This window comes from Arachis ipaensis, chromosome B1 (assembly GCF_059453495.1).
Source record: "Arachis ipaensis isolate K30076 ecotype BB chromosome B1, ASM5945349v1, whole genome shotgun sequence".
Lineage (NCBI taxonomy): Eukaryota > Viridiplantae > Streptophyta > Magnoliopsida > Fabales > Fabaceae > Arachis > Arachis ipaensis.
Genome location: NC_142436.1, coordinates 40,827,990 through 40,900,078, shown reverse-complemented (window position 1 = coordinate 40,900,078; position 72,089 = coordinate 40,827,990). Strand labels below are relative to the sequence as shown.

Below are 72,089 nucleotides of genomic sequence, written 5' to 3'. Positions count from 1 at the left end.
GAGACATGAAAGTAAAATTAACAAAAGAACCAAAAAGAATTGAAGTATTAGAACAAGGAATTGTAGAGGAAACAAGATGAAATCAAGGAATTAAGCTTAGATCTAAAAGAAATTAACCTAATTCTAGAGAGAAGAGGGAGCTTCTCTCTCTAGAAAACTAACTAAAGGCTCATCATCACTAACTAACTGCTCTCCCCTTGCTCAATCTTCAATTCTGCATCAAATACCCTCAGAAACGAGTTGGAATTGGGCCTGGGTAGCTCAGAAATCACCCCCAGCGATTTCACTTTAAGTGGGTCACGTGCTAAACGTCATGCGTGTGCGTGCTTGACGCGTGCACATCACTGGCAAAACCTCTACTCATGCATACGCGTGCTTGACGCGTGTGCGTGGCTTGCGAATCTTCAATGCACGCGTACGCGTGCATGTCTTGTGCGCGTGGCCCTCAATTCTCCATTTTGCTCATTTCTTCATGAATTCTCCACTTGCATGCTTTCCTCTTTATTTCTTCCATCCAATACTTACCTTATAAACCTGAAATCACTCAACAAACACATCAAGGCATCGAATGGAATTAAAGTGAATTAAAATCACTAATTTAGGGGCCTAAAAAGCATGTTTTTACACTTAAACACAAATTAAGGGAGAATTACAAAACCATGCTATTTTATTGAATAAATGTGAGAAAAGGTGATAAAATCTCCTAAAATAAGCACAGGATAAACCACAAAATTGGGGTTTATCACCATCACCAACTATCCAATGACAAGGTTCACCTCAACGTTGCAGATATCTCCAACTGGCTCGAAATGATGATCAACAAGAACCCATAAGAGAAATACATTCAAACTGTTACCGTGGATGGACAAGATTCTTTTTTGTCAGATTTGTGTTCATTAATATATTTTTCTCGACGTGCCGCCTCCTCCTCCTCTGTCATTGCCGCAGCAACACTCCATTGACTCCTCCTCCGCTGTCTTCCTCCCTCAAATTGAATCCTCCACCATCACAACTTCTGTGGATAGGGCCTTCGATGATAGCTTCTCCTCCGACTACTACCTCAAGCCCATTGCAGGCAAGGCAATATACACCGTCACTGCCCCACCGATTCCCTATCTCCTTCCTTCAAGCACGTGAAACCCTTGCCTACCAAGTTGTCCTCCTTAACTCAGCCACTTGTCCTAGTTGACTTGAAGGAGAATGGTATTTGACTTGTCTACACTCTCATGGCGTGTGCGAAGGCAGTCCACTAGAGCAACCTGCCTTTTGCAGAGGCGCTCATAAAGTAAATCGGGTTATAGGCGATGTCTCATATTGGAGCCATGCGCAAAGTAGCCACCTGCTTCGCCAAAGCCCTCACTCATTGGATCTACAATCTAAACCCAGAAAACCCAATCCACCACTTGTAGAGGATTTTTCATGAACAGCTTGGCAGATCTTGATGCCTTAATGATAAAGCTGAGGCCAACTAAGACCGAAGTGGTGGCAGTTTTCCATCTTGAGGATGAGACAAAGGATGAACTCATTGGATATTATTCGAGGGAGATGAGATAATGTGATGATGGTGGTGGTAAAGAAAAGGAGGCGATGGTGGTAATGAGATAGTGTGGTGACGGTGGCAGTGATAGTAGTAGTTGGAAATAAGAGTGGTAGTTAGGTAGTGGTGAGGTTTCAGATTGGAGGAGTGGTAGTGTGGAATAAAATTAAAAGTTAGAATTAGGTTATATTGGAGGATAGTTTGGGAATTTTAAATAATTTTTTAGGGTTTGGATAATTTTGTCCGCAAAAAAATTCATCTTTCATGGGTATAAAGTCAATTTCATTTTTTCGTGGATAAATTTATCATCGTTCTAAAATTTCATGGGTAGAAATGGTAGTTTACTCCTATTACTAATTTGAAAACTAAAATGTGGCACTTTCATTACAATTGAAATGAAATCTTTTTCTTCCAAAATTAACTAGTTCTCTTTTTCTCTCTCCCTCCATTCCTTCCCTTCTCTATTTCTCTCTCTTATTCCCATTTTATTATCTATATTATATTATCTATTATATAAATCACTTATCCATTATATATTACTACCTGGACGACTAAAATATATTATATGATCCTCTTTCGTTGAAATTGAAATTGAATCTTTTCTCCAAATTTAAAGAGCTCTCTCTCTCTCTCTCTCTCTCTCTCTCTCTCTCTCTCTCTCTCTCTCTCTCTCTCTCTCTCTCTCTCTCTCTCTCTCTCTCATATTAAACTCTCAAATGAAAAAAAATTTCCTTTATATATTAATGTAAATATTTTTAAAAGGAAGAAAGAAGGAGCAATAGTTCCATAGAAGAATACACCAATAAGTCAGCTGACCCATGCTGATAGAATAACGGCTCGACCTTGCCCCCAAATCGATCCTAACAAAGCGACGGGCTGAGTTGACTATTGCAATTGATGGACCACCGGTTGACCAATCCTGATTGACTTAACCGACCAACAACAAATCAACTACTTGTTAAATGACCTAGCCAACTGATAACCTATTAACCTACCCTAATCGCTCAACTACCAAGCTCGACTGACCTTATATTAGTTGACTATCAACTTACCTTGATCGACTGATGAATTTCCCATGACTGATGTTAACATTTCATTTGATACATCAACCTACCCGACATGCTGGCTCACGGCTAGATGACTGTCTTTAATATATTTGTCTTTAATATCTTGCTAAGCTACCTGGATTAAACACCTGATAACTGATAGTCATACCATCTACCTAACAATATATTTTGATTGACCAAGCACTGATCTACCCAAATTGACTAACCAATGACCCACCCGACCAATCAACCACTGACCAACCTACTCCAATCGATAGATCACTGATATACCCGCACTAACTAGCTATTAAATTACCTGAATGACCCTCTACTAGTCTACCATGGTCAATCTTTGAATCACTGATTTGAGCTACCCTATTCGACCACCTGTTGGCTTTTCCCAACCAGCTATCAATAGACCGACAACTTACCGACTACCGACCAACACTGGTGGAATGACCTATGTCAATTGCCCAGCCAATCTAGTCGACTGACATCACCAAACCCTAGCTAGTTGCAGAATAACTCCAAACTTTATATGTAGGCTGACCACCATTACCCATCCTTAGATGTTTTCTAGCTATTCTTAGGTGACCTTTTTTGGCAAGAAAGAGCTTTTGACCCAAGTTTCTTTGGCCCACAACCCTACAACCTTTTTGAAAAAGTGACTCCCTTTGCCTTGTGAATATATCGTAATTCTGAGGACCAGGACCAAATTGATGTACGGTTGGCGTTATAGCTCTCTCTCTTTAAACTCTTTAATATTTATTACAAGAATGTTAAATATTACTAAATTTTTTATTTCATAATAAGTATTAAATATTAACAAACGATTCATTTAAAAAATCTTTTATATTGTAATATTATTTTGAGAAAAATATTAATATATTATCAATTTAACAACTAAAATATATCACATAACACTCTTTTATTACAATTGAGATTGCTAGTTAATAAGCACATGATACTCAAGAGGAGTTGAATTGAGTATGTAAAAACAATAACAAATTTTCTATAAACAAAAGCGTATATGAGATAATTACAATGTGGAATTCATACTAATACTTTCCAATAGCTTATAAGAGAACTCTAAACATTTATAAGATGTTATATATTTCACACCAACTTGTTAGAGCCGAAATTGATGGCACTAATCTTGACAAGTGCACCAAATCGCTTCAAGTAATACCACGGTGAGTGAATATCATTTCTACGAGGATTAAAGGATTGAGCCAATAACTTCTAATAGAATCTTCTAGTTAGATCAACCGAACCTTTGTAGGAGGAAGGATGTGAATCTTAAAATAATAAAGTAGAGTGTTTGATGTAAATGAATACTTATGAAACAATTAGAAAAATAAACAGTGGAATGAGATGTTAAGGTTTCGGAGATATTACATTTTCAGAAAAGGAAATCCTCAAGTTTATTTACTTTGATTCATGCAAAATACTTTCACGACAAATCATATATAATCAAACTCCAATTTCTTGGCAATTCAATTTCTCTTTAACTTATTTAATCGCTAATTACTTAGCCAATTAATTAAAAAAAAGATGTTAAGCATAATTCCGATTTAACATCGCACAACCTTTCAAAAACTATCCCTAGTCAGTTTGAAAAATTACAAGAGTTTCAAGCTAATCCCGATATTAACTTTTCTAAGAGAATAAAGAGATTCAAAATAGAATTCGAATATTTTTCAATACTTCTAACCATTAAGATGAAGAACGAAACTCGTTAATTCTTGAAACAGTGTGAATGCATTAATCAAAAATATAATAAATAATCAAATTACTAATCCATGAAAATCAAACAGAGCTCCTAACCCTTAACAAAAGAGAGTTAGTTACTCATGACAAATAGATAAACTAAAACTAATGAATGAGATGTTGGATGCTAGATGATGGATCCTTGATCGTGAATCATCTCTTCCTTATTTATATCGTAAATTCTATCATAAAATTTAAATTCAAAATAAATCTAATTTTATCTTCTGAAGGATAAAATAACTAAAACAACAATTCAAATCTAAACTAAAACTAAATCTTATCTTTCTAGAAAAAGTTAACAATAACTAATCATTCAAATCTTGAATCTTTTAGAGAGTTTGGGCTGAATCAAAAACGTCCTTGGAGGGATTCTAGTCTTGGCACTGGACTTTGGTTAATTGGCACTAAACTTTAAAACTTGGCACTAAACTTGGGCTTTTGGTGCAGACGCCAATACATTTTTGGATCCCTGGGAGGTGGAACAGTCTTCAAAGTTAGGCACCAAGTATGGGTGCTAGCCTTTGTGGAGCTTCTGGCGCTGGGAGCCAACCTGTCAAGTTGGGTGCCAGTCTTGTTGCCCTTGTCGAAGGCCCTGGACACCCATTTGGGAGCTGGGATTGGTATTTTGGGTGCTGGGCACGCGTTTTGAAAAATCTTGGGCGTCTGACACCCTTTTTTCTAGGAGTTCACTTTATGTCTTTCCTTGTTGTTTCTCTTCTCATGATTATTTTAAAGACTAATCTTAAATGAACAATAATTCTAAAACAACTCGAAATATATGATTAGCTATGAAAATTTCATTTAAAACATAAGAACTTCAAATTAAACATAAAAAAACTAATTAAAAAGATATGTAAAAATCACTAAAGATGCCAAAGCATCACAATATCAAACTTAAAACTTTGCTTGTCCTCAAGAAAAAAGAAGAATAAATAGACGTTATCTTAGTGATAAGAATTGAAGAGTTTATTAATTCAAATCTAAGTCGGATATCAAGAATAAAAATAAGGTTTATAATAATCCTTATGATCACGTGTAGACTTTCTCTATCTTGATGAATCTTGCATCCTTAAGGATTTAAGAATATTCAAAACTCTAATTCGGATTATGTCATAAGAATCCTTTTAAAATTCATGACCTTGAAAGCAACTTATTTTTCAAAAAAAGATTTAACAATATTTCTTAACTCGGGAGGATAATTGAAATTTTTTATTCTAAGTATTTTGTCTCAAGGCAGCTTTTTAATATAGGTTTTCAATCTTTAATGAGATGCTGGATGCTAGATAATGGATCATTGATAGTGAATCACCTCTTCCTTATTTATATCCTAATTCTATCCTAAAATTTAAATTCAAAAAAATCTAATTTTATCTTTCGAAGGATAAGATAACTAAAACAACAATTCAAATCTAAACTAAAACCAAATCTTATCTTTCTAGAAGAAATTAACAATAACTAATCATTTAAATCTTAAATCTTTTAGAGAGTTTGGGCTGAATAAAAAACTTCCTGGGAGGGATGCCGGGCTTGGCGCTGGACTTTAGGTAATTGGCGCTAAACTTCAAGACTTGGTGTTAAAGTTGGGCTTTTGGCGCGGATGCCAATGCATTTTTGGACTCTTGGGAGGTGGAACGGTTTTTAAAATTGGCGCCAAGTATGGATGTAGGGCACCAGCCTTTGTGGAGTTTCTAGCATGAGTACTAGCCAGTCTTATCGTCCTTGTCGAAGGTGCTGGGTGCCCGTTTAGGAGCTAGGATTGGTAATTTTGGGAGCTGGATGTTCGTTGACAAATCTTGAGCATATGGCACCCTTTTTTCTGGGAGTTCACTTTGTTCCTTTTTCTTGTTTGTTTCTCTTCTTCTAATTACTTTAAAGACTAATCCTAAATAAATAATAATTCTAAAACAACTTGAAATATATGATTGACTATGAAAAACTTTATTTAAAATATAAGACAAATTAAACATAAGAAAATTAATTAAAAAAATATGTAAAAATCACTAAAAATGCCAAGACTTCACATTTTAAAATATAAAATAATTTTATGAGAAATAAAGCCAGAGAGATTGCAAACATTAATTTTATTCATATTCGATTACAATATAATAAAAATTTATCTATATTAAAATAAATTATGTTTAATTTGTGTGATGAGTATATAAAATTAGATAGTATGCTAATCCTAACTTATTATTTAATGAAATAAATAGTTTAGTTAAAAAATAGGGTAAAGTATTAAATTGGTCCCTATATTTGGACGTAATCCCGTCTCGATCTTTAAGGTTTAAAGTGTTCTATTTGAATCCAAAAAAGTTTCATTTAGGTTCAATGTAGTCCCACCGTGAAGTCAAAGTTAAATAATTAACAGAATGTCCTACATGACAGCAGTAGAAGAACAAGGTCGATAATTTGGAGAACAAGTATAAACTCCAGAGGCACAAAATCAATCGTGGATGTATCAATACATTTATTTATCAATTTTCTTACCATTTAAATGAAGTATTTTCTATAGAACTAAGGAGAATGGTAATAAATATATTGATGCATCCACGGTTGATTTTGTACCTCTAGAGCTTGTACTTGTTTTCTAGATTATCGACCTTATTCTTATACTGCTATTATATAAGACATTTCGTTAATTATTTAACTTTGACCTCACGGTGGGACTACATTAAAGCTAAATAAAACTTTATTGAATTCAAATAAGATACTTTAAACCTTATAGGCCAAAACAGGATTACGCCCAAACGTAAGAGATCAATTTAATACTTTACCTTAAAAAATACATCTTCTTTACCATGCACTTGTGTCCAAAAAAAAAATATAAAAGTAAAAAATAAACTACAAAAATAATAATCAATTTTACGTTTATTATAGTTGTTAGTAATTTATTATATTTATAACTTATATTTTATTATGATTATTTTAATTACAATCAAATTTTGTATATTTAAACTTTTAAATTTATAGCCTAAATAAATAAATAATTAAATGTTCGGTTTGGTTTTGTGAATGAAAACGAACGTGACACGTGACAGAAGGAGGAAATTTGAGTTCTGTGATCGGTGAACGATGATAGGTTGCTTTCACTGTCACTCTCGAGTATCGAACACGAATATCATTTATGGAATGGTAAATGCTAATGCGACTAAAAGTAGTGTCTATTTATTAAAAAGAATTAAAAATTAATATTTAATTTAAAAAATATAAAAATAAATAATTTTTAAAAATTTAAAACTTATTACACAAAAAAAGTTAGGTAAAATTTAAATATCAAGTTATAAACATCATAGAATTTATTTTATGGAATTAACTGAATATTAGAAGTAAGGTGAATTATATGATAAAAATATAAGTTTATAGATTTTTCTTTTAATAGAATGAAAGAGAGATTAATAAAGATAGAATCTACATTTTAAATAATTATAAAATAATAAAAAATAATTATAAAAAAAATTATATTCTCTCTATACCACTTCAATCTACACAGTAGAGTGTCTCTAGAAGTAAACAAAGAGTTGTGCTTTGACTCTATAGCCAAAAAGTAGGTCCCACTCAATGAATAAATTCTTTTTTAAGACTTCGAAGGTACTATTAATGGTATAAAAATCCAAAAAAAAAAACATATTTATTGATTCCAAAAACTAAAAGTAAATAGTAATTTTAATAATCATTAGTCATAAATCAGTGATAAGTAATATACGTTGGTAAAAAACTAATTTTTATAAGTATTATTAGATCTAATTCATTTATACTAAGTCAATTGAGTTAGAAATCAATCAATTTGGGTTGGTCGTGTGGTCAGTTCACTTGACACATTGAAGTAAGTGTTAGAAGTTCGAATCCCACCTTGTGCATGCAGTAATCTATCAGCCAGCGACAGACCCTTAAATGGAATTTAGAACCGGATTTGATGTGACTCAGACCCGACCCAAAATATATACCAGGTCTATTTGTTAGACCCAAACTCGACCCTAGACCCGATGAAACTTAAACACTGTCGGGCCACGATTATACCGGGTGAAAATTGGGTCGTTAACATTACATTACCTTGATATCTTCTTGTAAGCTAGCATGTGAAAATATCCAAATTTCCAAGACTCCAACTATTAATTGATATGGTAAAATTCACTTAGAAAAATATAACAAGAACCGACCCTTCTCTAAAATTAAAGCATAACCACAATTAATACTAATATTGTCTAATAACACCAAATATTTAAATCAATACAAATAACACAATATTATACATTAGTCTAAAGTCTTATGTATTTTAAACATAAAACATTAACTTATAGTCTTATAATGACTAATAACACAAAATATTAAGGTTTACAAGACTTAAATTTTACATAAGAATAGCCATCATCCATCACTAATAACACAAAATATTAATTGTGTATGATAACCGGACCACCGGACCGAATTCAGGTGGCCTGAACTATGACCTGAACCCGACCCGACCCAAAATAATGACCTGGTCTATTTTTGAGACCTTATCCAATCCTAGACTAGGTGAAATCACACCAAATTAGCTCCTAAAATGTTTAAAATCGGACCGAATCTTCGAACCGGAACGAATCATGCACACCCCTAAATCTTACTAAAAAAATATATTTTAAAAATTTAGAATTTCTTGAATTAAATAAGTTCATATTTAATTCCATATATAAGAAGATAAGAAAAATCATTATTATTCATCGTCTTCAACTAAATTTTAGCATCAATCAAATAAATAGAAAAGACTATATGATGAAGTGAGCTGATAAATTTATAAACGGTAAATTAAAAAATTTAGTCTTTATTTCAATTATATCTTAGTTTAAATTTTTTTTGGTGATAAAAGACATATTACAACAAAAAAATAAGATATATTTATAAATTTATTAATAATAAATATTTAAAAAAGACATATTAAATGATTAATTTTTGTTATTCTGACTATGTGTATATCTTTTATAATAAATACTATTTTAACATCAGTATTTTTTTTAAAATGATACACAATTTTTTTTGTTTTGTAAATTAAAAATAATTTAAATATTTAATTAATTAATAATAACTATATTTTTATATATGTAAAAGTGTTTAGTATACGAATAATTTTTTCACATATTTTATATTTTAATTAATATAATTATTACTTTTTTAATTAAAAGATGAACCTCTTTTAAAATAATACACAATATTAGAGTATATAATAGTATTTATTTTTTATAAATATATATCTGCTTAATATATATTTAGAGATCTAACCTCAGTTATTCAAGTTATACTTATAAATTATAATATAATTTTCATATACATATTAGTTAGATATATTTTATATATTAAAGATTAATTTAAAATAATTATACAAATTGAAATAAATGATCCAAATATTGAATAAATATAGTCTAATAATGTATAGCAACCATCTCAATAGTTAATTTTATTTTTATATAACAACAAATATATTTATTTATTTATTTATTTATTTATTTAATTAGATAAAATATGCTCTAAAAATTACTATTTAAAAAAAATATTAAAACGTAGAAATTAATAATAATCACTCTAAATTTTACATACTTATTTTTTGTAATTGATTAAACATTAATAATATTAATATAATAAAAAAATATTATCCGCTCAATTTATATAAGGTGCAAAAAACTTTGTTATTCATGTATGAGCTCTTTTGCACAAATTACGATAAACATACTAAAAAAACTTTTTAAATAGTTAATTTTTTACCTTTTTTTATAATAGTTCATTTATCTATTTTATAAATTTAGTTAAAAAAGTGTTTTAAAGGTCATCACTTGAAAAATAAATTATTAATCGAATTGAACATTAATATAACAAAAAAAATTAATCACTTAATTTTTTTATATACTAAATAAATTAATTCTTTCAATAAATATATATTAATTTTTTTTATAATCAAATTATATATTAATACAATAAAATAAATTGAGCGCATGACTCACGAATAGCGCAAACTTATGTTAGGAGTCTAATAATATAAATAAATATTATTTAGTTAGTATTTATTGTTTATGTGATTCGAATATAAATTATTTTTATTAAAGTTTTAATTTTTTTTGAATTGTATAACAATAATAATATAATAATATTTATTTAAAAATATAAACATAATAACTTTTATATTTAAGTAAAAACTGTTTATATGAACTAAAAAAATAACAAAATTATTTTATTCTCTATAAATAAAAAAATAATTTTATATACTATATAATAAATTTTTATTACAATTTTTTTTAAAATTAAAAATAATAACTATTAATATTAATAAATCGATATCAATAAATATTTAGAATCGATCAATATTTAGTTCGCATAGTCCGAATTAGGGGTGTGTATGGTCCGACATGATCCGAAAATTCGGTCTAGTCCCAAATATTTTAGGGGCTAATTTGGTATGATTTTATCAGGTATAGGGTCGGGTAAGGGTCTCAAAAATAGACTCAGTCATTGTTTTGGGTCGGGTCTGGGCCATAACTTGGGTCACCCGAATCCAGTCCGGTGGCCCGAACATCATACACAATTAATATTTTGTGTTATTAGTGATGGATGATGGCTATTCTTATGTAGAATTTAAGTATTATAAACCGTAATATTTTGTGTTATTAGTTATTATAAGACTATAAGTTAATGTTTTATATTTAAAATGCATAAGACTTGGACTAATGCATAATATTGTGTTATTTGTATTGATTTAAATATTTGGTGTTATTAGACAATATTAGTATTGATTGTGATTATGCTTTAATTTTAGAAAAGAGTTAGTTCTTGTTATATTTTTTTAAGTGAATTTTACCATATCAAATAATAATTAGAGTTTTGGAAATTAGAATATTTTCATATGTTAACTTACAAGAAGATATCAAGGTAATATAATGTTAACGGTCCGATTTTTACCCGATATAATTGTGGGTCAAAAGTGTTTAAATTTCATCAAATTTAAAATCGGGTTCAAGTCTAACAAATATATCCGATATATATTTCGAATCGAGTCTGAATTACATCAAATCCGATTTCACCCGATCCATAAATCTCATACTCCGAATTTTATACTAATTGCTCATTAAACTACGTTATCCAGATGGTGGCTGGCCGACGGACACAGTACAACACCATTCTGGACTCATGCTGCCACGTCTCTAGCTTCTCTACATTTTTTTTTCCAGAAATCCTCTACATCTTATATATTAATCAACATCAAATTTTAATTTAATCGTCTACATCGCAACGAACAAAAATCTTATAACTAACATGTGTTTAAGTAATACTCCTAAAATAAATATATAATTGATTCGGCCGTCCATATTATTTCGCAAATTTATTGTATCTATACTTGTACAGCATTTTATATTTTTTAAACAAAAATAACTTTTATACATTATAGCATAAAAGCATTTTTCAAAAAAATAATTATATATTATTATATCAATAAAAATAATTAATTTTTAAATTTAACACTGTTTTTGTCTGACCAGCTGAGATATAGTTCGCCTTTCGATAGGTGTTTATCAGCTTCCTGATTGGATCATGATATACGTCGGCCACAGACGGAACGGGAGTGGATACCTGCAAAGAGTACTTCAACGCTCAAGTCAGCAAATTAGAATATTAACAAAAGCTCTTATCTTGAAAAGATACCATACCTTCAAAATTCTGATTGTTTCTTTTTATAACCAGGAGACGAGGACGACCGTTTTCTCCTGGATTAATGACATTCAGAGAAAATTAATTGTCTTTTCGACGTTACCAAATAAAGGTCATTTATCATCATAAATCGGCAGAGTTAATGCATCGGTTACAAGGAGGTTTGTCGAGCTATAACTCGTAACTGACATATAATGGTCATATCACAGCCCCAAGCTTAGTCTGGTTTTAATGAGGCAAGTTAAGCTTTCGAATTTGCGTAATCGAGTTTTTATTTAGAATTGGGAAGGTCATGATGTTATTAATTATGGCAGTAGTTTTTGAAATAGGGTGCAAGTTCCTAAGTGGTCTTGTAACCGTTGGGAGTGGTCTTTTAATGAAGGGTCGTGATTTATTCTGGAACCGAAGGGTTTTATTAAATGAATGAGCAAAAATTCATTTCAAGTTACACTTACTGAGGGAAGGGTCTATTGCTTTAACTGGTGTTGCTTCCAAAGAGACGCAGAGAATGAGTAAAAGAGGTTAGTAACAACATTCTTTCTCGTTTTACCTTAGCTACTTTCTGGTTTCTAAGAGAAAAAGAATGGTTGAGAAAAAGGGGAAGGGTTTACCTAAGGTTGAAGATGATGAATTTTATGAGTGGGTTGATGGAGACGTGAAGATAAGGGCCTCTTTGTTCATTGATAAAGAGAGTGCAAATGAAGTTAAGCTGTCAAGAGTAGTAAGACCTGGATTTCGTATTGAACTGATGCCATGCAATCGCATGGATCGTATTTTTCATAGAAAGAAAGATTTTGAGAATTTTTACATATATAGCTGTGTTCTTGAGGAATTGTTTGTCAAGCTGCCTTTTACAAATTTTGAATGTGATTTACTGACACAGATGAACTGCGCTCCTTCTCAGGTCCATCCTAATGGGTGGGCGTTTTTAAAATGTTTCCAAGTCTTGATGCAATTTCTAGAGATTGAACCAGAATTGGAACTGTTCTTTTTCCTTTTTCAAGCCAAAGGTGTCTGGAAAGGCATTTGGGTTAATTTGAATAGTACACCTAGATTTTGTATTTTTAAATTGTACAAATCTTCTTTCAAATATTTCAAAGAAATGTTTCTTAAGGTGAAATCTATAGATGAGGAATTTTCATTTTACTTAGATGAACACCTTGGTGAGAAATTTTCAATTTTTTGGTGCTGTCATCCTCATCATATACTGGGTCCTGACCTTATAACTCCTCGGAACGAGTGCATAATAGGCTTTCTGATGGAAATGGTCAACAAGGGTGGTTTGATATCTGTTTTCGAGTTGCTTTTGTGGGAAGAAGATAGGACGTCTGTTATAAATTATTTTGGTGAGGGGGTTATGAACTGTATTTTTTTAGCTGAATAGCATATTAATTTTGATATACTGATTCAGTTTTATTCTTTTCAGCCAGTAAATATCCTGGAGTTTCAGCATCTACTCTGAGGGCTCGGTTTAGGGCTAAGAATTTTGAAGGGTCTTCTTCAAATCCAAAGAAGATGGAGGGTGGGGCCAAAGTCAATCAACCACCACCGAAGAAAAAGGGGATTATTTTCAAAAAAAGGAAGTCTGATGTGGTTAATGTTGATGAAGAAGAAAAAAGGATTCAGCTTGGTGAACTAGCGAACTTTACTGTTAAACAAGAAAGACTGCACTCATTTGAGGAAGAGGGGGATGGTTCATCAGTATGGGATAGAAAATTTCCTTTTAATGTTGTGGCAGACGAGGTTGTTCAATCTTCCTCGGACGTGTCTCGTATTGACGAAGTTGGGGACATGGGTATAGATCAATTCATGCAGGTCAGTGTTTTATCTTGGTCATGTTCTACTAAAATATTTTCAAAAACTCTGATGACCGATAGTCATATGTCTTTGTTACACCAGGTTTTGGGCTTTCAGCTAGCTAGCATAGGCCGGAGCCAAGAGAAAAAGCAGAGAAAGATGCTACAAACTACTGCGGAGAGGGTTGGTCTGAAAGAGCAGCTGGAATCAAAAGAAACTACCATATCTGAGATAAAGAAAGAACTTTCTGATGTGAAAGAGGAGCTGAGGTTAGAGAAAGAAAATCATGAAAAGGTCGTAGAAATGTTGAAGAAGAAAGAAAATGACTTTTCTAGCATGAGTGAGCAGATGATTGAGGTGACATTGAAATTAAAAAAGATGGAAACTAGCCGAGAAGGTGAGATTCTTGATGCCTTTGCTGAGGGTTTTGAACGCGCCATTACCCAGGCAAAGTTCCTCTTTCCTGATGGTGATTTTACTGCTATGGACCCAAGCAAGATAGTTCGGGATGGACACTTGATTGACGATGAAGATATCGCAGAGGAGGGTGGTGATAATTTAGCTGATTAAAAATTGTTATACCGTAGATCATTTGTTTTGTGCTCATCTTTTGGTGGTTTGTTACTAGTAGAGCATATGAAAGCCCTGTAGAAACTGTTATTTTAAATAGGGCATTTGTAAGCCCTGTAAGAACTGTTTCATCAGACTGAAATTGCTACTGATTTTGGTTGAAATATATTTCTGATAAATTAAGATTTGTTTGTTCCTAATAGTTTGTATACTCCCCTAAAGAGGATCTGATTACTGCAATGTACTGATTAAGCAATTCTCAGCTTAATTTATGCGCACAAGGTAATAGTACGACTTTTGATTTTGAGGAATAACTTTGTAATGTTGTAACATTGGTCGGACAGTGATAGGTTTAATCGGTAAAACCCTTTAAGTCGAACAAGCAATTTGTTATGCAAAAAATAACAAGAAGATAAACAATTTTTATTCAACGTAGTACCTTTACAAATTGAATCAGATAAGCTAGCCTCGTTAAAACCTTGATGAGCGGATAATTTATACACTTTTTGGCATTATTTTTACACAGTTTTCAGTATAATTTAATTAGTTTTTAGTATATTTTTATTAGTTTTTAATTAAAATTCACATTTCTGGACTTTACTATGAGTTTGTGTGTTTTTTTGTGATTTCAGGTATTTTCTGGCTGAAATTGAGGGACTTGAGCAAAAATCAGATTCAGAGGTTGAAGAAGGACTGCAGATGCTGTTGGATTCTGACCTTCCTGCACTCAAAGTGAATTTTCTGGAGCTACAGAACTCCAAATGGCGCGCTCTCAATTGCGTTGGAAAGTAGACATCCAGGGATTTCCAGCAATATATAGTAGTCCATACTTTGCTCGAGTTTAGATGACACAAACTGGCGTTCAACGCCAGTTCCATGCTGCATTCTGGAGTTAAACGCCAGAAACAGGTTGCAAAGTGGAGTTAAACGCCAGAAACAGGTTACAAACTGGCGTTCAACTCCAAGAGAAGCCTCTACACGTGTAAAGCTCAATGCTCAGCCCAAGCACACACCAAGTGGGCCCCAGAAGTGGATTTATGCATCATTTACTCATTTCTGTAAACCCTAGTAACTAGTTTAGTATAAATAGGACTTTTTACTATTGTATTTACATCTTCGGATCAGATCTTTGATCAGTTTTATGCTATCTTAGACCTTTATGGGTGCTGGCCATTCGGCCATGCCTGGACCTTCATCACTTATGTATTTTCAACGGTAGAGTTTCTACACACCATAGATTAAGGTGTGGAGCTCTGCTGTTCCTCATGAATTAATGCAAAGTACTATTGTTTTTCTATTCAATTCAAGCTTATTCCTATTCTAAGATGTTCATTCGCACCCAAGAACATGATGAATGTGATGATTATGTGACGCTCATCATCATTCTCACTTATGAATGCGTGCCTGACAAACACTTCCGTTCTACATGCAAACAAGCTAGAATGAATATCTCTTAGATATCTAATACAGAGGACCGAGTCCGAGATATTAGAATCTTCGTGGTATAAGTTAGAACCCATGGACAGCCATTCCTGAGATCCGGAAAGTCTAAACCTTGTCTGTGGTATTCCGAGTAGGATTTGGGAAGGGATGGCTGTGACGAGCTTCAAACTCGTGAGTGCTGGGCGTAGTGACAGACGCAAAAGGATAGTAAATCCTATTCCAGTATGATCGAGAACCGACAGATGATTAGCTATGCAGTGACAGCGCATTGGACCATTTTCACAGAGAGGATGGGATGTAGCCATTGACAACGGTGATGCCCTACATAAAGCTTGCCATAGAAAGGAGTAGGAATGATTGGATGAAGACAGCAGGAGAGCAGAGGTTTAGGAGTAACGAAAGCACCTCTATACGCTTATCTGAAATTCTCACCAATGAATTACATAAGTATCTCTATCCCAGTTTATATTTTATTTATGTTTTTATTATCAATTCACCATAACCATTTGAATCCGCCTGACTGAGATTTACAAGGTGACCATAGCTTGCTTCAGGCCGACAATCTCCGTGGGATCGACCCTTACTCACGTAAGGTTTATTACTTGGACGACCCAGTGCACTTGCTGGTTAGTTGTGCGAAGTTGTGATAAAGAGTTGAGATTACAATTGTGCGTACCAAGTTGTTGGCGCCATTGATGATCACAATTTCGTGCACCAAGTTTTTAGCGCCGTTGCCAGGGATTGTTCGAGTTTGGACAACTGACGGTTCATCTTGTTGCTCAGATTAGGTAATTTTATTTTAATTTTAAGCTTTTTATTTCTTATTTTCGAAAAATACAAAAAAATTTTCTTCTTTTTCGTTTTTCCAAAATAATTTTTGAAAAATCCAAAAAAAAAAAAATTAATAAAATCATAAAATCAAAAATAATATTGTGTTTCTTGTTTGAGTCTTGTGTCAAATTTTAAGTTTGGTGTTAATTGCATCCTTTTATTTTTCTTAAAAATTTTTCGAAAACACATGCATTGAGTTTCTTTCTTGTTCTTCATGATCTTCAAGTTGTTCTTGTTAAGTCTTCTTGTTTGATCTTTAAAATTTCTTGTTTTGTGTCTTTTCTTGTTTTTCATATGCATTCTTGAATTCTTAGTGTCTAAATATTAAAAATTTCTAAATTTGGTGTCTTGCATATTTTCTTTTATTAATTTTTTTTTAAAATACATACTTGATGTTCATCATGATCTTCAAAGTGTTCTTGGTGTTCATCTTTGCATTCGAAGTGTTCTTGCATGTTTCCTTTGTTTTGATCCAAAATTTTCATGCATCGAGTCTTTTTGATATTTTTCTCTTTCCTTGTTAAAATTCAAAAATAAAAAAAAATATCTTTCTCTTATTTCACTCATAAATTTCGAAAATTTGAGTTGACTTTTTCAAAATTTTTAAAATCTAGTTATTTCTTATGAGTCAAATCAAATTTTCAATTTAAAAATTTTATCTTTTTCAAATCTTTTTCAATTTTTTGTCTTTCATATTTTCGAAAATTTCAAATTAATTTTCAAAATCTTTTTCTTATTTTTATTCGATATTTTTGAATTCAATGCTAACCATTAATGTGATTGATTCAAAAATATTAAGTTTGTTACTTGCCTAATAAGAAAGGTTCAATCCTTAAATTTTAAAATCAAATCTTTTTGTTTCTTGTTAGTCAAATAATCAACTTTAATTTTCAAAATCAAATCTTTTTAAAATTCTTTTTCAAATCTTTTTCAAAATAAATTTCAATCACATCTTTTTCAAAATTTAATTTCAAAATCTTTTCTAACTTTTTATCTTTTCAAATTTGATTTTCAAATCTTTTTCAATTAACCACTTTACTTTTTGTTTGATTTTTATCTTTTTCAAAACTACCTAACTAACTCCCTCTCTAATTTTCGAAAATCCCTTCCCTCTTTTTCAAATTTTCTTTTTAATTAACTAATTATTTTAATTTCAATTTAATTTGATTTCAATTTTAATTTTCTAAATTTAACTTTAAATTTTATTTTTATTTTAATTGATTTTCGAAATTCCCTCTCTCTCATCTCCTTCTATTTATTTATTCATCTACTAACACTTCTCTTCCACCCAAAAATTCAAACCCCATCTTCCTCTCTGTGTGCGAATTTTTCCTCTTCTCCTTCTTACATTCTTCTCTTCTTATACTTGCATAAGGAATCTCTATACTGTGACATAGAGGATTCCATATTTTCTGTTCTCTTCTTTTTCATATGAGCAGGAACAAGGATAAGAACATTCTTGTTGAAGCTGATCCTGAACCTGAAAGGACTCTGAAGAGGAAGCTAAGGGAAGCTAAAGCCCAACTCTCTGGAGAAAATCTGACAGAAATTTTCGAAAAAGGAGGAGACATGGCCGAAAATAATAACAATGCAAGGAAGATGCTTGGTGACTTTACTGCACCAAATTCCAATTTACATGGAAGAAGCATCTCAATTCCTGCCATTGGAGCAAACAACTTTGAGCTTAAACCTCAATTAGTTTCTCTGATGCAACAGAACTGCAAGTTCCATGGACTTCCATCAGAAGATCCTTTTCAGTTCTTAACTGAATTCTTGCAGATCTGTGATACTGTTAAGATCAATGGGGTTGATCCCGAGGTCTACAGGCTCATGCTTTTCCCGTTTGCTGTAAGAGACAGAGCTAGAATATGGTTGGACTCTCAACCTAAGGATAGCCTAAACTCTTGGGATAAGCTGGTCATGGCTTTCCTAGCCAATTTCTTTCCTCCTCAAAAGCTTAGTAAGCTTAGAGTGGATGTTCAAACCTTCAGACAAAAGGAAGGTGAATCCCTCTATGAAGCTTGGGAAAGATACAAGGAACTGACCAAAAAGTGTCCTTCTGACATGCTTTCAGAATGGACCATCCTGGATATATTCTATGATGGTCTGTCTGAATTATCAAAGATGTCATTGGACCATTCTGCAGGTGGATCCATTCTCCTAAAGAAAATGCCTGCAGAAACTCAAGAACTCATTGACATGGTTGCAAATAACCAGTTTATGTACACTTCTGAAAGGAATCCTGTGAGTAATGGGACGCCTATGAGGAAGGGAGTTCTTGAAATTGATGCTTTGAATGCCATATTGGCTCAGAACAAAATATTGACTCAGCAAGTCAATATGATTTCTCAGAGTCTGAATGGAATGCAAGCTGCATCCAACAATACTAGAGAGGCATCTTCTGAAGAAGAAGCTTATGATCCTGAGAACCCTGCAATAGCAGAGGTGAATTACATGGGTGAACCTTATGGAAACACCTATAACCCCTCATGGAAAAATCATCCAAAATTCTCATGGAAGGATCAACAAAAGCCTCAACAAGGCTTTAATAATGGTGGAAGAAACAGGTTTAACAATAGTAAACCTTTTCCATCATCCACTCTGCAACAGACAGAGAATTCTGAGCAGAATCCATCTAGCTTGGCAAATATAGTCTCTGATCTATCTAAGGCCACTTTGAGTTTCATGAACGAAACAAGGTCCTCCATTAGAAATTTGGAGGCACAAGTGGGCCAGCTGAGTAAAAGAGTCACTGAAATCCCTCCTAGTACTCTCCCAAGCAATACAGAAGAGAATCCAAAGAGAGAGTGCAAGGCCATAGATTTAACCATCATGGCCGAACCTACAAGGGAGGGAGAGGACGTGAATCCCAGTGAGGAAGACCTCCTGGGACGCTCAGTGATCAATAAGGAGTTTCTTAATAAGGACCTAAAGGAGTCTGAGGCTCATCTAGAGACTATAGAGATTCCATTGAACCTTCTTCTGCCCTTCATGAGCTCTGATGAGTACTCTTCTTCTGAAGAGAATGAAGACACTACTGAAGAGCAAGTTGCCAAGTACATTGGTGCAATCATGAAGCTGAATGCTAAATTATTTCGTAATGAGACTTGGGAAGATGAACCTCTCTTGCTCACCAATGAACTGAGTGATCTGGATCAACTGGCATTGCCTCAGAAGAAACAAGATCCTGGAAAGTTCTTAATACCTTGTACCATAGGCACCATAACCTTTGAGAAGGCTCTATGTGACCTTGGGTCAGGGATAAACCTCATGCCACTCTCTGTAATGGAGAAACTTGGAATCTTTGAGGTGCAATCTGTCAGAATCTCATTAGAGATGGCAGACAACTCAAGAAAATAGGCTTATGGACAAGTAGATGACGTGTTAGTAAAGGTTGAAGGCCTTTACATCCCTGCTGATTTCATAATCCTAGACACAGGGAAGGATGAGGATGAATCCATCATCCTTGGAAGACCCTTCCTAGCCACAGCAAGAGCTGTGATTGATGTAGACAAAGGAGAATTGATCCTTCAACTGAATGAGGACAACCTTGTGTTTAAAACTCAAGGATCTCCTTCTGTAACCATGGAGAGGAAGCATGAAAAGCTTCTCTCACTGCAGAGTCAACAAAAGCCCCCACAGTCAAACTTTAAGTTTGGTGTTGGGAGGCCACAACCAAACTCTAAGTTTGGTGTTGAACCCCCACATTCAAACTCTAAGTTTGGTGTTGGAAGGTCCCAGCAATGCTTTGAACATCTGTGAGGCTCCATGAGAGCTCACTGTCAAGCTATTGACATTAAAGAAGCGCTTATTGGGAGGCAACTCAATGTTATTTAATCACATCTATTTTATTTTCTTTTTGTTATTTCGTGTTTTATTAGGTTGATGATCATGTGAAGTCATAAAAACTACTGAAAAAGCAAAAACAGAATGAAAAATAGCATTGAAAACAGCACACCCTGGAGGAGAGCAGTCTGGCATTTAACGCCAGAAACAAGCATCAACCTGGCATTAAATGCCAGAAACAAGCAACATTTGGGCGTTTAACGCCAGAAATAGGCAGCAGCCTGGCGTTAAACGCCAGGATTGCACAGCAAGGGCGTTTTACACGCTTAATTAGAGCAGGGATGTTAAGTCCTTGGCCCCACTGGATTTGTGGACCCCACAGGATCTGTGGACCCCACAAGATCCCCACATTTTCTTCTCTCCTCTTCACACCTTTTCATAACTCTCTTCCCCAAATACCCTTCACCAATCACCTCAATCACTATTTTCCATCACCTCTTCACCACTCACATCCATCCTCTCTTCCCTATAAACTCCACCTACCTTCAAAATTCAAAATAATTTCCTTCCCTAACCCAACCCCAATGGCCGAAACCTACACCCCCTTCACTCCTATATAAACCCCTCACTCATTCTTCATTTTCACACAACACAACCCTCTCTTCCTCTCCTTGGCCGAATAAATCTTCTTCCCCCATCTCCTCCATTTTCTTCTTCTTCTACTACTTTCTTTCTTCTTTTGCTCGGGGACGAGCAAACATTTTAAGTTTGGTGTGGTAAAAGCATATCTTTTTGTTTTTCCATAACCATTTATGGCACCTAAGACCAGAGAAACCTCTAGAAAGAGGAAAGCGAAGGCAATTGCTTCCACCTCTTAGTCATAGGAGATGGAGAGATTCATCTCAAATGTCCATCAAGACCACTTCTATGAAGTTGTGGCCAAGAAAAAAGTGATCCCTGAGGTTCCTTTCAAGCTAAAAAAGAATGAGTATCTGGAGATCCGACTTGAGATCCAAAGGAGAGGTTGGGAAGTTCTCACCAACCCCATTCAACAAGTCGGGATCCTAATGGTTCAAGAGTTCTATGCAAACGCATGGATCACTAGGAACCATGATCAAAGTGTGAACCCGAATCCAAAGCATTGGCTCACCATGGTTCGGGGGAAATACTTAGATTTCAGTCCGAAAAATGTAAGGCTGGCGTTCAACTTGCCAATGATGGAAGAGAACGCACGCCCCTACACAAGAAGGGTCAACTTTGATCAAAGGTTGGACCAAGTCTTCATAGACATATGTGAGGAAGGAGCTCAATGGAAAATTGACTCAAGAGGCAAGCCGGTTCAATTAAGAAGGCATGACCTCAAACCAGTGGCTAGGGGATGGCTAGAGTTCATTCAACGCTCAATCATTCCTACTAGTAACCGGTCTGAAGTTACTATAGACCGGGCCATTATGATCCATAGTATCATGATTGGAGAAGAGGTGGAAGTTCATGAGATTATATCTCAAGAACTCTACAAGGTGGCTGACAAGTCCTCCACTTGGGCAAGGTTAGCCTTTCCTCACCTCATTTGCCACCTCTGCAATTCGGCTGGAATTGACATAGAGGGAGAAATCCTCATTGAAGAGGACAAGCCCATCACTAAGAAAAGGATGGAGCAAATAAGAGATCATGGACCTCAACATGAGCATGAGGAAATTCCTCACCATGAAATCCCTGAGATGCCTCAGGGGATGCACTTTCCTTCACAGAATTATTGGGAGCAAATCAACACTTTCCTAGGAGAATTAAGTTCTAACATGGGACAACTAAGGGTGGAGCACCAAGAGCACTCCATCATCCTCCATGAAATTAGAGAAGATCAGAGAGCTATGAGGGAGGAGCAAGAAAGACAAGGAAGAGACATAGAGGAGCTCAAGAGCACCATTGGTTCTTCAAGGAGAGGAAGATGCCACCCTCACTAAGGTGGACTCATTCCTTAATCTCCTTGTCTATTTATTTTCTGTTTTTCGGTTTTTGAGCCTTATGTGTTATTTATGTTTGTGCCTTTACTACATGATCATTAGTGTCTAAGTGTCTATGCCTTAAAGTTATGAATATGAATCCATCACCTCTCTTGAATGAAAAATATTTTAATTACAAAAGAACAAGAAGTACATGGTTTCGAATTCATCCTTGAAACTAGTTTAATTATTTTGATGTGGTGACAATACTTTTTATTTTCTGAATGAATGCTTGAACAGTGCATATGTGTTTTGAAGTTGATGTTTATGAATGTTAAATATGTTGGCTCTTGAAGAATAAGGAAAAAAGAGACATGTTATTTGATAATCTGAAAAATCATAAAAATGATTCTTGAAGCAAGAAAAAGCAGTGAACACAAAAGCTTGTAGAAAAAAAAAATGCGAAAAAAAAGAGAAAAAGAAAAAGAAAAAGCAAGCAGAAAAAGCCAAAAGCTCTTTAAACCAAAAATGCAAGAGCAAAAAGCCAATAGCCCTTAAAACCAAAAGGCAAGGGTAAATAAAAAGGATCCAAGGCTTTGAGCATCAGTGGATAGGAGGGCCTAAAGGAATAAAATCCTGGCTTAAGCGGCTAAACCAAGCTGTCTCTAACCATGTGCTTGTGGCGTAAAGGTGTCAAGTGAAAACTTGAGACTGAGCGGTTAAAGTCGAGGTCCAAAGCAAAAACAGAGTGTGCTTAAGAACCTTGGACACCTCTAATTGGGGACTTTAGCAAAGTTGAGTCACAATCTGAAAAAGTTCACCCAATTATGTGTCTGTGGCATTTATGTATCCGGTGGTAATACTGGAAAACAAAGTACTTAGGGCCACGACCAAGACTCATAAAGTAGTTGTGTTCAAGAATCAACATACTGAACTAGGAGAATCAGTAACACTATCTAAATTCTAAGTTTCTATAGATGCCAATCATTCTGAACTTCAATGGATAAAGTGAGATGCCAAAACTATTCAAGAGGCAAAAAGCTACAAGTCCCGCTCATCTGATTGGAGCTAAGTTTCATTGATATTTTGGAATTTATAATATATTCTCTTCTTTTTATCCTATTTGATTTTCAGTTGCTTGGGGACAAGCAACAATTTAAGTTTGGTGTTGTGATGAGCGGATAATTTATACACTTTTTGGCATTATTTTTACACAGTTTTCAGTATAATTTAATTAGTTTTTAGTATATTTTTATTAGTTTTTAATTAAAATTCACATTTCTGGGCTTTACTATGAGTTTGTGTATTTTTCTGTGATTTCAGTTATTTTCTGGCTAAAATTGAGGGACTTGAGCAAAAATCAGATTCAGAGGTTGAAGGACTGCAGATGCTGTTGGATTCTGACCTCCCTGCACTCAAAGTGGATTTTCTGGAGCTACCAAACTCCAAATGGCGCGCTCTCAATTGCGTTAGAAAGTAGACATCCAGGAATTTCCAGGAATATATAATAGTCCATACTTTACCCGAGTTTAGATTACACAAACTGGCGTTCAATGCCAGTTCCATGCTGCATTCTGGAGTTAAACGCCAGAAACAGGTTGCAAAGTGGAGTTAAACGCCAGAAACAGGTTACAAACTGGTGTTCAACTCCAAGAGAAGCCTCTACACGTGTAAAGCTCAATGCTCAGCCCAAGCACACACCAAGTGGGCCCCAGAAGTGGTTTTCTGCATCATTTACTCATTTCTGTAAACCCTAGTAACTAGTTTAGTATAAATAGGACTTTTTACTATTGTATTTACATCTTCGGATCAGATCTATGATCAGTTTAATGCTATCTTAGACCTTTATGGGGGCTGGCCATTTGGCCATGCCTGGACCTTCATCACTTATGTATTTTCAACGGTAGAGTTTCTACACACCATAGATTAAGGTGTGGAGCTCTGCTGTTCCTCATGAATTAATGCAAAGTACTATTGTTTTTCTATTCAATTCAAGCTTATTCCTATTCTAAGATGTTCATTCGCACCCAAGAACATGACGAATGTGATAATTATGTGACGCTCATCAACATTCTCACTTATGAACGCGTGTCTGACAAACACTTCCGTTCTACATGCAAACAAGCTAGAATGAATATCTCTTAGATATCTAATACAGAGGACCGAGTCCGAGATATTAGAATCTTCGTGGTATAAGTTAGAACCCATGGACGGCCAGTCTTGAGATCCAGAAAGTCTAAACCTTGTCTGTGGTATTCCGAGTAGGATTTGGGAAGGGATGGCTGTGACGAGCTTCAAACTCGCGAGTGCTGGGCGTAGTGACAGACGTAAAAGGATAGTAAATCCTATTCCAGTATGATCGAGGAACCGACAGATGATTAGCCATGCAGTGACAGCGCATTGGACCAGTTTCACAGGGAGGATGGGATGTAGCCATTGACAACGGTGATGCCCTACATAAAGCTTGCCATGGAAAGGAGTAGAATGATTGGATGAAGACAGCAGGAAAGCAGAGGTTCAGGAGGAACGAAAGTACCTCTATACGCTTATCTGAAATTCTCACCAATGAATTACATAAGTATCTCTATCCCAGTTTATATTTTATTTATGTTTTTATTATCAATTCACCATAACCATTTGAATCCGCCTGACTGAGATTTACAAGGTGACCATAGCTTGCTTCAGGCCGACAATCTCCGTGAGATCGACCCTTACTCACGTAAGGTTTATTACTTGGACGACCCAGTGCACTTGCTGGTTAGTTGTGCAAAGTTGTGATAAAGAGTTGAGATTACAATTGTACGTACCAAGTTATTGGCGCCATTGATGATCACAATTTTGTGCACCAAACCTCCTCAAGCAAAACCCATTTTTGGGAGAAAATCTCGAGGTAGGAAAAAGAGTACTAGCATTCTGCCATTGTTAGCTATAGTATTGATTCAAGGAATTAACATTCCAAGTGCTAGGTAGTTTTGTGCCGTCTAATCGTTCTAGTTGATAAGCTCCTCTGCCGAGCACTTGATGAACTCTGTAAGGGTCGTCCCATGTCGCGGCGAGTTTTCCATGCGAAGGGGTTCTTCGTGCTTCTTCAGTTTTTCTCAATACCAGGTCGCCTACATGAAAGGATCTTGTGTGCACCTTTTTGTCATGGCGTTGGCCTACTCGTTACTGTAGAGCCTGGTGAAGAACTGCCACTGTGGAGCGCACCTCCTCAATTAGATCAAGCTCAGCGCGCCGAGCCTGGTCATGATTTTCGACTTGCATTCTTAAGGAGCCTTGTGAAATTTCGATTGAAATCATTGCATCGGATCTGTACACCAAATGGAATGGTGTTTCTTTGGTTGTTGAGTGTACTGTGGTGTTATATCCCCATAAGATTTCTGGAATAAGCTCAGCCCATAACCCTTTAGCGTCATCGAGCTTTTTCCTTAGAGCTTGTAAGAGGTATTCGCAGCTTCTGCTAACCCGTTGGATTGAGGGTGCTCTACCGATGAAAAATGCTGCTTTACCTGTAAGTTCTGCAAAAAAGCCTTGAAATTATGGTCGGTAAACTGACCACCATTGTCAGTTATGATATGACGAGGTATACCAAATCGATAGATTATTTTTTGCCACACAAAGGATATCATCTGTGTTGATGTAATTTTAGCTAAAGGTTGAGCCTCAATCCATTTAGAAAAATAATTAATTGCCACCACCAAATATTTTACCTGTCTTGGGGCAGTGAGAAAAGGTCCGAGGATATCAATTCCCCACTGATTAAATGGCCAGCTTACCACTGAATGGTGCAGGTTATCAGCTGGGATGTTGATGATTGGAGCGTGCTTTTGACAGTGATAACAGGTCTAGTGTAACGATCCAACTTCCAGTACGTCATGATCGTACCGAAAGTAAGGCGTTACCAACCTGCTTTCCTTTATTAACTATTTACTATTGAGCCTCTAGTTCGATATCGCGATCCAGTTTTAGTAAAAATACCAGAAAATTTTGTTTTTATTAATCAAATCATATATCAAGCATCACCAAATAATAATAATAATCATATAATTATTAGTAAATATTATACAAGCAAATTCAAGTGTAACTCAGATACAACTCCTATCCCTCTTTATAAAATAAAATCTTAAGCAACAAAGGCGAGGAATTCTATGAAAGCAACTCAATTCAAAAACTTAACTCATAAATAAGGTCTAACAATCGCCCGCAGCTTCAAACTGAGTCTTCGAACCTGTATCACTGAAAGGGTGGAAGATTTTGGGGTGAGAACAAACCACACGTTCTCAGTAGGAAATGGGAATGCCGTAAAAGTAATGATTAACATGCAAATAATTAACATACTCAAGGAAACTATATTTTTATCAAACCCTCATGAAAATACTATTCTTGGTTTTACTTTAACTAATTATTTACCTCTTCCAAAGAAAATCTCTAAGCTCAAAACAAATTCCAAAATATAAAACTGGTCACATTAAGCATTTCTCAACCACACAATTAATTTTCAATCACAACATCAATTCTTACTCACCATCATACATTCACCAACTAATAGCACTAACAAAGATTCAATTCAACACACAAACAAGTCACAGCAAGGCAAACAGCACAATCACAGGGAAGTACAACAAGCAAACCCAATCAAATGCAAATGCACACACAAGGATGATGCATGTCTAGTCCTAGTGCAGGTAATGAGCTCATTTGTCGGTTACATACCCGCTCCCGACGTTACCCGGAGTTCTTTGACCAGGTAAGGCTTCCCTGTTGGCAACACCCATCGCAAGAGTCCTTTGACTTGCGGGGCAAACCACTGCAAGAGTCCTTTGACTTGCATGGTGGCACTAACAACCCACTACAAGAGTCCTTTGACTTGCAGGGCGGAGCTAGTCTGCCGAACACACTCACTGTAAGAGTCCTTTGACTTACAGGAGCATATGCTAGTTATGTATTTTCTCGATACCTCTGTAAGAGTCCTCTGACTTACAGAATAGCATTATAGCTAAGTATCCCAGGGAAGCGCTCTTAGTGGTCGTACCACCATCTATCTGGCTGCCTTCACGCAGCAGATCATTACATAATCATTCTCATTATCATCATTCATTATCATTCTCATTATTCATCATTACTTTCACATTCTTATGCAGTAGCACTTTCTTTCTCTATTCAATCATACTATACAAACTTTACATCTTTCACTTTTGTAATATCTTGGCTCAAGCCATTTCTTTTTACCGTTCGTTCATAAAAATCTCAATCATCAATTCAGTTCATAATCTTTGCTATGGCAATCTTGAGTCAAGCCAACTTTAAAACTATCTTTCATTCTAGTTCTCTATCAAAGACTCAAGAAAATCATTTATTTTTAAATTCATTAAACACTTTTCAAAACATAACCTTTCATTAGAAGTAATCAAATAAAACTCTCTCAAGTTTACTAACTTCACAAAGATTCAAAAATCATCTCTCTTACTGTTCAAATTCAAATATTATTATTTCACCAAATTTTTAAAAAGATAATCCTTTATTTCAAACCCAAAACACAACTCTCTTATATTAAATCAAACTCAAAACATAAACATTTCCTTGATAAATCGATTTCATAATAATATAATTCTTTTTTTCTCAATAAATAAAACTCCAAACATAGTTCATTTCTTTTCTTAGTAAATTAAAATCAAATAATATAATTTTCCAAATCTTACTCTTTTAAAAGAACCTCAGATTTAATAAAATTTCGGCAGCACCTCCCCTAAAACTCGGACTTAGCCACCCTTACGGGTTCCCTCTTTCTCAACAAATCACCAGCCCTTTTCTCAATAATTTTCAAACAGACAATTCTCAATCAATCAGATATTCGCATTTCATAATAATTAGCAAATCAATCATACTCCACAATTTCTGCTAATCCATCAATCCAATCTCACCATTTCATATTTACTTTTCACTTATCATAAAATCCTTTCAAAATTAAACACAATCAACTAGTAATCCCAAAAAAATCAGCCTTTCATAATTCAAAGTCGTTTACTTGTTAACAAAGTAACTGTTTTGGTTTAGAAGTCATATTTCAAGAGAATAATTCGGTAATCAAACTTCAATCTTTTAACAGTTCTCAAGCATGACTCTAATTAATCACGAATCAACATTAACAAGCATCAAAACCAATTCCAACCAGTCACAAGTCAATTTCACAGCCATTCCAACATATCATATTACTAAAATCAACAACAAATGCTTATTCTCAATAATCAAAATACAGCCACAACTCAAACCATCATCACAATAATCCCAAACCAAACACAAATTTAACTCAGTTCATCAATTATCAATACGACAACTTTTCAATAGTTAGCTCATCAAATTTCAATTTAACAAGTATTATCAAATGAATCACCATTCACAGCCACTTTTCAACCAATTCAGCAATATCACATAGGTCAGAATTTTCAACAAATCCATCAAAATCAGAAAAACCAATATCAGTCACAGCATTAACCAAAATTAACCTTGTCAAATCAATTACTCACAATAACAAAAATCTAGTGACATTCTCAGCCATAACCTAAACTCAATAAACTAATTGAAACACCAGAATATCATCTCAATATCAGACTTAATCCAAATTTCACAACCTCTAACCAAGCTTATTCCTATCAATTAATCATATTTATGAATTATTTGCAATTACTCACTAAACCTCATTGGAATTCATAAGTTAAAACTGTTAATTTTTGAAATAAATCCCCTACCTCAATGTCGCATTAACAACGCAATTAAACCAAGCAGCAGCCTCGGTGACATTTTTTCTATGAGTTCTCTTCCTCTGGTAACAACACAGCAGCTCGGGACCTACGTAGCAGCATCAGAATCATCAAGAGTGGCTCCAACATTGGTTCTCGGCGACTCCAATGGCACTAGCAATCTCCAAATAGAGCCAGCAGCTACCTCCAGTAACGGCGGCGGCAAGGCAATTTTACAATAATATCTTTATACAATACAAACAGTTTCAGGGACAAGCTTCAAAGTAGAAACAAATTGGTAGGACAAGGAAGCAGAAACAGGGGGTAGAGCTTACCAAAATAGTAGTGGTTCTAATGGTGGTTTCTTGGGCAGCTCGAATGTTAGTTCCCGGTGGTAGAGAGCTTCGGCAACTCACAGAACCCAGAGGCAGAGGCAGAACTGGCGAGCGCTCCTCCTCCAGCGGCGGCCTGGTGAGACGCGGCGGCAGTAGAGTGCGGCAACGGCGGCGCTGTGGCTCAGTAACGATGACGCGGTGGCAGCTCGCGAGGATGGCGACGGCAACCCACAGCGCTGACGGCGACAAGGCTGGTCGCGGGCTTCTTCCTCTCGCATAGGTCACATTGGCGATTTACAGGCCCAACGACAGTGACTGTGAAGGCAACGAGCGGCTTCTTCCTCGCGGTGTCTGGCTCTCTCTCCGCGCTTGACGGCGTTCGATGGCAATGGAGCCATGGCGGCGACGCAGCAAAGGTTCCCTCCTCCCTTGGCTCTCACGCGGTTCTTCCTTCCTCCTTGAACAGCGACGACGACGTCCTCTTCGTCGGCAATAATGACGGCGGCGATGGCGAGGCGGGCTGGGCGTGGTGCAGCTCCGTTCACGAGGTGTGGGTGTGTGACAGAAGGGGTGTGGGCTGAATGAGTGTGGTGTCCTGAGTGTGTGTGTGCTGCGGTGAAGCTGAGGGAGAGAGGGTGAGTCTGTACGCTTGTGATGAGGGTGACGGCGCTGAGGAGAGTGGGGGAGGGTTAGGGTTTCTGATTAGTAACTTAGGGTTTCTAATTTGGGAAATTAGGGTTAGAAATTAGGATTTTATAAAGAAATAAGGATAGTTATGAATAACTATTTTGATAAAATTGAAGGGTAGGATAATTTTAAAATCAAATGTACTTTATTAAAAATATTTAGAAACATTATTTATCAACATATTACTAAGTTCAATAAATTATTTCTAATTTAAATTATAAAATAAATATATTAATCATATAATTATAAAATATAGTTCAAACTCAATATTAATCATTCAAATTAAATGATATAACTTCTCATTATTTTTCTCTCACTAGACTTTAATTTCAATTTATAAAATAACCAATTATAATAAAAATTGTACATAAATATTAATTGACGTAAACTTAAAGTATTTATAAATATCAATCTAATCATTTCTAAAAATAATTTCTAGGAGTTCAAATTAATAACATAATTCATTCAAAATAGAATTTATTTAAATTAAATTATACAATTCTTCTTATTTTTTAATTATCAAAATTATAATTTCAATTATACCAAATATCTAATAAAGATTATATAAGAATTCTAATTAATTTAAACTCCAATTATCATGAAACTCTATTTAATTATCATTAGTAAAATAATTTTCTTAAAATAAATCACAAATAACTAATTATTTGATTTTCAAAAACTAGGGTTGTTACATCTAGACCTTTTTCCGGTTGTCCTCCCATATAGTGGGCTAGTAGAAGCCAGCTCGAAGTATCTTTTGTGCCAGACTTCTTGCCCCTGAGTGTATTCCACAAATGCCTTCGTGAGCTTCGGCTAAGGCTAAATCGGCCTCCGACCTGTCTAAACATTTCAACAGTGGTCGAGAATAACCTCGCCTATACAAATTATTATTTAATAGCGTAAAGAAAGATGCTTGCCGTTTAAATTATTTTGGATCTTGGATTCCTTGTGAAATGTCTCTGTTTCTAAGGTTGTGAATGTATGGTTGTTGCCAACTGCTTTCATTGATGATATTAAAAATACGGGCTGTATCTATACTTGGTCTGTCTAATGTTGATTGCAAAAGTGTTGCATTATGTGATTGTGTAGTGGTGAGTTTTGATAAAACATCTGCCCGATGATTTTGCTCCCTAGATATGTGACTGATTTCAATCTTTAAAAAGGTTCGAAGGAGGTGTTTGACAATATCCAGATATTTTAACAGAGTTGGATCTTTTGTTTGAAAACAATCATTTACATGTTGAACAACTAACAGAGAATCACAATAAACTTTTAAAGCGATAATGTTCAACTCAATAGCTAACCTGAGACCAGTGATGAGAGCTTCATATTCAGCCTGGTTGTTACTTGCTTTAAAAGAAAACCGAAGAGAATGCTCCAGAATTATTCCTTCCTCATTTTCAAGGAGTATACCTGCTCCTGATCCTTGAGTGTTTGAAGCTTCGTCGACAAACAGAACCCAGTCCGGGTTTCGTGTGTCCGAGGTTGTTCCAGTGAACTCGGTAACAAAGTCAACCAAGTATTGTGATTTGATAGACCTTCTAGGTTGGTAGTGAACATCGAACTCTGAAAGCTTGATAGACCACTTTATCAATCTTTCAGCTAGCTTGGGCTTGGCGAGTATTTGTCGAAGGGGTTGCCCAGTTCTAACATTGATCGTGTGGCTCTGAAAATAAGGTCGGAGCCGCCTTGCAGAGAACACTAACGCGAAGGCGAGCTTTTCTAACCTCGGGTAGCGAAGCTCGGCATTCTGCAAAGACTTGCTAATAAAATAGACTGGTTGTTGAATTTTGTTATTTTCTACAATAAGAACAGAGCTGATCGCTGTGTCAGTAATAGATAAATACAGATATAATGGTTCCCCTAGCTGAGGCTTTTGCAAAATAGGTGGTTTGGAAAGAAATTGTTTTAAAGCTATGAAAGCAGCCTCACAATTTTCATTCCAGTGAAAATTTGTATTTTTACATAAACATTGAAAAAAGTGGGAGAATTTAGAAGCTAAACACGGCAGAAATCTGGACAATGCCGCTAATCTCCCTGTTAGGCGCTGAACTTCTTTCACTGTTGCGGAACTATGCATGTCAAGTATTGCTTAACATTTTTCAGGATTCGCTTCAATGCCCCGACTAGTCAGAATAAATCCGAGGAACTTTCCTACACGAACACCAAAGGTGCATTTTTCAGGATTCAGTCTCATATTGTATTGTCGGATCTGTGAAAAAATCTCGGAGAGGTCGTCGATGTGAGACTTGCCGACCTTTGTCTTAGCGACCATGTCGTCGACATAAACTTCAATGTTCCGACCTATTTGTCGGTCAAAAATTTTGTTCATAAGTCTCTGATACGTTGCCCCTGTATTTTTTAGGCCAAAAGGCATAACATTATAGCAATGATACCCGAAAACTTGTCTCTTAACAAATGTCCACCGGTAAGTGCACTGGATTGTCGTCAAGTAAAAACTCACAATAGAGTGAGGTCGAATCCCACAGTGATTGATTGGTTGAGCAATTTTAATTGAAGGAGTGTTCTAGTTGAACTGAATCAGAATTTGAATTGAGGATTGCAGAATGTAAATTGGCGGGAAACTTAAATGGCAAGAAACGTAAATGAGCAGAATGTAGATAACAGAAACTAAATGACAGAAAGTAAATTGCAAGTAATTAAAGTGCAGAAGCTTAAATTGCAAGAAATTAAATGGGAATGGAGATTGTTGAGCTTCAAATTAAACAGCAGAATGTAAAAGAATGTGTAAGATCAGAAGTGGGAGAGCTCATTGGGGTCAGGAGATGTTATAATCCTCCGGATCAAGTTCACTTTCATCTCTTCCTCAATCAATGCATTCATTGATCTCCTTGGCAATCTTAGGTGATTGGATCCCAATTCTTTGTCAATCCAATCTCTCTAAGTATGAACAATTGCCCAATTCCTTGATTTAAGTGCTCATGGGAAGAGATGAAGTATGGTCACTGATTATACCACACACATTCATAGATCACAGTATTGGTAGGATTACATGTCACGATATCCATCCAAACCCCAACCTAATCCAATGTGAGAAAGATTTCAAGCATGATTCTGTGATTTCTCTTCCAAGCCTATCACAGAACCCAATTACATTCAATTTCTTTCCCAAGACAATTGAATAATTGAATGAAGAACGAAATCCTTCTAGGTAAATCAAGAGAAAAGACAGAAGAAGAAAGATGAAAACTAATATTGATCCATTGAATTACAACAGAGCTCCCTAACCCAATGAAAGGGGTTTAGTTGTTCATAGCTCTGGAAATGGAAATGGAAATTGAAAAATACATTGCAGAAGTAAATTGTAGAGAGTATAATTTCAGATCTCAATTTGTCCAACCCCAAACAGAAAAAGAAAAGAAAAGAAAAATACATAAAACTAAAAGACAATGCAGAGAAAATGAAAATCAGAGTTCTGAACTCCTAGAGCCCCCTAAAGGCCTCCCAGAGAGCTCCCTTCAATCTTCCACAATTCTTCTATTTATACTCTTCTTTCTCATCTTCAATTGGATCAAGTACTTGGATGTGGGCCTTGGCTGAAGTAGTTAGGAATGATTCTTTAGTAATTGATAATGGACATTGGCACTAACATTCTACTCTGCATAGGTGTAATTTGGAATGGAATTAGCCTTAACATTGATGATCACGTTTGTAGAGGAACGTTGGGTCAAACGTTGCTTGAAAAAAAATTAATTCTGGGCTTTGCCAGCAACGTTTGACTCAACATTGGTGCACCAACGTTTGTGCATCCACGCGTGCACATGGCCCACGCGTACGCGTCGAACAGGTTTTTTTGCGCGTATGCGTTGCTTAGGCGTTCGCGTGCAAGGCCGAAATTCTCATCCACGCGTAGGCGTCATGGACGCGTATGCGTCGCCTCAAATTTTCCCAATTCCAGATTTGGAAGCCTCATCACAGCCGTTGGACTTAACATTGGCTCGCCAACGTTCCCTCCAACGTTGGCCTTTCCACGCGTGCGCGTCACCCACGTGTACGCATCGCAGCTAATTTTTCAAATTTCCAGAAAGCACACTGTATTGAAAAACGTTGGAGTTTATGTTGGTTTACCAACGTTTCCTCCAATGTTGGCACTAAATGCTTGCAGAACGTTGCCTTGCCCCCTTTCCTTGCTCTTTCTCTGCTTCTTTCCACTTATCTCAACCAAACACATGCATCAAAGCCTTGCTAATTTCACAAGATTTTGCATCATTCATAATAGACAATAAAAACTAGCATAAATCTCATGAAAATACATCAAATTAACAATGTTTGATTGAATCAAGGCATGTATAGAATTCTCATCCAAATACTTACTTATTACCTAAGAAATGCATGAAACTACTCTAAAACAAACTAAAAATGGCTTGTAAAACTAGCCAAGATGTACTGGCATCACAATACCAAACTTAAATCTTGCTTGTCCTCAAGCAAGTGATAGAACATAAGAGGAATAGAATGAAAATACAAGAGATACAAGTCCTTATTCAGAGAATTCAATCCTTGGTTCATGGAGTTTCATGCATGGCACTTTAGGTTTATGTTCTTGATGGTTTCTAGGCTCTCATATGCTCTTGAATTATCACTCTATTGCCTTCTATGAGACTTTTATTCTTGATCCTTAAACTTCTCTATTTTTCTTTTCTTCTTTAGAGCTTATTACTTTCTGCAGCTAAGTGTTTTGTGCTGAGACAACTCTTTAGGATAGGCTTTCAGCCAACACTCCTGAACCAGTTAGTTCAAGGTGCTAATTGTTAAAATACCCCTAAGGACTTAATCACCCAAGTCTCTCCTCAGCACATACACACCACAGGCACATGGTTTGTTATTCATTCCTTAGACCTTGGTGTCCAGCACCTCTTTGGGTTGCTAAATATTTTGTGACAAGGTTGCTCTTGATAGTGGACTTTCAATTGACAATCCCGGGTTAGTTACCCCAAGTTGTCAAGTGATAAAGCACTCCTAAGAACTTACTCATCCAAGCAGATCCCTGCACAAAAAACACCACAGACACATGCCTCAAGGTTTAAACTATTAGTGCCTAGCTTTATTTTCTGCTCTTTTCTTTCTTTTTCATTTTCTTTTTCTCTTTTTAGGATTTTATTAATTAATTTAAGTCTCATAGAATGCACTTCAAGCTCATAATTCAAGAGATATCTTAGCCTTGTACCTTATTGATAAACCAACTTAGCTAGCAAACACCACCACAACACTAAGACTTTATTCTTCACATTGGATTTCACTCTTGTCTTTCACAGCAAATTCTCATAATTCCTTTTATTAAGCTCAAGGACACAACATACAATTCAAGCATGATGAAAATGAAGCCAGTACTTAGGCTAGCAAGCCATAACAATTTCAAAACAAACAAACAGCAATTGACTCATAACTAATAAGACACAATTCAACATGGGTACAATTGCGCTTCCAATTAAAGCACTACAAACCAGAAATAGTTAAATATCAATACAACCTCTTGGTGTCTTCTTTGTTTCTTCCTTCTCATCATCATCCATAGCTCTTATATCCTTCTTTGTCTCCTTGGATGATGGTGCATAGTTCTTCCAAGAGATTGATTAAATTCCTACAAAATTATTGGAAGTTGCTTGTTCCCCAAGAACTTAAGAAATAGTTAGCATGCATGTATGCTTGTGATTTTCTAAACTTAAATTGGTATGTAAACACCAAACTTAGTTCCTTGCCTAATGTAGCAGATTGAATATATGCAGAGAACTTCATGTGCTTTTATTAAGAAAACAACTATGAACTAGAATTTAAGCATTTGTTAAGTAGTTTTTCTGATTGTTTGGAATCAGTGACTAGTCATAAGAGGGTTGCAATGTGTTTTTAAATGAAATCTGTGGTGGAACACCAAACTTAGAATTACACATTGACCCCAGAATTACTTTGGTGTGCAACACCAAACTTAGCTCCTTGCAATACAGAGAAATCCACTTAACTCTTTTATTGAAATAACTAAGAAAAGAAAAGAGAGTTATCTCTAGTTGGGTTGCCTCCCAACAAGCGCTCTTTTAATGTCATTAGCTTGACATTTTGATCATGAATTTCTTCCTCTTTTTCTAGTTTGTTAAGAGGAATGACCTCAAGTGGAAAGAGGGACCGGTTACTGCCCTTTGTTTTGAGTGTCTCTTCCCAGCAAGCTTTCTTTTGTGATTCGCTTGAGTGAACTTGCTTGTTGGATAAGGGGGTGGATTGTTCGTTGACCTTCTCTTCTTCATGGATATGGTCCTTTATTTTTCGGTCACAATCCTCCTTTTGGTGCTTGTATTTACCGCCTTCACATCTTTGATCTCAAGGCTTTGGTATTGTTGGATAGTTGGAGCATCTTTTTCATCAAGGAATTGTTGGACTGGTGGCTCATTTGGTACAAGGATCTCTTTCACTTGCTCTACCAACTCCTCATTTTCACTCTCATTAAGCACTTCTCCACTCCTTAGACTGATGGCATGATATTCTTCCCCTGGCCAAGGGAAGACATAGGTTGGTTCCTGATAAACCCCAATTTGTGGTTTATCTTGTGCTTATTTTAGGAGATTTTATCACCTTTCCCACATTTATTCAATGAAATAGCATGGTTTTGTAATTCTCCCTTAAATTGTGCTTAAGTGTAAAAACATGCTTTTTAGGCCCTTAAATTGGTGATTTTAATTCACTTTAATTCCATTCGATGCCTTGATGTGTTTGTTGAGTGATTTCAGGTCCATAAGGCAAGTATTGGATGGAAGAAATGAGGAGAAAAGCATACAAAGTGGAGAATGCATGAGGAAACAAGGATTTGGAGTACATCAACCCATGCACACGCGCAGCAGACGCGCACGCGTGGAAGTTAAGTTGCATGGCGATGCGTACGCGCACATGACACGTACGCGTGGATAGTAATTTTTCCAAGTGACACGCACGCGTGACCCACGCGTATGTGTCGATGCTCGCACATGACTCACTTAAAGGCAAAACGCTGGGGGTGATTTCTTTGCTGCCCATGCCCAAATCCAACTTGTTTCTGAGGGTATTTGATGCAGAATTGAAGATTGAGCAAAGGGGGGGTGGAGCACTTAGTTAGTCAACATGAGCCTTTAGTTAGTTTTCTAGAGAGAGAAGCTCCCTCTTCTCTCTAGAATTAGGTTAGGATTAGGTTAATTTCTATTAGATCTAGCTTTGATTACTTGATTTCATCTTGTTTCCTTTATGAATTCTTGCTTCTACACCTTCATTCTCTTAGTTTGTGATGTTAATTTTACTTTTATGCCTCTTTTATGTTCATGCACTCATGTTGGATTTGAATCCCTTTTAATGAAATTTAATATTTGATGTTCTTTTTATTGATGATTTGAGTTGTTGATTTACTTTTCTTGCAATTGATAGTTGTTAGATTTTGTTATTCTTGCACATTTATTATGCTTTCCTTTGATACCTTCCAAGTGTTTGACAAAATGCTTGGTTGGATGTTAGAGTAGATCTTGAGCATTCTTGGCTTGGAAAGAGTAATTAGGTAATATTGAGTCAACTCATGTTGGTGATCTAGAGTTGTTAGTTAATATTATTTCCATTGACTCTAATCTCTTGCTAATTCCATTAGTAAGTTGGTTAGGATTTTTGGATTGAGATTAACTAGTCTTGTTTGACTTTCTTTCATGGAAGATAACTTACACCTTCTTCCAATATTGGAGATGACGAAATAAGATAAATTCTTGTTAATTATTGTTATTAGTGACTAGGATGGAAAGCCTATGATCTCAATTTTTGCCATGAATGTCTCTTTTTATTGATATCTTTCTTTAATTGCTCTCTTTACTTTTCTTGCCATTTAAATTCTTGCCCTTTTATTAACCAAACCCCCTTGCATCTTCATAGCCTATAATTGATCACTTTATCGCAATTCTTTGTGAGACGACCCGGAGTCTAAATACTTCGGTTAATTTTCATTGGGGTTTGTACTTGTGGTAGAACCAATTTAAATTTGATGCGAGAGTTGTTTGTTGGTTTGGAGCTATGCTTACAACGAAGTAATTCTTTTTTATAAGAGAAAATCTAGATCGACGACAATTTTCGCCGTCAAATTTATGGCGCCGTTGCTGGGGAATTACAATGGTGCTACGTTATTGGCTATTGTATATGTTGTGAATAGCTTGATTTTTGGTTTGTTTGTTGGTTTTTGCTAGTTTTAGGATTTTGCTCTCTTTGTTTTTTGTTAGAATTTATTTTTGTTTTCTCTTATCACCATGAATTCTCATCACTTTGGCTATGAGTGTGGTTCAAACTATGTTTTAGGAAATGGAAGCTTCAATGAGGATGTGCATCAAGGATTTGAAAATCAAAGGTGGGAGGAGCCCCAAGCTTATGGACAACCTTCGTGGCAACAATCTCCTTCCGAATCGAGTTTGGCAAGAGTGATCGGGGACATGACTACTCTCCTCATGGAGATGTGCAAGGACCAAAAGGCATTTTATGCCATTCAAGCCATTCAAGCGCCACCCCAACATGTTTACTCTTCGGATTCTTATGGGTACAATCCAAATCCTAATGCATACCAATCTAATGTATGTGATGACCCTTATTGTGATTGTCAACCACAACCACCACATACATATGAACCCCCTCATCAATATAGCCCTCCACCATACTCACAAGCCTCATACCACTATTCACCTCCACATGATCCTAACTCATACACACCATATCAACCACCATATGAACCATATCTAGAGCCACCACCATTCCAACACCAATACTCCCAAGAACCACAAATTCCATATACACCACCTCAAGACTTTCACCAATATGAACCACCTTCCAACTACAATGCCTTTCCCTCAAACAATGAACCCTCTCTTTCACAACTACCTTCATCGGAAGACCTAATACAAGAGCAACAAGAACTTCTAGCTAGGTGTACGCATCATGAAGAACCGTTCAAGGAGCTAGAAGCCAAGATGGCTATCATAGCGGAAGCCGTTAGCAACATGGTCTCATCCCACCTAAGCCTATGCGATCAAGGCACTCCCATTGTTGAATATGAAGAAGCAACCAAAGAGCTTAGCAAAGAGGTAATTTTGGAGCTCCAAGGTGAAGAAGAGGAGTTAAAACAAGAAATGCAACAAGAAGAGGAGGTAGAGATTATTGAACAAGAGGAAGTAGTGGTTGGGTATTTAGGATATGTTGAGTACATAGAGGAATCTCAAGTGGAGGAACCTTCTCCCATGAAGTGCGAAATTGGTGTCAAGGAGGAGAGTGCACAGCCTCTAAGGCACAATGTGATTGGAGAAGTGGAAGAAGTGGTACAAGCAACAAGCCCTCCTATCTATGATGATTCCGCATCAACATATGATCCTTTTGAGCTTGATGAGTCCTTTCCCACTATGCTTGGAATTGATGAGGAGGTAGATTTTACTAAACCTCCTATTTATGATTTGAGTGATGGGGAAGAGATAGAAGAATTTGGTGAAGAAGTATATGAACTTGAGGAAGTTTGGCAAGAGGTAGAGCTTGAAGCACCGTGCCAAGTGGTGGAAACCTCTAGAAGAGGATGGACGAGAGTGGAGCGTGCTTTGTCAAGACCGTTGGGAACTCCTCCACCTAGGTTGTCGTCTACTCCTTTATTTGAGTGGGTAAAACTTCTAACTCTTAGCTTTGTTATCCCACTTGAATATGGCATTCTTGAAACGGATGGCCAACTTAGGGCGCTTTATGGAATCAAGCGTAAGAGGAGAATATTTAGTGGTTGACGTTGTAAGTCTAGGCTCATTATGGTGGGAAGCTCAAAATTGAGGAGCATAGATTGGTGTAGTGCTCAATTGGATGGGTCTAGGAGGGTAGTTTGGTGCCTTCATGAGAATTCCGCTTGCTTAGCACCCGGACGGAATCAAAGTGATCAAATTGAAGATGGGTGTGAGAACAAAGTATGGGACCCCAGCTTACAAAAGGAGGATCAACTTTGGGAGCCCATGGGTTGTGAAGAACTCCATCAAAGCTTAGAGTTATTAACTTTCAATGATGAAGCACAATGGAAGTCCAAGCGTTGGTGGATGTTCAAGGATGGATTCAAGCATAAGCCACCCTGATGAGAAGCTCCCCATAAGTCCAACTTAAGGACAATAAACAAAAGTGCTAGGTGGGAGACACCCCACCATGATAACATCTTTCATTTTTTCTCTTTGTAAATATTGGTAATTTAGGTTTAATTTCATGTTTTGTTTAATTACTTGAGTTTATTTGAGATTCTAGTAGGTTAAATAAGGTTTTATGATGTTTTGGTAGCCGTTTGGAGGTTTGGAATGCTTGGTTTGGTGCAAAAACATGGAAAAATTTTGAAAAACAGAGCACCATCTACGCGTACACGCACTCCACGCGTACGCGTGACCCAAGTATTCTTGACCATCCACGCGCCCGCGCCATGCACGCGTACGCGTGGATTGCATATTTCCACTTTCCAGCCATTTTCCCGAGAGTTTTGCGAACAGCGCGTGCACACTGTGCGAAATGCATAAGCCAACCCACGCGTAAGTGTACGTGACGCGTACGCGTCGCTCTGGAAATAACCCATCGATGCGCACACGTGCTTCACGCGTACGCGTCGCGCCCATTTCACCACTCTACGCGCACGCGTCACTGACGCCTACGCGTGGGCTGCCCTGCATCAACCATCTTCTTTTCTTCTCTTCTTTCCATTTCTTTCCTTCTTCTCTCTTCTCTTCTTTTTTCCACCCTTCAAACATCATCCAACACTACCAAACACCATATAACACCATTCCTTTTATTTAGTTAGTTAGTTCAATTTTTGTTTAATTTTTATTTTCCATTATATGTGTTGGGTTACTATTCTTGTTTACTGTTTACTGCTGCTTATTACTAATAAGATATTAGTTTAACATCATTGTTGTTAATTGTCATTGTTGGATTTCTTTGTTGAGGTTGTATTTGGTTACTTGGTTTGGAACTTTTCACGCTTAATGTTTTTGAATACCAAGTACATGTTACATTGCTTTCATGCATCTTAACTCTTTGAATTGCATGTTTTGGCCACCATGCATTCATCATCTATTGTTAGGCAAATGTACACTATCGATGCATTGTTTCTTAGGTGTTGCTTATTCATGATTGACCCTTATTTACATCACCTATTTTCATGCATTGAGATTGTGCGGTTGAGGAATTGGATCGAAAGCTTACCTAGTGACATATTTTTGAGCTTTTCAAGCTTAGTGGACCTTGCTTGCTATGTGATCGATTTTCACTTCTATATTCTTTTCTCTAAGTTCCATAGTACTCATGTGTTCCACCTCTATGTCACTTAGGTATTGCAACAACTTCAATATGTATCATTGATTGTTGTGTTAGCTTCATGTACCATTTTGTTTACTAAGTTAACTTACACATCAATCAATGTCCATTCATTATCCAATTTCACAATTGCTTGACTTTTGGCTTGAATGCTTTCATGCTTCTTTATTGCTTGTTTGGTTGTCTTATCCTACAAGTTTAGAGCATCTCAAGCACATTAGGATGAGTGAAGTGCATGTTCCTTTTTATGTAATTGTGATATAGTTCTCTTTGTGCCAGTGTATGTTCTAGACCGCATGCATCTTAGAACCTACACACCTATCTTTCATCAATGTCACACTAATTCACTCACTTTATTCTAGTGATTTACCTCCTTCCAATAATTTATGCTTTCTTGCTTTTTACTCTCTTATCTTACGGTGCTATTTTCTATTTTTCATGACTAATGCACCACAAGCAAAAATGGAAGCGGAAGGAAGAACACGCAGCACCGGTTGACTCACCAGCTGAAGGTGGCAACCCAAAGAGTCGTCGTACCCCCTCACTCATCTTTGAGTGCACCGAGGACGGTGTAAACTTTTAAGTTAGGGGAGGTCGTCCGACCAGTCGCCGTTTTTGGGTGATAAGTTTCTAATCCCAACACTTTTGCATTTCATTTTTATGACTCTTAGGAATTTTAGTTGCATTTTCTTATTTTGCATATGTATATAATAAGCGTAGTTAAATAATGAGATTCTCCAAGGATTTTTATCTATAGGATACCCCAATTGATTGAAAAAAAATTTTTTAGAACTTGCTTGAATTATACATTGTGGAACATGATTTTTGAGCTAAGAACACAAGCATGTGAGATTTGAGCCTAATTGTGTGGTTACATCATATAACCACCTACTTTTATTCTTGTGTGCATCATTCTCTTCCTATGATTGTAATCCTTGATTTGTTTGATTCTTTATGTCCATTATTCTATGTATATATGCATTTATATGATTGATGCCATTATTCAAATAGCTCACTTACCCAAATAGCCTTACCTTTTATCTTCCATTGTTAGCCAATTTTGAGCCTATGCTTAACCTATTTGTTCTTAATTATAGCACATCACAAACCTAAGTGAAAAATAATAAATGTTCCTTGTTTGGATCTTTGATTAGCTTAGGCTAGTGAAAGTGCTCATCATGTAAGTTTGGGAAAGTTGGGAACATTGGTTGGGATAAAAGTGTATTTTGTAGTTTTGTTGAAAATTATGGGAATTGGGTACATACTCATGTATCAATTATGTTTAAACCATATGCATTGATGCTTTTGTGTATATTTTAGTTTGAAAAAAAATTTAATGAGAAAAACAAAAAGAAAAAAATAAAAAAAAAGAAACAAAAAGAAAAGCAATAAAAAGGGGACAAAAATGCCCCCAAAGTTCAAAGTTCAATAAAAATTAATTTATATGAGTTGTGATCAAAGAGAATGTATGAGCGTATGAAAAAAGTGAAGAACGGGTAGTTAGGCTAGCTTTGAATTGTATAGGTTGTTATATAGGTTAGGTGGGAAGTTTAAGTTAATCAAAGATTCAAATTTCAAGCTCACTTGATCATATGCATCTTACCTTGACCCTAGCCCCATTACAACCTATGAGAAAGTCCTCATGATATTTGTATGCATACATGAAGTAATTGTTGATTGTTAGATGAAAAACAAATCTTGGAAAAGCATTATTAGGGGAGAATTGAGTGAATCAACTCCATACACTTGAGTAACTAGAGCGGATACTCATCCGGTGAGGGTTCGATCGCTCAATTACATGTTTCCACCCATGATCATCTTTTCTTGCAAGTTTGTAAAGTCTTTCAATGATTCAATTCAATTGTGGGTTTGCTTTGATTACTATTGCTTTAGCCCTTGTACTTGTACATGTATTCTTGGAGATTGATTTATTTTGACCAAGCAATTGCATTCATGTAGATAGATTACATATAGATAGATTGTATATAGCTAGTTTACATTGCATAAATGTTGATACCCCTTTGCTTCTTTCTTGATTTTAGCATGAGGACATGCTTAGTTTAAGTGTGGGGAGGTTTGATAAACCCTTTGTGGTTTATCTTGTGCTTATTTCAGGGAAATTTATCACCTTTTCCCACATTTATTCAATGAAATAGCATGGTTTTGTAATTCTCCCTTAAATTGTGCTTAAGTGTAAAAACATGCTTTTTAGTCCCTTAAATTGGTGATTTTAATTCACTTTAATTTCATTCGATGCCTTGATGTGTTTGTTGAGTGATTTCAGGTCCATAAGGCAAGTATTGGATGGAAGAAATGAGGAGAAAAGCATATAAAGTGGAGAATGCAAGAGGAAACAAGGATTTGGAGTACATCAACCCACGCGCACGCGCAGCAGACGCGCACGCGTAGAAGTGAAGTTGCATGGCGACGCGTACGCGCACATGACACGTACGCGTGGATAGTAATTTTGCCAAGTGACACGCACGCGTGACCCACGCGTACGCATCGATGCTCGCACGTGACTCACTTAAAGGCAAAATGCTGGGGGTGATTTCTGAGTTGCCCATGCCCAAATCCAACTTGTTTCTGAGGGTATTTGATACAGAATTGAAGATTGAGCAAAGGGGGGGGGGAGCACTTAGTTAGTCAACATGAGCCTTTAGTTAGTTTTCTAGAGAGAGAAGCTCCCTCTTCTCTCTAGAATTAGGTTAGAATTAGGTTAATTTCTATTAGATCTAGCTTTGATTACTTGATTTCATCTTGTTTCCTTTATGAATTCTTGCTTCTACACCTTCATTCTCTTAGTTTGTGATGTTAATTTTACTTTTATGCCTCTTTTATGTTCATGCACTCATGTTGGATTTGAATCCCTTTTAATGAAATTTAATATTTGATGTTCTTTTTATTGATGATTTGAGTTGTTGATTTACTTTTCTTGCAATTGATAGTTGTTAGATTTTGTTATTCTTGCACATTTATTATGCTTTCCTTTGATACCTTCCAAGTGTTTGACAAAATGCTTGGTTGGATGTTAGAGTAGATCTTGAGCATTCTTGGCTTGGAAAGAGTAATTAGGTAATCTTGAGTCATGAATACCCAACTCATGTTGGTGATCTAGAGTTGTTAGTTAATATTATTTCCATTGACTCTAATCTCTTGCTTATTCCATTAGTAGGTTGGTTAGGATTTTTGGATTGAGATTAACTAGACTTGTTTGACTTTCTCTCATGGAAGATAACTTACACCTTCTTCCAATATTGGAGATGACGAAATAAGATAAATTCTTGTTAATTATTGTTATTAGTGACTAGGATGGAAAGCCTATGATCTCAATCCTTGCCATGAATGTCTCTTTTTATTGATTGCTTTCTTTAATTGCTCTCTTTACTTTTCTTGCCATTTAAATTCTTGCCCCTTTATCAACCAAACCCCCTTACATCTTCATAGCCAATAATTGATCACTTTATCGCAATTCCTTGTGAGACGATCCGGAGTCTAAATACTTTGGTTAATTTTCATTGGGGTTTGTACTTGTGGCAAAACCAATTTAAATTTGATGCGAGAGTTGTTTGTTGGTTTGGAGCTATGCTTACAACGAAGTAATTCTTTTCTATAAGAGAAAATCTAGACCGATGACAATTCTCGCCGTCAGTTCCTCAACAAAATGTTGTGCCAATTGTCTCATTTGCTCTTCTTGATTTCTCCTTGAGATTTCCATATCTTCAATCACCTCTCTTACATTTTGCCTTAAAAACTCACTGACTTGGGCAATGAAGAGGTATCTCTTGGAGAGTTCTTCTATTGCAAATTCTAGAAGATTTTGTGGAGATGCATCAGTTGAACAATTACGGAGTGATAGTCCTTAATGAATGGGGTATGCAGCATTAAAATCCCTTCCCAAGCCAAAATTTCTGTAGTTATCATAATAGTATGAACTATGTTGTGGCTCTGGAAAGTACCCTATGAAATTTGATTGACTAAAATATGATGGATACTCCTTTCTTTCCTGCAAAATGCTCTGTCTCAAACAATAATCACCAAAAGAAATTGGAGTCTCCATTGTCATAAATGAGGGATTCTTAGTGAGGCAATATTACAAACATTTAGTGGATGAAAAAACAAGGAAAAACAACTTACATGATAGAGAATAACAAATAACAGTTGAAATTGAAACTAATTAACAAAAGAAAAGAAAAATGTTCAAGCTAGTTATCCTCTAATTTAATTATTGTCAATACAAAATCAATCCCCGGCAACGGCATTGATAAACCATTATTTTATGGTTTATATTGTGCTTAATTGAGTGGTTTTATCATATCTTTATCCCCTTATTCATTAAATTAGCACGTATTTACAATTCCTTCCCAAAAATACTTCATGATTGAAAACTTGCTTCCTAGAGACTTTTAATTTTGTATTTTTAATTCTCCTTTATTCCATTCGATGCCGTGATATGTGTGTTAAGTGTTTCAGGCTTTATAGGGCATGAATGACTTGGAGATTAGAAAGGAAGCTTGCAAAAATGGAAGGAACACAAGAAATTGAGGAGATGACCAGCGAGAAGTGACGCGGACGCATGGCTCGCGCGACCGCGCGACATGGAGGAAATTGCAGTGACGCGGACGCATGGCTCACACGACCGCGCGGATTGGAAACTGCACAAGTGACGCGAAGGTGTGGATGACGCGCACGCGTGGCAAGGCAAAACGCTGGATGACGCGAACGCCTAGATGACGCGATCGCGTGACATGCGCGATCTGCAGAATTTGCTGGGGGCGATTTTGGGCCCTATTTTGACCCAATTTTCGGCCCAGAAAAGCAAATTAGAGCTGGGGAACATGCAGAGATCGGGAGAGAACATTCATTCCGCATAGTTTTAGTTTTTAGATCTGAATTTACTCCTCCTCTAAGTTTTCTCTCTACACATTGATAGTTCTTAGGATTTCGTTTTTATTCTTTTTTGGATTGGGATATTGAGAAGAGTTTTTACCTCCGTCAAGACTTCGTCATTCTAGTTTGTTTTCTTACTTGTCACTTACTCTTTCATGTCCTTTATTTACTCAGTGTTACTCTTGGATTATTTCTAGAATTTATTTATACAAGAACTATTCTTATTTTTAATTGATCCTTTTAATTATTATTTATTATGTCTTTCAGTATTTCTCTTCCTTATTTTGTGAAATTTACATTCATAATGAGCGAGTAGTTCCATAACTTGATTGGGAGATGATTGAAAGGAAACCTTGAGTTGGATTACTCAAGAGAAAAATTGTAATTGGGTTTATTGTTGGATCGCCCTCTAGTCACTGACACTAGTCCTTCCCAAGGGAGAGGATTAGGACTTGTGAATAGAAATTGCCTTCCAACTTGCTTGACTTTCCTCTACCTAGTAAAGGATAACTAAGCAGAACAACCTTCAATTATCATTTTAATCTTGGGAGAACTCCATCAAGGATAGGGCTTCCAACTAATCTACTCCCAGTCAAGGTTTTTATTTAAATTACATAATTTCTTTGATTTAATTTCCTGTTTATCAACTCAAACCATTTTAGACAACATCTGATTAATAAAATAGCACACCTTTCTGCAACTCGTTGGGAGACGACGACCTGGGATTCATACTCCCAGTATTTTAATTTTAATTTTGTGACAACCCCTTCTAAATTGATAAGTGGATTTTCGGCGGGTTAAGAACTGTACTTGCAACGTATCTCTTATAACAATTTCTTAACTCGCCAATTTTCGCCACGTCAATTTTTGGCGCCGTTGCTGGGGAGTTGCAATAGAGTGCAAAGTTATTGATTGAAATTTATTTATTTACATTTTATTTTATTTTTGCTACTATGAGCTACATGTTTCTTTCGTTAAATGACGCATTCACTTCCTGATCCAAGCTTGCCAGTATTTGATCCTGAGATTGAAAGAACTATTTCACGTATAAGGCAAGCTCGGCGTCAGTTAGTCCTCTCCGAGGGCGAATCTGAAACGTCACTTGAAGAAGAAACAAGCTCCCTTTCTACTGATTCGGTTGATTCACGTGCAGGTGACATGGCAGAACCTAGAAGAGTTACTATCCAGGAGGTTGAAGCCCCTGATTTCACAATGCAACCATTTCAAGCGCATCACCCAACAGTGGCTACAGACTTTGAAATAAAGACTGCACTACTCACCTTGATGCCTAAGTTTCATGGCTTACCTGCTCAAGAGCCTATCAAGTACCTTAGAGATTTCCAAGTAGCCTGTTCTACTGTCAGGTACGATGGTGCAGATGAAACTTCTATTCTGTTAAAAGATTTCCCATTCTCTCTTGAGGGAAAGGCGAGAGAGTGGTACTACACTCAACCCAAAGCAACTGTTTCTGACTGGGATACACTTAGAAGAGAATTTTTGGAAAAATTCTTCCCAGCTGAAGTTACTGATAAACCGAGGAAGGACATTTCCATGATTGTTCAGGACAAATCCGAGACTCTCCATGAATACTGGGAGCGCTTCAACAACCTTCTAGAAGCATGTCCCCACCATATGATTGACAAGATAGTGTTGCTCAGCTACGTCACACAGGGCATGAGGCCCCAAGATAAGACCACATTGGAAAGTGCTAGCAATGGGTCTATGAAAAAGTACAAGACCACTGATGAGGCATGGCAATTGATCAGTGACTTGGCTGAGTCTACAAGGAATCACAGGCAGAAACAAGGCCGGTCAAAGGCTGTTGCAGAGGTATCTTCTAGCAAGAAAACTACTGCTCTGACTCAGAGTATATGTGAAATGACCAACTTACTGAAGCAGATGCAGTTGAGTCAACAACAAGCACAGCAAAGCCAACAGTTAGTCCCATAGAGAGTGTGTGGGATCTGTGCCGATTACAGCCATTATACTGATGAATGTCCGCAGCTCTAGCAGGAAGACAACACCGTGGCAGCCACTCATAACTTCTATGACCGCCCCAACCAAGGGTACAATCAAGGTGGCAGTTACAACCACGGATGGCAGGACAGTTCTAACCAAGGTTGGAGAGATAATTCTAACTAGAATTGGACGGACAACAATAATAAAGGAGGCAGAGACAATCAAGGATATCAGAGGTGGAATAATAACAACAACAGGCAGCAGAACCAGAACCAACCTTACAGAGCACCTCACCTGAGGCAGTCCCAAGGACCACAGCACAACCAACAACAAGTTTCGCAGATCACTCAATCTAATTCCTCTCCGAGTGACGATGCTCTTCAATCCATTGCACAAGGACAAAGGAACATGGAAAGTTCACTTAATGGCCTAGCATCCGCTATACAAGCTCTCATCTCTCAGCTGGCACCACCCAATACCTCAAACACTCAACAGGCAAGCTCTAGTGGAATTCCTTCTCAACCCTTACCCAATTGAAAGGGTGGCATCAATGCCATCACCCTAAGGTCCGGAACCACACTGCAAGAGAGGAATCAGAAGGAGCCAATCCCATCAGAACATGCCTCAGCTGAAGAGGTGGTAGAAGTAGAGGATGCTGAAGAGGAAGAGGAAATACAAGACATGGTTGAAGAAGAAGAAGTTCAACCACATGAAGCACCTAAGGATGCAGGTGCTACAGAAAATGCCCTCCCTATTCCATTTCCACAAATTGCAAGGAAGCCCAGGAAGCAGATGGAACTTGATCCCAAAATGGTGGAAATATTCAAAAAGGTTGAGGTAACTGTTCCCCTTTTTGATGTTATTCAGCAGGTACCTAAATACGCAAAGTTTCTAAAAGATTTATGTATACATAAAGACAAAATTAATGAATTAGAAACTATTCCTTTAGGTAGTTCTATATCTGCTTTAATGGGAGGTATACCTGAAAAGTGTAGTGATCCAGGTCCATGTATGGTTAATTGTACTATTGGTGGTGTGATATTTTCTGACTGCATGTGTGATCTAGGAGCATGTGTTAGTATAATGCCTTTGTCTATATATGATACTTTGAGGCTCCCTCCCTTAAAAAGGTCGGCAGCTCGTTTTGTGTTAGCAGATAAAAGCATTATTACAGTGGTTGGAGTTGCTGAAGATGTATTAATGAGCATTAAGGGGCTCACATTTCCCATTGACTTCTACATTCTGGAAATGCCCCCTAATGACTCAGGAAGGCCATCATCAATCCTGCTTGGAAGACCATTCCTGAAGACTTCAAAATTCAAGCTGGACGCATTTTCTGGAACTTATTCTTTTGAAATAGATGGCAGAATAGTGAAGTTCAGTTTAAATGGAGCTATGGAGCACTATCCGGATGATTATTCTATCTCCCAGTGTGACATCATAGATGAAACCGTGGCTGAAGTTCACCAGGAAGAGTTAGAAGAGAAGTACACAGGACAAAGTCCAAGTGTGGGGACACTCTTAGAGGACAATGAGGGCACTTTGCCATTATCACCAGCCCCGGATAATCCAGAGCCTGACCACGAGGAGAAATTGGAATTAAAGTCCCTCCCTCCACACCTCAAGTATGCTTACCTTGAGGACAAGCAAAAGTTTCCAGTTATTATTGCAAGGGAACTCACTTCCCAACAAGAAGAACAGCTACTCAGTGTGCTGAGAAAACACAAAAGAGCAATTGGATGGAGCTTGGCAGACATAGAAGGCATCAACCCTCAAGTTTGTGAGCACAGAATATTTTTAGAAGAGGGATCTAGGCATGTTCGTCAACCCCAGAGAAGACTAAATCCCACTATCTTGGAGGTTGTCAAAAAGGATGTGACCAGACTACTTGAGGCAGATATCATCTACCCTATCTTAGATAGTGAATGGGTAAGTCCAGTACAAGTGGTACCCAAGAAGTCTGGAGTCACTACAGTGAAGAATAAGCATGGAGAACTCATAGCAACCAGAGTACAGAATGCATGGAGAGTCTGCATTGATTACAAGTGCCTCAACCAGGCCACTCGTAAGGATCACTACCCCCTTCCATTCATTGATCAAATGCTGGATCGCCTGTCAGGTAAATCACATTATTACTTTTTAGATGGTTACACAGGTTATTTCCAGATTCATATAACTCCTGAAGATCATGAAAAGACTACTTTTACATGTCCTTTTAGGTCTTATGCTTATAAGAGAATGCCCTTTGGCTTGTGCAATGCACCAGCTACTTTCTAAAGGGGCATGATGAGTCTTTTCTCTGACCTTATTGAGGACTGTATGGAGGTTTTTATGGATAATTTTATCGTTTATGGTGATTCCTTTAGCCTTTGCTTAGATAGTTTATCTAGAGTATTAGATAGATGTGTCAGTACAAACCTTGTATTGAATTTTGAAAAATGTCACTTTATGGTTAAACAAGGGATTGTACTAGGACATGTTGTGTCTAATACAGGCATTTCTGTAGATCCAGCAAAGGTGGATGTTATTTCTAGTTTATCTTACCCCTCCTCTGTGAGGGAAGTCCGTTCGTTCCTTGGCCATGCAGGTTTTTACCAGAGATTCATTAAGGACTTCAGTAAGGTAGCACTACCCTTATCCAGATTACTGCAGAAAGATATTGAGTTCGAGTTCAGTGAGGATTGCAAATAAGCGTTTGACAAGCTAAAGACCGCCCTGACTCAAGCTCCAATTGTGAGAGGACCTGACTGGAGCCAGCTATTCGAAATCATGTGCGATGCTTCCAACCATGCAGTAGGAGCAGCGCTCGCTCAGCGTGAAGGTAAGGATCCTTTTGTCATTGCTTATGCGTCTAAGACTTTAGACACAGCTCAGTCTAATTACACTACTACTGAGAAAGAGCTTCTTGCTATTGTTTTTGCTCTGGATAAATTTCGAGCCTATTTAATTGGTACTAAAGTAGTAGTGTACTCAGACCATGCAGCTCTCAAGTATTTATTAGCTAAAAAGGAGTCCAAACCAAGGCTTATACGTTAGATACTGCTACTACAAGAATTTGATTTAGAAATTAAAGATATGAGTGGTAACCAAAATCTAGTGGCAGACCACTTGAGTCGCCTTGAGCACATTAAGGATACCTCCACTCCTATAAATGATAATTTTCTATTTGATAACCTGCAAGCAGTATCTGAAGTAGTCCCTTGGTATGCGCCTGTAGCTAATTACCTAGTTAGCCGCACCTTTCCTCCAAACTTTTCTAAGCATCAAAGAGACAAGCTAAAAAGTGAGTCTAAATATTATATATGGGATGACCCATATTTATGAAGATGTGGCGCTGACCAGGTAATTAGAAGGTGTGTGCCTCAATCAGAATTCCAGTCCATTTTAGAGGCCTGTCACTCATCTGAGAGTGGAGGACATTTTGGCCCTCAAAGAACAGCTAGAAAAATCTTAGACTGTGGATTCTACTGAATTTTGTAAATCTTGTTCCCCATGCCAAAGGTTTGGTAATATATCCAAGAGGGATGAGATGCCTCAACAGACTATGCTTTTCTGTGAAATTTTTTATGTTTGGGGCATCGACTTCATGGGTCCATTTCCAAATTCTAATGGTTATTTTTATATATTGTTAGCTGTAGATTACGTTTCTAAATGGGTGGAAGCGATTCCTACCCGCACTGATGATGCTAACACTATTATTTTCTTTGTGAGAAACCACATTATTTGTCGCTTTGGATCACCACGAGCAATCGTGAGCGATCAAGGCACCCATTTTTGTAACAGGAGACTAACAAGATTACTAAAGAAGCATGAGATACTTCATAAAGTGGCAACAGCCTACCACTCCCAGACTAATGGGCAAGTTGAGGTGTCAAATAGAGAGATAAAGCGTATATTGTAGAAGATAGTCAAACCTCATAGAAGAGACTGGAGCACCAGGCTACAAGATGCACTCTGGGCATACATAACTGCATACAAGACACCCATTGGGATGAGCCCCTTCCGCTTAGTTTATGGAAAGGCCTATCACCTCCCAGTTGAGGTAGAGCACAAAGCCTTTTGGGCAGTAAAGGAGTGCAACATGGGATTTGAGAAAGCCGGAGCTGAAAGGAAGTTGCAACTGCAAGAATTAGAAAGCCTTCGCCTAGAAGCTTATGAAAACTCAAGGCTGTACAAGGAAAAGATGAAGGCTGTACATGATAAGCACATCAAGAGGAGAAAGTTCCAACCTGGGGACTTAGTCCTCCTTTACAACTCTAGACTGAGGCTCATGCCAGGCAAGTTGAGATCAAAATGGGAAGGTCCATATAGAGTAGAGAAGGCTGAGCCATACAGAGTTTTCCACCTGAGTCATCCTTCAAGATCTGAATTCATCAAAGTTAATGGACATCGTTTGAAACTATATCATGGTGAGAAGTGACAAAAAACAAGGAGTTAGAAATCTTCCTCTTGGAAGATCCACTCACAGCAGAAGACTGAGCTAGTGGAGCGTCCAACTTACGGACGTTAAAGTAAAGTGCTAGGTGGGAGACAACCCACCATGGTATGATCGTTCCTTTCTTTATTCTTAGTTTTCTTTTTCAATAACTCTTCTCTTTATTAGCACATTTAGTTTGCATCTGTATTTGCATATTTTTATTTTTTTAAAAAAAAAGAGAGGGAGAGCACGCGACGCGACAGCGTCGCCGACGCGTCCGCGTCGCAGGTGGCTCAGAACGAATAAGAAATTGAACAGAAAGTCACATGGGAGCGTGGCTGGAGGCGTGCCTTTGGCACAAATCACCCCACGCAACCGCGTCGCTGACGCGTCCGCGTCACATGGGATACATGCCTCCCACGCGTCCGCGTCACTCACGTGGACACGTGACCTAAAAATCGACGTAAGAAAGGGTGCACGACCGAAAGTTGTGCTAGAGTAGTGCTGGACTGGTGCTGAACGCACAAGCCTTACCACGTGGACGCATGGCTCACGCGTCCGCGTCATATCCCAATAAGGGTCACTCACGCAATCGCGTCGACCACGCGACCGCATCACCCTGGAATTTGGCAATAATGAGTTTTGAACATAGAGTTGTGCGAGCGCGAGGCTGCCCTTGCACCAGTAGCACAAAACGCGTCACGCGTCCACGTGACCGACGCGACTGCGTCAATTCATTTGAGCGCCATCCGCGCGAACGCGTACCCCACGCGTCCGCATCGCTTGCGCCGCACAGCTTATCCTAATTTGCCAAATATCTTATCTTTCTCTTCCCCAAATCCTACTTTTTCTTTTCCCTCCTCATTATTTTCTTCCCCTTTCTTCCTCCTTCCTTCTTTCTCACTTTTTACTTTCTCTCTCTCACCACCATTATCAAGGTTTTTCTTTTCTTCTTCCTTCCTTACTTTTCTATTCTTCTTCTTAATTTATGTTTTCTTCTTCTTTTCTTTTTCTTTTTTTTACTTGCATTATCCATGTTTTTCTTTTCTTTCTTTTTCTTTTAATTGGCGTTGAAAATTTATTAGGGTCATTATTATTCCTTATGGTTTGCTTGTGGATTGTTAAGGACTTGTTTGGTAATTATATATTAATTTTTCAGGGTTACTTGCATGTTCAATTTATTATTTTCATTAGCTTATTTATCATGCATGCTATGTGTTTGTGAAAATGTCCGTATGACATTGTGCACTATTTTTGGATTTCTTTTAATCTACTACTCTAAATGCTTTCTTTTCACAAAACCCCTTTTTATATTTTATTCATTTAATATAATTGTTGTTACAAACAGGTTGTTAGTATGACAGACTTGGTAATCTAACTTGGACATTGAATGCTTGATCTATGCTACTCATGCCTTCGCCTGCATGCCAATAAACACCTAGCATTTAATTGTCCCCATATGCACTTGCTATATTTCCATTGATGATTTTCCACATGTAGTCATGACCATGTGTTAACATCATTCATCTTTTAATGTGCATTGATTACCACTTTTTCCGCCCTCTCCCTTGCTCCAACCCTTGACATTTTAACATACTTTTCCTTTCTTTCTTTCAGGATGGCCACCAAGAAAGGCAAGGAGAAAGCTGCTCCCAATCAACAGCAAGGAGAGGAACAAAACGAGCATTAGTGGCAGAGCCATCTTCAACTGCAGTTAAACCCTCAACAAAAAGAATTAAGAGGATTATAAAGGTTGATGATAAAGAGAAAGCCTTCCCAGCAAAGGACACTGCGCGATTTACCAATCGCTACTGTGAGCAGATGTTTTTCATCCTAGCAGAAAGGAGTTACAACAACGAATACCTTCTTATCCTCCCAAACCATATTGCTGAATTTGTTGAGCCACAAATTGCACGAAGACAATGGGGTTTCCTACAGAGACAGCCATGGCAGGTTAATCTTTCCTGGGTAGTCGAGTTCTACTCAAACTTCCACCTGCCGACCCTGCAGTCTGTCTATGTCCGTCAGAAGCAAATCCCCATTACCGAAGAGGCCATTCAACAAGCTTTAGATCTTCCCCCTACTCCAGAAGGGCTGTACGCATTTCAAGAAGCCGCACTCAAGCGCCAGATGTACCAATTTGACTGGGACGCTGTTCTCAGAGTCATCGCGCTACCTAGCAGCAGATGGATCTACGGATACCATCGTTCCCGTCCTAAGGGAATATCGGCTTTCGCACTTACCTTGGAGGCTCGCGTATGGGCACAAATTATGTCCCATTACATCTTTCCGAGCACTCACGAGTCCTCCTTCACTGCAGACATGGCCGTTCTACTATGGTGCATCCTTACAGATCAACCTCTGAACCTACCAAGACACATCCGGAATGCTATGGGACACGTACAAATCGCAGGCAACTTACCTTTTCCCGCCTTGGTCTCAGATCTTGTCTCAGCAGCCGGAGTCTCATACAGAGCTGGGGACACCAAGGCCATGCTTCCACGGGATGATCAGTATGTCCCTAACGGGAAATATATCAGACCTCCAGCAGCCGCTACAAGCCAGCCTACTGAACCGGCTGAAGACATTCCTCCTTCAACACCACAAGCACCTACAACCAATCAACTGCTCCATCAGATACTTCAAAGGTTGGATCGGCAGGAACACAAAGCAAAGCTAAGAGAGCGCCGTAACAAGCGCCAATTCACATACCTCAAGGAGCTACTTAAGGAAAAATACAGAGACTCAGACACCTCAGACTCTACTTCGTTTACCAGCACAGGGAGCCATGACGGTCCCGACTGTGGAGATACTGCTACCAGCCCACCTTTGTTCCTGACAGATGGCACCGAGGACGGTGCAAAGCTTTAAGTGTGGGGAGGTCGGTCAGTACATAGACTTTCGGAAGTAAATTCTCTTCCCTAACACCAATAAAATAGGATATTTAGTTAGTTTTTCTTTTGTAGAATAGGATTGATTGCATAATAATAGATTAGTTGCATGCATGTTCTACTTGATTGAAAAGACAATAAGTTTCTTCTAAGACCCTATTTTTAGAACAAAATTTCACTAATTTTAATTAAAACTTTTGTGTTAAATTTGCTTGAAGTTATATTTGGAACATGGTTTTTGAGCTAAAGAACACACAAACTGTGAGATTTGAGCCTTTATACATGGTTACATTATTTAACTATAATTATTTTATTCTTGTATGTTTACTTCTCTATGACTGTAATCTGCATTTTGTTTCATCCTATATGTCCAATGTTTAATATATTTATATGCCTGCATATGATTGAGGCCATCATTTGTTTAGCTCACTTATCCAAATTAAGCCTACCCTCTCAATAACCTTTGTTAGCCACTTTGAGCTTTTAAATCCCATTTGTTCTGCATTTTACCACATTACTAGCCTTAAGCGAAAAAACAATTATATATCCCAATTGAATCTTTGGTTGGCTTAAGATAGAATTGTGTGTGTTAATTAAGTATGGGAAAATTGTGGGAACAAAAGATAATGAAGGAATGTGTCATGATGATATAATGGGAATTTGGGTACCTACTCATGTGAAACTATAAGAATTAAAAATCTATGTGCATTGATAAGCTATGTTTATTTTTATGTTTATGTTAAAAAAAATCCAAAAATATTCAATAATTAAATAAGGGGACAAAATTACCCAAATATTAAGTTAAGAATTCAAAGATCAATGCATGTATGATAAAATTAAAATAAAAGTTGATATATGAATAAGGAATGTGAAAAGAAATTTTGGGTAGCTAGGTGTGAAATTTAAGCTATAAAGAATATATATGTGTGTTAGGTGAAAGCTTGGGTTAATTAAAGATTCAGTTCATGAGCTCACTTAGCCATATATGTACCCTTACCCATACCTTGGCCCCATTACAACCTTGAAAAGACCTCATGATGTTTGTATTGGTATATTAAATGTTGTTGATTGGTTAGGTGAAGAACAAAAATTAGAAAGCATGATTAGAGAAGGACAGAGTGATTACCCTATACACTAGAGAGATTAGAGCATACATACATCATCAGTGAGGGTTCAATGCTTAAATTCTATGTTCCCTGCTTTCATGAGCTATCTTCTTGCATTTTTATCTGTTCCTACTGTATAAGAATTGAATTAGTTGAATTTGATTTGTGATTGTCTTGAAGAGCTTATTTACTTTTAACCAGGTGGAGAAGAATCATATAGTTGCATTCATATATATAGGTTGCATTGCATTGGATGAGTTCTACATGTTCCTACTCATTTATTTTGTCTCCTTCAACTAAGCATGAGGACATGCTAATATCTAAGTGTGGGGAGGTTGATAAACCATTATTTTATGGTTTATATTGTGCTTAATTGAGTGGTTTTATCATATCTTTATCCCCTTATTCATTAAATTAGCACGTATTTACAATTCCTTCCCAAAAATACTTCATGGTTGAAAACTTGCTTCCTAGAGACTTTTAATTTTGTATTTTTAATTTTCCTTTATTCCATTCGATGCCGTGATCTGTGTGTTAAGTGTTTCAGGCTTTATAGAGCATGAATGACTTAGAGATTAGAAAGGAAGCTTGCAAAAATGGAAGGAACACAAGAAATTGAGGAGATGACCAGCGAGAAGTGACGCGGACGCATGGCTTACGCGACCGCGCGGCATAGAGAAAATTGCAATGACACGGACGCATGGCTCACGCGACCGCACGGATTGGAAACTGCACAAGTGACGCGAAGGCGTGGATGACGCGCACACGTGGCAAGACAAAACGCTGGATGACGCGATCGCGTGACATGCGCGATCTGCAGAATCTGCAGAATTTGCTGGGGGCGATTTTGGGCCCTGTTTTGACCCAGTTTTTGGCCCAGAAAAGCAGATTAGAGCCGGGAAACATGCAGAGACCGGGAGAGAACATTCATTCCGCAAAGTATTAGTTTTTAGATCTGAATTTACTCCTCCTCTAGGTTTTCTCTCTACACGTTGATAGTTCTTAGGATTTCATTTTTATTGCTTTTTGGATTGGGATATTGAGAAGAGTTATTACCTCCGTCAAGACTTCGTCATTCTAGTTTGTTTTCTTACTTGTCACTTACTCTTTCATGTCCTTTATTTACTCAGAGTTACTCTTGGATTATTTCTAGAATTTATTTATACAAGAACTATTCTTATTTTTAATTGATCCTTTTGATTATTATTTATTATGTCTTTCAGTATTTCTCTTCCTTATTTTGTGAAATTTACATTCATAATGAGCGAGTAGTTCCATAACTTGATTGGGAGATGATTGAAAGGAAACCTTGAGTTGGATTACTCAAGAGAAAAATTGTAATTGGGTTTATTGTTGGATCGCCCTCTAGTCACTGACACTAGTCCTTCCCAAGGGAGAAGATTAGGACTTGTGAATAGAAATTGCCTTCTAACTTGCTTGACTTTCCTTTACCTAGTAAAGGATAACTAAGCAGAACAACCTCAATTATCATTTTAATCTTGGGAGAACTCCATCAAGGATAGGGCTTCCAACTAATCTACTCCCAGTCAAGGTTTTTATTTAAATTACATAATTTCTCTGATTTAATTTCCTATTTATCAACTCAAACCATTTTAGACAACATCTGATTAATAAAATAGCACACCTTTCTGCAACTCGTTGGGAGATGACCTGGGATTCATACTCCTAGTATTTTAATTTTAATTTTGTGACAACCCCTTCTAAATTGATAAGTGGATTTTCGGCTGGTTAAGAACTGTACTTGCAACGTATCTCTTATAACAATTTCTTAACTCACCAATTTCCGCCACGTCAGGCATCATAAACTTGATACTCAAAAACTTGTCTCTCAACAAATTTCCACCGACAAATGCACCGGATTGTCGTCAAGTAAAAACTCACAATAGAGTGAGGTCGAATCCCACAGGGATTGATTGATTGAGCAATTTTAATTGAAGGAGTGTTCTAGTTGAACTGAATCAGAATTTGAATTGAGGATTACAAAATGTAAATTGGCAGGAAACTTAAAGGGCAAGAAACGTAAATGAGTAAAATGTAGATAACAGAAACTAAATGACAGAAAGTAAAATGCAAGTAATTAAAGTGCAGAAGCTTAAATTGCAAGAAATTAAATGGGAATGGGGATTGTTGAGAATCAAATTAAACAGCAGAATGTAAAAGAATGGGTAAGATCATAAGTGGGAGAGCTCATTGGGGTCAGGAGATGTTATAATCCTCCGGATCAAGTTTACTTTCATCTCTTCCTCAATCAATGCATTCATTGATCTCCATGGCAATCTTAGGTGATTGGATCCCAATTCCTTGGCAATCCAATCTCTCTAAGCATGAACAATTGCCCAATTCCTTGATTTAAGTGCTCATGGGAAGAGATGAATTATGGTCACTGATTATACCACACACATTCATGTATCATAGTATTGGTAGGATTACATGTCACGATATCCATCCAAGCCCCAACCTAATCCAATGTGAGAAAAATTTCAAGCATGATTCTGTGATTTCTCTTCCAAGCCTATCACAGAACCCAATTACATTCAATTTCTTTCCCAAGACAATTGAATGATTGAATGAAGAACGAAATCTTTCTAGGTAGATCAAGAGAAAAGACAGAAGAAGAAAGATAAAAACTAATATTGATCCATTGAATTACAATAGAGCTCCCTAACCCAATGAAAGGGGTTTAGTTGTTCATAGCTCTGGAAATAGAAATGGAAATTGAAAGATACATTGCAGAAGTAAATTGCAGAGAGTACAATTTTAGATCTCAATCTGTCCAACCCCAAACAGAAAAAAAAAAGAAAAGAAAAGTACATAAAACTAAAAGACAATGCAGAGAAAATGAAAATCAGAGTTCTGAACTCCCAGAGCCCCCTAAGGGCCTCCCAGAGAGCTCCCTTCAATCTTCAACAATCCTTCTATTTATACTCTTATTTCTCATCTTCAATTGGATCAAGTACTTGGATGTGGGCCTTGGCTGAAGCAGTTAGGAGTGATTCTTTAGTAATTGATAATGGACATTGGCACTAACATTCTACTCTGCATAGGTGTAATTTGGAATGGAATTAGCCTTAACGTTGGTGATCACGTTTGTAGAGGAACGTTGGGTCAAACGTTGCTTGAAAAAAATGAATTCTGGGCTTTTCCAGCAACGTTTGACTCAACGTTGGTGCACCAATATTCGCGCATCCACACCTGCGCGTGGCCCACGCGTACGTGTCGAACAGGTTTTTTTGCGTGTATGCGTCGCTTAGGCGTTCGCGTGCAAGCCCAAAATTCGCATCCACGTGCGCGTCTTGGACGCATACGTGTCACCTCAAATTTTCCCAATTCCAGATTTGGAAGCCTCGTCGCAGCCGTTGGACTTAACGTTGGCTCGCCAACATTCCCTCCAACGTTGGCCTTTCCACGCGTGCGCGTCACCCACGCGTACGCGTGGATTGTAAAATTTCCACACTTCACGCGTACACGTCGTCCACGCGTGCGCGTCGCAGCTAATTTTTCCAATTTCCAGAAAGCACACTGTATTCAAAAATGTTGGAGTTAACGTTGGTTTAACAACGTTCTCTCCAACGTTGGCACCAAATTCTTGCAGAAAGTTGCCTTACCCCCTTTTCTTGCTCTTCCTCTGCTTCTTTCCACCTATCATCAACCAAACACATGCATCAAAGCCTTGCTAATTTCACAAGATTTTGCATCATTCATAATAGACAATAAATCTAGCATAAATCTCATGAAAATATATCAAATTAACAATGTTTGATTGAATCAAGGGATGTATTGAATTCTGATCCAAATACTTACTTATTACCTAAGAAATGCATGAAACTACTCTAAAACAAACTAAAAATGTCTTGTGAAACTAGCCAAGATTCCCTGGCATCAAGCAATAATTACCATATTCAGTTACAAATGCTGTTTTGTCTTGGTCTGATGGATGCATAAAGATCTGGTTATAGCCAGAGTATGCATCCATAAAACTCAAAGTGCTGTAACCACAAGAGTTATCAACTAGAGTATCAATGCAAGGTAAGGGGTAAGTATCTTTTGGACAAGCCTTGTATAGATCAGTAAAGTTGACGCACATGCGCCATTTACCATTACTTTTCTTTACCATTACCACCTTAACTAACCATATTGTGAACCTGATTTCTCGGATGAAATTTGCATCAATGAGCTTTTTAGCTTTTGCCATGGAGGCTAGGCACTTTTCTGTTCCGAGGTTACATTTTTTCTGAGCTATTGGTCGGGCTGCTGGACTAATCGCCAACTTATGAGTGATAACAGACGAGTCTATGCCTGGCATATCAGTGGAAGTCCAGGCAAATAAGTCAGCATTCCGGCGTAAGAAACTGACGATCTGTTCTCTGTCTTCATTTTTGGTGGACGCTCCTACAAAGGTAAACCTTGAAGGGTCGTCAGTCAAGATGACCTTTGTCAGCTCTTCATTTGGCATCGGACGCTCTTGGAAGTCAGCCCTGGGATCTAGCTCAGCTAATGATGTTTGTTCAGCATATATGTTTGTTCAGCATATATAACATTGGCGAGCTTCTTGAAGGTCACCATGAACTGTAGCCACCAAATTATCCTGCACAGGAAACTTAACGCAAAGGTGGATTATGAAAATAATTGCAGCAAATCTATTTAAAAAAGGTCTACCTAATATGATGTTATAAGGGCTAAAACAGTCGACCACAAGATATTGAATATCTTGTGTCTTAGATAAAGGTTGCTCACCGAGTGTGGTTTGTAACCACACTGAACCCAAAACGGGAACCCGTTCTCCAGAAAATCCGACTAAGTCCCCCACAGATGGCTGTAGAATGTTGGTGCTCAATTACATTTTTTCGAATGTAGCGAAGAACAGAACATCAGCGCTGCTGCCTAGGTCAAGTAAAACCTTCCGGACTATGAGGTCGCCTAACTGTATAGAGATGACGATAGGGTCATCTAGATTGGTGTCAGTCGAATTGAAGTCGGTTGGATGAAATGTCATCTCGGGAATGCTCTGGTGTAACTGATTATTGGAAACGGTATCTGCAACAGCGAGCATAGCCCTATAAGTGCATTTTCTGGCTGAGCTTGTAGGTCCGCCACTGGCGTATCCTCCTGAGATACAGTTGATTACGCCTCTGGGCTGAACAGGAGCTTTGTCCTTCTCTTTTGAGGAGGGACCCGCTATAGATAGGTCGGAGGTTGGAACTGTTCTCTTCTAAATATGACCTGCAATAAATTTGTCAAGATGCCCTTGTTTGGCTAGTCGTTCGAGGAGGCCCTTGACAATCACACATTCATCGGTCGTGTGGCTGTGCTTTTGATGAAAAGCACAGTACTTGGATTTGTCAATGTTCTTCGGCTCAGGATAGGTGCCGGCCTTTCGGGGGGAGGGGGGTTTGATCAGCTTTGAATTGAGAATTTCCTTAATAATGTCATCCCTTTTTGCATTGAACTGGGTGTACGAATCGTAACGAGGAACTGGTTTAAAGGTCTTCTTGTTATCCCGAGGTTTATCGTCGTCCTTAGTTATTAATGACTTTTCTGCCTTTCTGGCTTGGTGAAGCTCTTTAATGTCTATCTGGCCCTTTGCCTTTTCGCGGAACTCGGCTAAGGTCTTCAGCTTGGCCACAGCGATAGCTTCCTGGAATTTACTTGGACGAAGGCCGCTTTTGATAGCGTGCAGGTGGACCTCAGGGTGAAGATCAGGAATTCTCATGGTTACCTTCGTGAAACGGGTGATGTAATCTTTCAGGCTCTCCTGGAGACCTTGCTTGATGGTAGTTAAATAATCAGAATCATGCAAGTATATTGCAGATGCTGCAAAGTGGTCCTCGAATTGCTTCTCCAACTCCTGGAAGCGTGAGATAGAATCCGCAGGCAAAGAGCAAAACCAGTCAAGTGCAGGACCATCTAAAAAAGACGGAAAACAACGACATAAAATAGGGTCAGATGCACCATTGAAGATCATTATAGATCGGAACTTTCTGATGTCTTGCTTTGGATCCCCTAATCCATCATAGGGGGCTAAGGTCGTAGGAAGAGTGAACTGTCGAGGAAGTTGAAAAATCATGATGTCAGTTGTAAATGGTCTTACAGAATTGTCGGGCTCCGCGTCCTCAGCTTCAGCTCGAGCCCCGTCATTTCGAGGACCTTTGTCATCATCATTACGAGGCGTCTCTGAGACATGGGTCGGCTCCGATTGTTGCTCGTCATTTAGCGGTCATTCCTGATGATCATTATTATGTTTGAGGCGAGCGTTAGCTAATTGAGCAATTTGCTGCTGCATCCTCTGGTTCTCCTCCGCCATGCGCTGGTTTCCTTCGGCCATGCATTAGTTTTCCTGCTGAAGCTCTTTTACCATCTGGAGAAGCTCGGACGGAGTGGGTGGAGGTGCGTCAGTCATGAGGGAATAAAGGGATATTTGGGGCTATAAAGAGAGGTATCTCGAGTTTTTTTTTTCTTTCGACCCACGGTGGGTGCCAAATGTTCTTGCCTGACCAGCCAAGGTATAGTTCACCTTCCGGAAGGTGTTTATCAGCTTCTTGGTTGGATCATGATATATGTCGGCCATAGATGGAACGGGGGGTGGGTACCTGTAAAGGGTACTCCGACGCTCAAGTCAGCAAATTGGAATATTAACGAAAGCTCTTATATTGGAAAGATAACATACCTTTAAAACTCTGATTGTTTCTTTTTATAACCAGGAGACGAAGATGACTGTTTTCTTCTGGATTAATGACATTCAGAGAAAATTAATTGCCTTTTTGACGTTACCAAATAAAGGTCATTTGTCATCATAAATCAGCAGAGTTAATGCATCGGTTACAAGGAGACTTGCCGAGCTATAACTCGTAACTAACATATAACGGTCATATCAAACACTAAAAATAATAAAAGACTGACCCGTCAAACTTATCCAAAACATATTAAATTAAAAGTGTTCATCAAACTTATACCATTAAATCGGTATGTTTTGATGAGATGAGAGGCAAATAACAAGTTGATTCGATGGCATAGTTTATCAAACCCAACCCGACCCACTTGGTCAAACCAAAAACCTGATCACTCTGTCGTCAACACAAATTGTGTCATCATTTGAATCCAGCAGATAATTATTTCGGACAAATTTAATTAAACTCGAAAAAATCGGTCAATCCGATTAAAATTGGTTAAAACCAACCTGGTAAAACCTTGTTAAACTAACAAAAATTATTTTGTATAGATAATTTTTTTTATTAAATATAGTACATAAATAAAATTTAATTATATTTATAAATTTAATAAAAAATAATATTTTATTAATTAAAATATATTTTTTTATTTTTATAATTATTATTTTTTATAAATACTTAAAGAGTATAATAAATAAAAATTTTAAATATTTTAAAAATACAATAAATATAAACTAATTGATGAATTATTAAGATTTAAAAATAATAATTAATTTAATAAAAATAAAAATAAAAATATTTATTATAAAAATAAAAAATTAAATTAAATTTTATATAATTATTTAATTATGATCAAATCAATCAATCAACTTATGACCTACCAATTGAACTAATGACTTAATAATTCAATAATCTAAACTAGTTGATTTGATTATCAATTTAATTCTAATAACTATGCTTTGATACCTAAACTTTTGCTTTTTTATTTCTAAAAAATGGATGAGAACAACATAAGTATATATACAAAAGTTTAAAATAAGAAATTTCAAGCACACTTTTTCGCTTGTTTTTTATTTTTATTTGTTTTTGTTGTTTTCTATATTTTCGTAATTATTTTATTCTTCTATCATATATATGTTTCGAACTATATGACTTAAAGGTTTGTCTCTTAAAACAAAGATGATGTTTTTTACACAAACTCTATCTCTATTCTTTTTTTTTTTTTTGTATTGTATTATAAATTTTGTTATTGTTTCAAAATTGTTTGTTAACTAGAAATTAAGTTGAAACTATTTTTTTAAAATTCCTTTTAGTAATATGAGAATAAATGTTGTGATAGATAATTGTTATGATCCAATTTTGAAATTACGTCTAAGTATTATTCCTAATCCACGAACACCATCACAGAAGATACGTTAGTTCAAAAAAATAAAAAATTTCTAGATCATATCTTCGAATATGGGACGTATTCCACATGGAATCACATAAATTTCTTTGGATTTGCCTCACCAACAACTATAAATGGAAGTAACATTTCGCCTCCAAGATATAACATTCAAAATTTAATCTATACATCTCTTAAACTAAAACTAACTTGAGTGTTAGAGTCATTGTAAGTATTTTTACCAGAGGTTCAAAAATTGGAAGAAATTTCCATCTCTCGTAGAAGAGTTTGACTAGATAACTCCATCGAATAGAAATTTTATTCATATTAAAAATTTAAAAAAAATTATGAAGATAAAATTGTATTATAATTTGATTATTTTTTATTTATATTAAAATTTTATTTGTCATTTTTTATTAGATTATTTTACTAATATAAGAAGTAAAACAAGATTGTCAGCCAACTAACCAATTCATCATAAAGTAGAGAAGACTACCAGATCTATTTTTTTTTATAGGCCTTGCAGGATGGGTAGTTCATTATGCCACCACTATTTATCATTTAAAAAATATCTAAAAATATAAATATGATCATATTACAATATTACATTAAAATTATCATTTAAAAAAGGATTTTCATGTAATAAAATATTTGAAAACAGAGACAAAAAAAATAAGCATTTGAAAATCAATATTACATAATTGTCATAAATTATTTTATGTTATACATTCGTGCTCTTTTTCAAATGTAAATTGTGGCTAGGTAAAATAATTTATCATTTACACAAGAAAACATGTTTTCTTACCACGATTTAATAAGATATAGTTTCAACCCGGTAAATCATTATCCTACCTGATTTACTTGGGAATATGGAGGAATGCGTTAAATTATTGCACCCCACAACAGTTTAACTTGAGACACGCACGATGGTGATAAAACACACACGGGTAAAATTTTAGCGATGCCCATTTAAATAACAGACTTCAAGTTGATTAACATCTGTGTGTGTGTTAAATTGCTAATAAATGTTTGGTAATTTTTTTGTTCTTGTACACTATAAAACCAAAATTTAAGAAACTAGAGAGGAAATAATTTTTACTGACAAGAGTCTAATAAGTGTCTTTATCCAACTATCAACTATTTTTTGCAAAATTGTAGAATACTTTTTGTTTCAAAAAACTTATATGGAAAATGTAACGTCCTCGCCTAGGAGTGTTTAAAACCGATCCAGATCGAACTAAACCGACCAATTGAACCGAAAAAATCGAAAACCGAATAAATTAAAAATCGAAAAAATCGAAAAAATGGGTTTTGCAGTTTTTTTTTTGTGGTTCGGTTCGATTTTCGGTTCTGATCAGGAAAACTCTAATCGAACCGAATCGAACCGGTTCAGTAAAAAACCCTAAAAACTAACCCCACTCCCCCCACCCCACCCCCAAACCCCGATTCCCTTGAGCGTGCCGCGAGTCCTGAGGCAGTGAGCCCTAACCCCACGCCTCCGTCCCCAATCCAAAGCTCTCAGCCTGACAGCCTCTCACAGTCGCGCTCTCCTCTCACGGTCTCACTCTCCTCTTTGCAGTGGCGCTCTCCTCTCACGGCGGCGAACCCACGTTCCTCCCAGTCTCCCACCATGTTCTTCGCGGACAACAGAACCATGAAGCCCCAGCCAGCAGTAGCAGTCTAGCAGAGCACGACCCTTATTCTTCGCACCCAGCGCTAGCAGTAGCAGAGCACGACCCTCGCAGTCTCGCACCCAATAGAGCACCACCCTCGCCAGTCGCCACCCACAACACAGCACCCACCAGTCACCGATTCAAGTCTCCCACTCAGTCATTGATTCAACACAGCATCCAATCAGGTATCTAATTTAACTAATTTTTGTTCAATAATCATTGATTCATTGTTGCAGTTTGTTGGTATTGTTTACTTTATTGTTGGTATTGTTGTTGTTGACTCATTATTGCTGACTTGCTATTTTTTTATTCATTGTTTACCAATTGCTGTTTATTGATTCATTATTATCATACAGTTTTGATTTGACACTATTGTATTAGGAGGAGAAAGGTTTCAAGGTAATCGAAATGGCTAAAATAGGAGAAATGTTAGAATTAACTAATTGATTTTGTATGATGACATGGGTTAGATTTGAGAAGCTAAGAAAAGACTCAGTATCTGTCTGAAATTTTAATTTAATTTCAAACTGTATATTTGTTTGTTTTGCAGATCTCAATTAACTTAGAACAATTTGATTGTTTGCCTCTTTCACCTGTGCTTAGTGGTTCCACCCTGGTGAGTTTTAAAAATTTGGTGCCAATTATATTGTTGTTTTAATTTTAATGTTATTTCTGGTTTTGTTTTATGCTGTTGAATTACTGAAACTGCCTCTGTTGTGTTTTGTTTTGCTGTTCTACTGAGTGTTGAACTACCGAATTACTTTTGAAGTGATTTAGTATGATTTTTTTGGAGCTTCTGGATCTTTATAGGGTTAGATTGAAATCAATATGGTAAGCTAAATTTGAATAATGAGAACAGGATCTTGATTTTGTATGGTATGAATTACTTTTGTTGGTATTGTTGTTGGTTGTTTAATGAATTTGTAAATTGCTTGATTTTGTAAATAGGATATTGATTTGGTAAATTGCTTGATTTTGTAAATAGAATCTTGATTTTGTAAATTGGCGCTAAATTTAATTTTTTTCTTGTTGCATGTATTTATTTATGCCTTTATGCAGTTTTTGTAAACAGAATACTTTTTTACTTCACCAAGATGTGGTTCGGTTTCAAATAGGTGAGGTCTTTGCACATGTGCCAAAGGATGAAGTTGAGAATAGGATAGAAAATATGAAAGAGGTGACAAGCCAGAAACTGACAAAGCTTGACGAGGAGAAACAATCTGTGGTTGCTTAGATGGCTGAACTGAAGAAGATTTTGTATGGGAAGTTCAAGGACTCGATCAATCTCGAGGAGGATAGTAGCCTTCTTCTTGTTCATAGATCTTTCTGGGTTGATTTGAACTCTATTGGACTTTGGAAATTTTTCAATCAGATTGCCCCATGTTTTATTTCATTTCATGTTTAGAGTATTTTCTTGCTTGAACTCTATTGTTCTCTTTATTATTAGAATATATAACTAGATTAGAATATTTTTCTACTAGTCTTATATTATTATTATTATTATTGTTGTTGTTGTTGTTCTTATTATGTAACTACTTTTTGATTTCAGGTTGGTTTGCGTTAAGAAGTTTAGCTTTTGTTGCAGAAGACACTATAATTTGGCTATCTTTTAATGGAAATTTATTTTTATTTTTAGTTGGGTTGACTATTGAACTTTTAAACTTCTTTAATTGACGTATTTGAATTCCTTTTGTCCTTAAATTTCATTAGACCAAGACTTTGTTAGCTATTGTGTATTTGTGCTTGTCGATTTCAATGTTATGACTTTGTGAAATAGTATGGTACTATTTTTTTTAATTGATTAAAAAAACCGAACAAACCAAACAAAACCAAACTGATTTTAATTGGTTTGGTTTGGTTCGGATGGCTTTAATAAAAAACCAAACCAAACCGAACTGTAGTTTAATTGGACGATCGGATCGGATGACTTTTCTTTTAAAAACCGAACCAGACCGCATCGCGAACACCCTACCTCGTCTATCAAACTATAGTGCTTAAGTCACAATAGTTGATAGACAAAAAATGAAGAATGTGTCTAAAATGAGCCTAATATTTTTGTGCGCATTAAATATAATATTTTATTAATTATTTGATTTAAATAAAAATTAAAGACTGCTATAAAAAATATTGATAGATTTTAATAAATACAGAATATATTAGTATATAAATATATAAATAATTTTTAATATATAATATTTGAAATAACAAATGTATCTTTTTTTATATTTAAATAAAGAAATATAAAATATATAAATGCACAAAAATATAATTACCTTTTATTTTGATTAAAATTTTATAATATTAAAAATTCATATTAACGTGGTATTTTAAACCACAACATAAAAATATAAAATAATTAAATTTTATTTTGTATTACTTGACAACTAATTAAATTATTTTATTAAAAGATTATCAACTAATTAACTACTTTTTTTTAAAATATTATTAAATAATATAACCTTTTACCAATAAAAATTGAGGTAATCATTTTAAAAAATAATTATTCATATCATGTATAACAAGGATTTTTTTCGTAAATAAAATAAAAAAATTAATTATTTTCCCATAAAAGAGATCTCAGCTTTATTTTCAAGAATACGATTTTTTTTAGCGAATAACAGTAAGTTCGCCACACTCCCGGCGAACTCTATATAAACCGTACTCTGGCGAACTCAATGTTAATTTCGGAAATAAAAGCAGGCCTATTGGAGAGTAGATCAAGGAGCTACAATTTCTCTATTTACTTTCTTTTTCACTATTAACATTGTCTCTATGATGTCAGAAAATCCATTGTTATCCATTCATTACGATGGTGAAATAGTATATGATGAAGAAGGTTCAATCGTTTTTAGATCGGGCCAACCGATAATTACCTATATGACACTGGAAGTCAACAGTTTAATAAATTTGAAGAATATGATATTGTATTCCGTCGGGCAGCAAGAATCTAAAATGGTGAAAAAAATTTACTATAGATATCCGACCGAAATAGATGGCAATTTGTTTTGAAAAAGGTATATTACAGTTGTATTATTTTTGTCTCTGTTACTAGTATATTTATCAGACCATGGTTGTGAGAGATATTTCAATTATTTTGAATTAGGTACCGATTGCGCGACGACGAGGACGTACGACTTATAAGGTCGTGGCACAACCGATGGACAGATATTCATCTGTTGGAATTATACGTGTTTCTTGTGGACTTCGGTGACCGAGGATCATCTGCAGATACTGTCGATGATAGTCCGATGAGTGGAGTTGTTAGACGAACTATCAGAAGGACGATGGTGGATCTACATATACCACCTGAGGGTAGTCAGGAGGGGTCTAATGTTGAAGTTCGTAACGTTGACTTAATGGATGACGGTCTTGAAAGTCATGATGGTTCTACTATTAGAGATCCAATGATGGAGCAGTTTGAAGGCAACCCCGATGACGAAGATGATGCTGATGAAGAACCACCCGAAATTCCTGATGATAGTGACGAGAAAGAGGAGATGAACTACTACGGTGATACATAGATTGCTCTGACACAGCCTTCCATTTTTCGACCATATGACTGGCCAGATCATTTCAGGAGGTTGAATCTCGATGTAATGACTTTGGATTGGTCGTTTACCCAGGGAGGTCTTGAAGAAGATCCAAGCAACGAGTTTGACGTTGGACAATAATTTGAGAACAAGGAAGAAGTCATGTTGGTAGTTAAGCAGCACAACATCAGGAGGGTTGTGGAGTATAAAATAGTAGAGAGTGACCATTTGAGGTACAATGCACGATGTATCCAGTTCGGACCCGGTAGATGAAAGCTATGGGACTCAGGCCTCCACCTCTCTATCAATGCCGATGCAAGTGACCAATCGTACTCGAACTCGACCATATAGGCCACGTACTCAAATCTAGCCCGTCTCAGATATGGCCTAAACTGCTCCGACGGCCGTGTCATCAGATTCCGATCCGTCTGGTGTGTAAGATCCGAGGCGCCTATCAAACAAAAACAAAAAATTAAGAAAAAAAGGGACAGTGAAGACATATAATAGTAAGTTTACTGCTTATTAAATACAATAAAATAAAAATAGTGAAAAAATATACCACTCAATCAAGCCTCCCAGCAATGTACTCAGCGTGATCCAATCTATATATCTCATCCTCATAACCCAATAACTGCTGCTCCATCGAAACACAATCTAGTAAAATAAAATCACACACTAAATTATTAAAAATAAATTAAATGAAAAATAGCCCCTAAACCTACTAATTTTAAGTTTATCCTATTTAACTGACACCATCATCTAACTAATTAATTTATAACTAACCCAACTCTAAATTTTATTGCTCATATTTTTTTCTTGTCTAATTTAACCGAATTAACTATTTCACTAATTACCTTATAATTCACAATGCAAGCTAATAACTCTGACTAAATTAACTAATAATATACTTTCTTATATTCATTAACATGTTCATAGACAATAAACAGTAATTATAATGATAAACGGTAACATAAAAAAATCTACCTAACATAACAACACTTAAAAGTACATCTAACTAACTAATATGTAAATAGTAAATCTGTTATTCTAACCAACAAAAAAATTATACCTAACAATTTTATCTAACATGTAAACAATAATTTTAATTAAGCAAAAGAAATAATTCTAATTAAGATAAAAAAAAATTGACTATAACTTATTTATTATTTACTAATCTGGAACTGAGAATATCGTCCACACCAAACTTTACGGATGTCGAAAAGGCAGAAAAGAGTAACAAAAAAAATTTGGAAGATAGAATAGAAGAAAAAAGGGACAAATAAAAATGGTCCCACCAGGTTTATGAGAAAATAGAGTTTGCCGGGGGTGCGACAAACTTGCTGTTATTCCCAAAAAAAATTATATTCTTGCAAATAAAGTTGAGATCTCTTTTATGAGAAAATAATTAATTTTTTTATTTTATTTACGAAAAAAATCATGTATAACAAGGTATAATTAATACCCCTTTTTTTAAAAACGAATTGGAAAAATAAAAAAAGCTAAATGTTTCTCTGTATTATATATGATATTTTAGGATAAATTATATTTTTATAAATATTTTGATAAAACATTTTTTATATAATATTACTTTTAACAAAAGTAGTTAGATGATAAAATTTTAATATATCAATCTAATTATTTTTCAAATAATATAAAATAAAATTTAATTATTTTATTTTTTTATATTGTAGTTTAAAATAGTATTTTTATTTAAATTTTTAATATTATAAAAATTTTATTTATAATAATTAATTTTAATGAATAAAAAATAATTTATATTTTTGTGTATTTATATGTTTTACATTTATTTATTTAAAAGTAAAAAGTTATTTTTTTAAATTATTATATATTAAAAGATACTTACTTATTTATGTGCTGACATATTTTGTCTTTATTGGAGTACATTAATACTCTTTATTTGTAGCAATCTTAATTTTTATTTAATAAAATCTAATGATTTATAAAAAGTGCCACATTCAATAGGTACAAAGTTGTTATGCTTATTTTATACTGATGCGGGCTAAACGTTTGTTCAGAATTTCTCAAAAGAATCTCATCAATAGTATAGTTCCAAACCAACAAAT

The 72,089-nt window shown here is 36.3% G+C and overlaps 3 protein-coding genes, 1 long non-coding RNA gene and 1 other non-coding gene across 5 annotated transcripts; 2 read left to right on the top strand and 3 right to left on the bottom strand.

Annotated features, from left to right (window-relative positions):
- Positions 1-12,607: 12,607 nt before the first annotated feature.
- Positions 12,608-14,391, top strand: LOC148576313 (uncharacterized). The gene is made up of 3 exons (XM_088500698.1): positions 12,608-13,370; positions 13,451-13,839; positions 13,924-14,391. Exons 1-3 carry the CDS (start codon positions 12,608-12,610, stop codon positions 14,389-14,391), a joined length of 1,620 nt encoding a protein of 539 aa, XP_088356824.1.
- A 4,236-nt stretch (positions 14,392-18,627) lies between these two features.
- LOC148576312 (small nucleolar RNA R71) lies at positions 18,628-18,735 on the bottom strand. The gene has a single exon (XR_015902836.1). It is a non-coding gene; the product is annotated as a small nucleolar RNA R71 (small nucleolar RNA).
- Positions 18,736-29,747: 11,012 nt separating this feature from the next.
- LOC148576311 (uncharacterized) lies at positions 29,748-61,206 on the bottom strand. The gene is made up of 4 exons (XM_088502699.1): positions 60,648-61,206; positions 32,251-32,505; positions 31,458-31,977; positions 29,748-30,087 (listed from the first exon to the last, which is right to left on the bottom strand). Exons 1-4 carry the CDS (start codon positions 61,204-61,206, stop codon positions 29,748-29,750), a joined length of 1,674 nt encoding a protein of 557 aa, XP_088358825.1.
- A 38-nt stretch (positions 61,207-61,244) lies between these two features.
- LOC107605718 (uncharacterized) lies at positions 61,245-62,960 on the bottom strand. Its single transcript, XM_016307687.1, has 4 exons — positions 62,898-62,960; positions 61,974-62,793; positions 61,592-61,859; positions 61,245-61,338 (listed from the first exon to the last, which is right to left on the bottom strand). Exons 1-4 carry the CDS (start codon positions 62,958-62,960, stop codon positions 61,245-61,247), a joined length of 1,245 nt encoding a protein of 414 aa, XP_016163173.1.
- Positions 62,961-66,244: 3,284 nt separating this feature from the next.
- On the top strand, positions 66,245-68,107 carry LOC107617732 (uncharacterized). The gene is made up of 3 exons (XR_001615055.3): positions 66,245-66,660; positions 67,026-67,091; positions 67,535-68,107. It is a non-coding gene; the product is annotated as an uncharacterized LOC107617732 (long non-coding RNA).
- The last annotated feature ends 3,982 nt before the right edge of the window (positions 68,108-72,089 follow it).

Excerpts from the sequence above, each read along its gene's own strand:
- LOC148576313 (XM_088500698.1), top strand. The coding sequence starts at position 12,608 with ATGGTTGAGAAAAAGGGGAAGGGTTTACCTAAGGTTGAAGATGATGAA. Across the intron at positions 13,371-13,450 it reads GTCTGTTATAAATTATTTTG|CCAGTAAATATCCTGGAGTT; the intron begins GTGAGGGGGTTA and ends TATTCTTTTCAG. Across the intron at positions 13,840-13,923 it reads GTATAGATCAATTCATGCAG|GTTTTGGGCTTTCAGCTAGC; the intron begins GTCAGTGTTTTA and ends TTGTTACACCAG.
- LOC148576311 (XM_088502699.1), bottom strand. The coding sequence starts at position 61,206 with ATGCCAAATGAAGAGCTGACAAAGGTCATCTTGACTGACGACCCTTCA. Across the intron at positions 31,978-32,250 it reads TGAAGCGAATCCTGAAAAAT|CGATCAGCTCTGTTCTTATT; the intron begins GTTAAGCAATAC and ends TTACTGACACAG. Across the intron at positions 30,088-31,457 it reads GCTCTCATCACTGGTCTCAG|CTTCACCGCAGCACACACAC; the intron begins GTTAGCTATTGA and ends TCTCTCCCTCAG.
- LOC107605718 (XM_016307687.1), bottom strand. The coding sequence starts at position 62,960 with ATGACGAGCAACAATCGGAGCCGACCCATGTCTCAGAGACGCCTCGTA. Across the intron at positions 62,794-62,897 it reads TCGTAATGATGATGACAAAG|TTCACTCTTCCTACGACCTT; the intron begins GTCCTCGAAATG and ends CTTCCTCGACAG. Across the intron at positions 61,339-61,591 it reads TTCGCTACATTCGAAAAAAT|GATAATTTGGTGGCTACAGT; the intron begins GTAATTGAGCAC and ends TTTCCTGTGCAG.